Raw genomic sequence first — 72,089 nt, 5'->3', positions numbered from 1 at the left:
ACCCTGGAAGGGTTTTATTCGCTTCATGAAGCGAGGCATGTTGGGGCCCAGGTTTATTGGCCCTTTCCGAGCTTTTGCCCGTGAGGGCAAGGTGGCTTACTGGTTGGAGCTGTCGGAGGAGTTGAGGCAGATTCATGATACCTTCCATGTTTCCTAGTCGATGAAGTGTATAGCCGACGATACAACTGTGGTCCTTTTTGAGGACATTGAGGTCGATGATGGCCAGAATTATGTTCAGAACCCGTGGTAATTTTGGATCAGAGAGTAAATCCTTGAGGAACAAGGTATTGACCCTAGTCAAAGTTCAGTGGCAACATCGGAAAGGCTGGTATTGGACGTGGGAACCTGAGTCTGAGATGTGCGAGCACTATCCTGACCTGTTTCCCAAGGATGACTTCGAGGGCGAAGTCTCATTCTAGTGGGGGAGAATTGTTACATCCGATTATCAGGTACTATAATTTTATCCTTTAACTTGATCAAAGTGTGCACATTTGGCCCCTTGTAGTTTAAATTCCACATTTTAACCTATACGTTGGGTGTAAATGACGGTATGCGCAGCGTACTCATGAGATGCAATATTGTGGATGTCGTGCTAGTACGTTGGGCGTACGTGTGGTACGTTGGGTGTACTAGCCCAACATCTAAACCCTAATTTTAAGGGATTGCTCCCTATTTATACCACCTTATGCCTCCCTTGGACATTCCTTATCAGCCACCATTCCCTCAAAACCCTAATCTCGAGTCTAAGCTTTCTTATGAGAGTTATGGAGCTTATTAAGTGGTTTTAGTGCATATTTGTTGAAGAAGGAGGCTAGAGAAGAATGGGATGTTTCTTGCAAGTTTGTAGATCTATAAGCTTCTACTCATTGTGCATCTTTTTCAGGTATAAATTTTATACCTTGATGAGTTTCCTTTTTGATTTCCATGGATGGGTTTTATGATCTTTTATCCCAAAGTTTGGACCTTTACGAGTTTGGAGCACTCCAGAGAATATTAATTGTCCTTTCATGCATTTTAGGACTTGTAGATTCAGAAGAATGGTTGCTTGATCACTTCCTATGGCCCATGCATGAGTAAAGTGACTTAGAGTGTGATAGAAGTTATAGTTTGTTGCATTGGGTCCCTTCTAGCCATGCAAAGGCTTAAAGTCGATGACTTTATGGGTTAAGTCATTGTACGATGGTCATCTGTGAAGTGGGGATAGGTGTCTTAACGGATTAAGACATAAAAGTTGGTAAAGTTAGATCAGGAGGAGTACGTCAGGCGTACTCCTGGCTACGCCCCGCGTAGCCAGTCCCATCTATGATTGGTCGCTAATTGACTTGTACGCCCCGCGTAAGAGAGCGTACAGCGAGCGTACGCACTAGACAGTTGACTTTCACTGACTTTTGACCTTTGGTCACGGTTTAGGGTTTTGGACCATGGGAGGTAAAAATGGTCTTTTTGCCTCTAAAGGGGTTTAGTGATGGGATTCAACTTGTGAGTTGAATTGTGGACCATACTTATTAATTAAGGTTAGTTATTATGTTATTATGCGGAGTTTAGTTCCGGCAGTTCGAGTGCAAGATTTACTTGTCATCAGTATCAGGAGAGTCCCCTCAGTTATTCTTAGCTATGTGTTAGAATAGTTGTTGTTGAGATGAGTAGCTGGGTCTAGTTGTTATTATTTTGCTATGTTGTTTTTGTGTGACCATGACTCCTGATAGTCTCTATGGTTGTTGACAAGCTACAGGGGGTGCTGTTGCCCGTCGGGATTGCTGATAATCTCTAGGGTTACTTATAACCCATAGCTATTTATTTATGATATGTTGTGTGTGGTATCTTGGGCAAATTGCTAAGCTTTGTTCTTAGAGTTGTTGAATAATGTGTTTAAGGTACTTTTGAGCACCGCGGGAAGGTGAAGGCCTGATTGTACACACTCATTGGGAGATTTTGTTACTGGGACAGTCTGTGATAAGTTCAAAGGAGTAGTGAACAAATCATGAATTGTGAATTGTTTAAAGGAGAAGTGAATAGAATCTTCATTATGTTCATAGAACTCGACGAGTTCATCTTGGAACTCGACGAGTGCATTGCCTAGACTCGGCGAGTTGGCCTGTCAGATCCCTGATTTTTCGGTTTTGATAATTGTTATCTTGATTTGATTATGATAATTACCTTAATTCGGTTTTACTGCCTAAAATTGAATTTTTTAAAAAGGTAATTGTATATCCTTATCAAAATTTATGATTTAGTTAAATTTTTGGATAAAGATAAAATTATTTTGTTAATTTTATTATTAAAAATTTAGCCTAGCATTTTTGAAAAGTTTTAAAAATACACCCAAGGTTTCGACATTTTAAATTTAAATTGAATAGTTCAATTTTGAAATTTTACAATTTAAGAACCTTAGTATTTTAAATGTTAAAATACACCCTTATATATTATAAGATTAAAAAGTTAATATATATATATATATATATATATATATATATATATATATATATATATATATATATAGAAAATACAGTGTTACCGTTAGTAGGCCTCATTCACGAAGTTGGTCTATAAGGGGCGTTTAAGGAAGCGGACTATAAAATGACCGTCATGGGGTATCCACTCTTACCCACCGCTCCCTTGACTAGTGGAGGGTCGTTAAACGAACGGGTTTGATTGGAGATTAAACTCTCATTAGTAAGTATAATGATATAAATAAAGTAACTAAATGTTTTTTATAAATTCCTAATCTTAGTTACTTTAGGAAAATGTGAATTTGATGGTAGTCCATGAAATTGCACATTGCACTTTATAAAAGTTGTTAGTGAAGCGTGTGTGGTTAACAGACACACTAACATGGACTAATAAAGGGTGGTAATGGGTAGCTCGTAAATTATCATTGATTAATGGAGCGTGTGTGGTTAACCGGCACATTAATTAGGTGATAAATGACATCGAGAGTACCACGCAAATTTGCATGGTTATTCACACCTTGTTTGTGATCCTCGGTATCCCAGTCACAAATGGAAAGGGCATAATCGAGATTAAACATTCTGAATAGTTCAATGAATCTCAAAAGATCTAGGAATTTCATTTAAAAACCTAATTCGTTTAAATTTCGTTTTTCGTGGTGGAATTGGTAAATTGTCATTTATCTACCTTCAAATAATTTGGAATTGGATTATGGCATCCCTTTTCTGAATTGTGAATTATTGTGTTGGGTCCTATCCTTAATATTTCATTTGGGTGTTATATTAAGGAATTCATTATCTAATCAAAACTTGACATTCTTCTTTTTCAGATGTCAACATCAAACGCTTCTGGTTCCTCCAACAACAACAACAACTCCCCCAACATTATCTAATCAAAACTTGTCATTCTTCTTTTTCAGATGTCAATCTCAAACGCTTCTGGTTCCTCCAATAACAACAACAACTCCTCCAACACCTTATCGCTCTTGAGCATTTGTGCCAAGGTCACATTTGATGCTCCAACTTTAATGATTGGATGTGTAACATTAGGATGGCATTGCGATTCGAGGACAAGGAATATGTTCTTGAAAAAGAGCTGAACGAGATAGATGAATCTAAAGCTACTCATGAAGAAATAGTTGAGTATAGGGCCCACTGCAAATACGTGAGCAAAGTGTCATGTATCATGGTTGCAATTATGACTCCTGAGCTACAACGGTTTTATGAGGACTATTGTCCTTATGAGATGTGCAAGCACTTGATGGAGAAGTACCATTAGAGAGCATGTCAAGAAAGGTACGAGATAGTCAAGTCATTCAGAACCACCAAGATGAAAGACGGAGAGTCCGTCACGACCCACCTGCAACGCATGCAGCGCTATGTGGATTGTTTGCTGAAACTTAACGTGAATTTCGATGAGGAGTTGGCTATCAATATAGTTTTGCACTCATTTCCTAGTTGTTATGATCAGTTCAAAATGACTTATCATTTGAACAAAGAGGAAGTCACGTTAAGTCAACTTCAAGGCTTGCTGAGAACCGCTGAGAGTAGATTAAAGGTAAATGGTATTGAATCCACTCCTACTGCTACTTTTGCCGTCTTGCCATTGGGCAAGGAAAGGGGAAGAAAAGGAAAGGTCCTCCTAAGCAGAACTGGAAGGGAAAGTCCCAAGCGGTGTCATCTAGCAATGGCTCCAAAGGCAAATCTGGTTCTGACGCTCCCCTGCCTCTGATCCTAAAGAGGCTGCTTGCTTTTACCGCCATGACAAGGGGCATTGGAAGAGAAGTCGCCCCAAATACTTGCAAGACATAAGGGATGGCAAGGTTAAGCCTACCTTGGCATGTATTTACACTATTCTATCTAAGAACTCATCACATTTGAATTCTTGGGTCCTTGATACAGGATGTGGTTTTCACATTTGTTCTGACTTGCATGGACTAAGAAAAAGTGAGGATGTGGAGCATGGGAAGATGAACCTGATTATGAGCAATAGGAGATTGTCACCTGTTACCAAGATTGGGATTTACTCTTTAGTGCTTAGTAGTGGGTTAAGTTTAGATTTAAATAATTGTTGCTACTCGACAGAAATGACAAGGAATATTATTTCATTTCATGGTTTGTACAGACAAGGTTTTAGATATTCTTTTAATAATGAGAATGGTTCTATTAATGCTTATTATAATGGTGTATTTTATTTTGAAGCATTACCTTGTGATGATGTATATGAAACTGTGATGGTTGTAGACAATTTAGGAAATATTGTGTTACAAGTTGATGCGTCTAATGGTTTAGACAAAGCGTGCTTGTGGCATGTCGTCTTGGACATGTCAACAAGAAGCGCATTGCCCAACTCCAAAAGGATGGAGTCTTGGAATCATTTGACCTAAGGTCGGATGATACATGAGAGTCTTGTTTGCTTGGAAATATGACTAAATCAACTTTCATTGGTTCTTGTGAAAGAGGTGAAGGATTGTTGGATCTCATACACACCGATGTGTGTAGGCCCTTCAGATCCACCACAAAGGATGCAAATCGATTTTATTTGACCTTTACCGATGATTATAACAGATATGGATGTATCTACTTAATCAAGCACAAGTCAGAAACCTTTGAAAATTTCAAATAATTTAAACATGAAGTCGAAAATCAATTGGGCAGGAAGATAAAGATGCTCATATATCATAGTGGTGGTGAGTACCATAGTATCGAGTTCCATGACTACCTCAAGGAATGTGGAATTGTTTCACAATTGACACCTCCTAGGACACCACAACTTAATGGCGTGGCTGAGAGGCGTACTCGAACCTTGTTGGACATGGTTCGTTCCATGATGAGTCGAGCTTCGCTACCAATCTCATTTTGGGGGTATGCCTTAGAGACTATCGCTCATATTCTTAATCTAGTCCCGACAAAGAAGGTTGCCAAAACACCTCACGAGATGTGGACATGGATGGTTCCCTCGTTGGCACATATCAAGGTTTGGGGTTGTGAAGCTTTCGTTAGACGAGAGACTCACGACAAGATTGAACCTCGAACTAAGCGATGTATTTTCATCGGCTACCCACAAAAGTCTTTTGGATACTTGTTCTATAGACCTAGTGAAAACATGGTCTTTGTAGCATGAAGGGGAGTTTTCCGCGAGAGGGAGCTCATATGCAAACAGGACAGTGGGAGTACAATTGATCTTGAAGATATTCAAGAGTCAAGCGATGAAGGAACCTCTAACACTAGAGCTCAACCCGAGGAAGAAATTCCTATTGAACCAATTGACGATTCGTTGCTTCTTAGGCGTTCCACTCGAGTTAGAATGACACCAGAGTTTTATGGTTTCCATATAATTACAGATGGTGATACGTTTATCAGTGATAGTACACTGGTAAATTTGGATGAGCCTTCTAACTACAAGGAAGCCATGGAGGGCTCTGAGTCTACTAAATGGAAAGAGGCAATAAACAGCGTGATCCAGTCCATGTATGACAATCAACTTTGAAACTTGGTTACAAATGTACCAGGTCGTAAAACAGTTGGGTGCATATGGATCTTCAAGAAGAAGACTGATATGGATGGAAAGGTACACACGTTCAAGGCACGACTGGTTGCGAAGGGCTTTAATCAAACCCCAGGGGTTGAATATGATGAGACCTTCTCACCAGTGGCTAAGATTAAATTTATTAGGGTTATGTTAGCCATAGTTGGTTTTCATGATTATGAAATATAGAAGATGGATGTCAAAACTGCTTTTCTTAATGGAAAGTTGGTTGAAGATGTTTACATGAGTCAGCCAGAGGGTTTTGTGGATGCTAAGTACCCCAATAGAGTGTGTAAGCTTGAGAAATCAATATATGGATTGAAGCAAGCTTCTCGCGGATGGAATCTTTTCTTTGATGAGAAAGTCAAAGAGTTTGGTTTCTCTAGGAGTGAGGATGAATCTTGTGTGTATGTCAAAGCTAGGGGGAGTATAGTCACCTTACTGGTATTGTATGTTGATGACATACTACTTATAGGAAACGACATTCCAACTTTTCAGGAAGTTAAGACCTGGCTTGGAAAGTGTTTCGCTATGAAGGATCTAGGAGAGGCTGCTTACATTCTGGGAATAAGGATTTTGAGAAATAGGAGTAGAAGACTAATTGGAATTAGTCAAAGCTCGTATTTGGATAAGGTGTTAAAACGTTTTAGCATGGAAAATTCAAAAAAGGGAGAGTTACCTATCCAGAGTAATACTAAGTTGAGTAAGACACAGAGTCTGAGTACCAATGCAGAGATAACATAAATGAGTCGAGTTCCATATGCTTCCGTTGTTACATCGATCATGTATGCTATGACATGTACTCGCCCTGACGTGGCTGCTTTGAGCATGGTTAGTCGATATCAGGGAAATCCAGGTAAAGCTCACTGGATAGCGGTTAAGAACATTCTTAAGTATCTGCGAAGGACGAAGAACTGGGTCCTTGTGCTTGGTGGCTGTGATGACTTAAGAGTTACTGGGTATAGTGATGCTAGTTTTCAGAGTGACAGAGACAACTTACGTTCTCAGTCTAGTTGGGTGTTTACACTCAATGGAGGAGCAGTAACTTGGAAGAGTTCCAAGCAGGAAACTATGGCTGTTTCGACTTGTGAATCAGAGTATATAGCTGCGAGCGAAGCGTCAAAGGAGGCTATATGGTTTAACAACTTCATTGGAGATCTTGGAGATGTACCAACCATTAAGGAGCCAATGGAGATTTTTTTGCGATAATGAAGGAGTTGTTGCCTTAACCAAGGAACCAAGAGATCATGGAAGATCTAGGCATATCGACATAAAATATCATTTTATCATACATCGAGTAGAAGAAGGACACCTCGTTGTTAAGAGCGCTAAACTAGGCAGCGGAAAAATTGAAACTACGATATACCTAAGTGTACATGCAACCTATGGATCTATGGTTTCATACTAATTACATCTACCCTATGAAAGTATAAAAACAAAAAGGAAACATACCTCTTATGTAGCCCTTGATCTCCATGCTTGAGATCTTGATCCTCCATGAAGTTGCTTGGATGAGAGTACCCAAACCAGAATCCATCTAATGGTATCACACCCAATGACACCAAAGAGTGGAATAAAAATAACTAGGATAAGGGTCAATTTCATAAACCCAGTGAGGGTTAGAAATCGTCCCTATGGGAGGAGGAAGAAGGGTTGGCGAAACTTCAAGCCAAGGTGCAAGGAAGAATGAAATCCCTAAGGCCCCATTTATAGTCTTGGATCCCTTCTTAGGGTTTTGTACTCCTTCCCACGTGGGATGGAGGCCCAACCACGAAATTTCACTCCTTTCCCATGTGGGATGGAGTGATTTTCATACAACCCGAATCCCATAAGGGTTCTGGAACATTCCTGATTAACCAACTATCGATTAATGAATATTCAAACCTTTAATCAATTAAACTGTTAATTAATTCCCAAAATATATTTCCAATTAGTTAAAAATTAATTATTAACCATAATAATTAATAAACCAATTTCTCATTTATTTATTCTACTCAATTTGGGTCTTGAGGGCAACCCAAAAGGACACTGTTATTATTAGAAATATTACCAATAGTTAATGAACTTGGACACTATTTCAACAGTCTCCCACTTGGACAAGTCATCACCTATACAAGTACCAATATTTCTCAATAATCAACAGAGAGTTAGTCATCCAATGCAACTACTGAACTCTTGATCTAATCAAGATTCAGCCATTAGATAAGTGATCAACTATCCCTTCGTTCGTTCTAGATATTTGTATGAATTCGAGACATGGACAATGGTCAATCTCAGAATTTAAGATTATGTTTCTCGATATAGATTTGTGACGACTGCATCTGACTACTAAATTGAACACATCAATTCTAGTCAGGGCGTGGCCAAGCACTTTAGATGTCAAGACCAAATCATCGATGGGCCCATAGATATCTCTTCTCCTATTAAGGAAAAAGGAACGAATAAACTTCGAATACATAGTTTTTGTCTATTTCATCATGTCATACATGGACATACCCTTTATAACTACCAGTTACGGATAACATTGGAGTAGACCAATTTATAACAGAATCATAGAGTAAAACCCCACATGGTTTAAAGAATTGAAGATATTATCATCTTAGAATTACTCGTGACTGAATCCATGAAGTAATCTCTAAGAGCGGGTTGGTCCAATGCTTAAATCTCTGTTAAGCACTCTTGAGTGTTAACACAATCTCTATGCTATGTCCAATCATTATGGACAATCCACTAATACCCATGACAGTCTTGAATCACTACTTACTTCCAAGAGTATGACCGATTGTGGACGTTTGAGTAAATTAATACTCGGGAAGTGGGTTCCAAACATGCAAAAGCAGAACACAGTGATAAGCTAATTGAAATGACTGAACTCCATCATATATTAAGATCTCCGCTTAATAATCGCAAAATCGAATTAAAAATTATACTGCTTTAAGTTCTCAAGTTTAAAACAAACTAAACTAAGAGTGTTTAAGCCAATTCATTTGCAAATCTAATGCCCATCGACTTTGTCTGACTGTCAAACTTGGTCAATGACATTGGCTTATGGAATAGATCGACAGTATTATCTTTCGATATGACATATTGACTATGATGTCTTTACATTTGATTCACTATCAAATGTATCGGTACTTACTAAGCATGTTTCATGTGAGCTTGAGTGACTTGGGATCCATACTCGAGGTAAGTTCACCATTATAGTCACAAGAAACTTCATAAGGACCATCAATGATTGAATTTCAAAAAATATGTGACTAATGAATATCTTTTAGTCACATTGTCTACTTTGCATTTCAATCAACTGCAATATACTCTAAGTTTGTTAAATCCACTTTGGTGTATTTCCTGGTACTCTTCAAAGCTAATACATCACCATTCAGAAAAACACTGTAACACCAGTCAAATTTAGATCAAAAATAAGTTGTTCAATAATCTTAATTGGGATGAACAAAGTGGTAGAGATTGTAACAAGGTTTCCAAAAATATAAAGAACACTGAAATCCGAGTTATAACGAAGAAGTTATGACTAATCGAAGATCCGCGACAAAACCGGCAAAACACTGTTCAGTGTAAAAAGTGAATTTTCAATAAAAGGCTTTTTAGCCATAAGAATCTAAATGAAAGTTGTAGAATATGTTAAACCGACAACTTTCATAAAAAGAATATCAAAATCTGACTTCGTATGAGAAAGTTATGATTTTTCTAAGTTTTTGGCTCAAAATCGAGAAATCATAGAAAACCGGGAAATTTCGCAAGGCTGAGAACCGACCACGTCCCCTCGCATGCGAGGCTGCCGCGTGTTGACTCGCGTCAGCTTTTGATTGGACCGAAGCCGCGGTCCAGTGCGCATCCAACACCCCTCGCATGGTGGTGTCTCCGAGCTCGGACATGTGTCCGCTTGCGAGCCGAGCCACGCGTCCCCCTTCCCTCGCTGCCACCTCGCCTGCTGACTCCTCCCCCTCGGTCCGAACTTCGGCCTATAAAAGGCTTGCGAGACTCTCCGATTTTAACTTCATTTTTACACCAAATTTCACACACTTTCATCTCTTTCACTCCCACAACCTCACCTACAACCTCCAAAGCCCTGGTATCAAATCTAAAACCCGAAGCAAGCCCCGAAGCCCCGAAATTCTCGAGAAGCTAACCTCTTTCCAGTCGAAGTGCTGCCCGCGTAAAGCTCGGTTTTAATCAAAAACTCGCGGTTTCTTCAAGAAAGATCATTTATAGAAACGAAACGCTGCCCAAATCACCACTTATCAAGTGAGTTCATACCCCTATAATCTACCATTTTAATGGTGATTTTTAGGGGGGAATACAAGTTGAACACAAGCTAATTGTGTTAATAATTACATGTGATATCAATCACATAAACGATTTGCTTATGCTTTTAATTACCAAATGCTTCCAAAATGACTTAAAGTCATGTAAAATCTTTAAAGTCATGTATACTCTTTTCAAAATCACATAGACCCTTTTTAAAATACCGATAAACTCTTTTAAATATGTTTATAACTCTTTAAATTTATAATTGTCAAAAGCATGTTCTTATATCTATAAGTATATAAATAAGACTTAAAAGGCTTAGGACTAATGAGTTGCCTTAATTCCTTTTCCTTGTTTGGATGTGGACTTAAGGTGGTGTTATTTGTCTGAATGTCATTTCCTTCTTAATTATATATATTATACATATGGAAATATAAAAGGTTACTTCAGTCGGTATCATTACCTTTGTATCATGCTGAGCAAAGGGGTACTTTCAGGGTAGATCATGCTAATCAGATAGAACGTATAATTTATAATAGGTATAATTTGTGAAAACAACGAGAAATCTATTTTCTAGATAAGTATACGAGATCTAAATTACTTTGTCAAGAAAAGGTTATAATTCAATCTTTACTCAAACTAAAATGTGATGGTACGTCTTCAGGACATAGCAATACTTGTTATGTTATATCATTGTAACCAGAATCTCCTGGAGGGAGAGCGGGCATTGTGTGTATAGATCTATACGGGATCGACAATCCCACATCTCGACTGCTACAGTCCGACAGACCAGCAATGGGGTGAAAAATGTCACATATTCAGTTTCGACACCAGTAGGTCGTCGTGTACATTCTAGTCCAGCATGGTTACAACTTTATCACATTTTAAACCCTAATTAACCAGGTTAATATTAGGGTAGTTATTCATCGGTAGTTTATTTTTAAGAAATACTACCGTATTAATCTCCTTCCATAAATAAAACTGAACGGTTTTATGGGGATTTAAAACTACTATTCAGAAACGGTTTTATGGGTTTTAAAACTACTTATCAGAACTGTTTTATGGGGATTTAAAACTACTTATCAGAACGGTTTTATGGGGATTTTAAACTACTTATCAGATGGAACTTAGTCATTCACTCTCTTTAAACTAGTATAACATAAAGGACCTTTAGTGGCTAATTCTATAATTCCTTAGTTTATACATCAAAGTTATATATAAGTAATATCCGATTGACACTGAAATGTGTGACTTCCGCCTTACTTCCTGTTCCTTGTTTGGTTGTGGGCTTAGGGCAGATTCACCCATTTAACTGTCCATTCGATATAAACTAAGTAATTGCAGAGGGAACTATTGAGGTTATCATTTTATCACATCAGGAAATATAGGATTTTCTGGAGGAACCAGCGAAATTTTCCAAGAACTTAGAGTATACTATAACTAAAATACTTATGAACTCACCCGCTTAAATGCTTATCTACTCTTTCAAAATAACTTGTATTCTCAGGAATCCAGTAGACAGGTACACTCCCGAAGCTTTTGACAAGACTACCTAGTACCGTACTGCAACTCTTGTCTTCTACTGTATCTACTTTGATGTTTGAATATGTAATGTTTAAACACTTATGTAAAACTTATACTTATTAATGCAATGGTTGTGTGTACTTTGATTACTATATTTCATGTGTTGTGATACTTACATGACGTCCTCCGCCCCCGAACATTTCCGCCGTTCTGGTTTGGGGGTGTGACAGATTGGTATCAGAGCATTGTTTATAGTGAACTCAGTATATCAGTCATAAAAGATATACAACTATAAACATATTGGGATAAAAACACTCTGACCAACAATTATACTTTAAAAATATAACAATATTTTATAAAAGTATAAGTACATGCAAAATATATATATACTAGAACGAGAATCACAAGAAGAACAAAACAAAAGTATTTGGATGTTGGACATTACAGTTAAACCTGGACAGTTATGTAATCATATCTGGGATCAATATAGCCTGATCAACTATATTTATTTGAGACATGACCGACATGTGTTTGGGAGTGATTGTAGTGTTGCAACAAATCTAAAACTTACCTAGGTACCAGAAGAATTCTAGAACCAAACATAAAGGTTAAAATACTATTGGAGTATTTTAGGATGCTATAACAAGAAAACTGAAAACTTATCAACTTCTTATATCTAGAAGTCCAAGAATCAAACTTATAATTAAAATACCATGGAAGTATTTTAGGTACCATAAATAACTTTGGGGAAATGTTAAAAAGATCTTTTCTGGTAAGTCTATAATTACTAAGTGAATACGATAAGGTTATATATAGTTGAGATTTTATAGACTTAAAATATGTGATTTTCACCCTACTTCCTTTTCCTTGTTTGGATGTGGTTTTAGAGTAGGATTACTTATTCGAAGGTCTATTTGATCTGGACTATATATAACCGGTACACACTATGTGATTATAGAAAGACCAGAATGGGTCATCTTCGTAAAAATTGTATTTGTAACAAAAATGTTTTATTAATCTCATAGATTCTTTAGACATTTCCATTCTTGTGTAAACAACTTAGATAGATATAACGACCTCACCACAACAACCAACAGAGGAATCAACGAGAATCCAGCAGAGTTTTATTAGGAGGATTCTGAGAAAGAAACGGATGAGGAGTAAAGAAACAATAGAAACCACCAAATGCCTTTACCTTATTAAGGACACCGATGAGAGGTTCGCGTGAACTTCCGGGATTCGAACTCTCCATTATGAATTAATGGGGATTAGTGTCAGAATCGGAAGTAAGACGGTACAGGAATTCAATATACCTATAGAAGAGAAGGACATCATATAGATATCAGGAGAGACCAAATCTTTACCGCCAAGAGTAGAACATAGAACAGAGGAAAACCACGTGTAATACATGCGAAGTATTTGAGTACTTTTTTATCACTCTAATAACTAATAATTTGATACAACCTAGTGAGTTAGTATTTATACTACTCACGTTAGGTATTAAGGTTATCACCTTTTCCCGTTACGACTGATAATAGTAAATCGGATCACGAAATCCCAATTGAGAGTGATTATTTCTACAAATTCATAAGTCTATTTCATGTAGACACTGTTATGAATTGTTTTCAAATCTTTTGGAAAGTTGGAACATGATATCCAACAATCCAAGATAACTTAGTTCGGACAATACTCGGTTTATAACCATTCTAGAAACTTACTTCTGCTCCTTACCAGGACTGCATCATAGGGATGTAGGTCGAATCATTGAGAACAGTATAACAAAACGAAAAATTTATATGAGATACAAATGATTAGAATACATCTAGAGCCAACAATAGTCGCTCACGAGCTCATTTTCTTATCGTGTAACAGGATCATGCCTCCGAAGAAACAAAACCAACCCACCGGCAAAACACCAATTCTTCAGATAGATTCAGCTACGTTTCAAGCTGCAGTCACAATAGTTGTAGCAGCTGTCATGGCACACCTTAATGCTAACAACGCAAATGTTAGTGGTAATGCTATCGGCAATCCCGATCGTGGTGATAACCAAGTACAGCAACGAGTACCTATTTGTAAGGACACTTCGAACCTCAAACCTAATATCCTGAAACGAAAGTTCGAGAACGAGAAAGGGAGTTGTTCAATTCAAGAACCTAACAGAGGGAAAGGAACTGGGGCAGTTAATACCCCCATCAGCCCTGTTATTCCAGCACCGACCACGCCGTACTTAGGAAACTTTCCACACTGCAGCAAGTGTAACTACCATCATCATGGAGTTTGTCGAGAGCTGCATTGAAATAGATGCAACATGAAGGGGAACACCGCCCGCATCGGTAGAACTCCGGTTGAGTTCATCACTTCAACTACCAATGTTGTAACCATTACAATATGTCACCTTTATGGTGAAATAGGACATTACAAGAGGGAATGTCCAATAGAGAAGAACGACGGGGCAGCAGGAGGAGTTTGACCCCAATGCATGGGAAGGCATCAAAGAACCCTGCTATATTTTTGGTACGCTTCCAAACCCCAATAATTATCTATAATTATGATTACTCTCCCGTTCAAATTAAATCACAGCATTCATATAAAATTTGAAACCCTAACAGGTAAGCTATGATGTCTTAGTGTATACATAAGGGTCATTTATAATTAATATTTGTAGACTTAGAGTGAGTAATCCCGCCTCATTTCATGTTCCTTGTTTGGTTGTGGATTTAGGGCAGGGTTGCTCAGTCAAAGGTCTTACCAATCTTAATTATACATGACTTGCATACACCAAGCGATTATAGAGAGACCTAGTAAGGATCATTTCATGAAATTTCATAATTTCAATTTATCAGAACTCTCGTATTGGTAGTACCCGCCAAATTCGAATCAAAAAGGGGATTCGTAACAGTAATAACAAAATAAAACCGGAAGCGCTGAAAACTTAGGTACATAAGATAGTTCATCATCCTAGTAATCATTTCCCCTAGAACGACTTAATATCTATTTCGTCGAGAAAATTCTGACATCCTCATTCGACATGGTTTGACCTGGTCCTTACCATGTAAAAATTCTTATACTGTTTAAAAGAACTTTTTCCTTAATCAACCGTAAGATCAAATTCTTCCAATCCATAACGCAAACCCTTATGTCATCTCTCACCTCAAGACCTCAGAAGTACCCATGCGAGGGATACCACACCTTCTAGCCTACTCAGTAGATAGAAAACTTGAAGCGAAAAGCACCAAAGAAGTTTCAGAAGTCAGTAACCACCCGTAGTATACCGAATAGACCTCCAAAGAATACTAAAGTTCGAGAATAAAGTATAAGGAACTCATTAGACTAATTTATCGCTGCTAAATATATACGCAAGAGTGACATATAATTTAGACTCAACAAGATTTAGGATGTGTGATTCCGCCCTATTTCATGTTCCTTGTCTGGTTGTGGACTTGGGGCAGAGCCACCCAACCGAACGTTTTGTCAATATAAATTATATATGACTCGTATACACGAGGTGATGATATATGAGCCAAGTATGAGTCTTATCAAAGCAAAAGCCCGCAGGCTTACTACAACAACCGGAGATACCTGAGTGGAAGTGGTAGCGGATTACAATGGGATTTATAATCAAGTTACCAAGGCAATAGGTGGACTTGATGCCATTTTGGGTGATCGTCGACAGATTAGCCAAGCCCGCTCACTTCCTACAATTTTGAAGAAACAGGCATATAAAGAAGATAACTAGAACGTGTGTTAGAGAGATTAGTTAGAGTGCACGGTGTTCCAATATCTGTTATCTCCGTTGACATAATAGAATCATCTCCCAGTTCAGGCAGTCACTTCAGAAATATCTGGGAACTAGAGTAGTCATGAGCATATGTGATCGACTTTGGTAAAGTTTGGGATACCCATTTACCAATTAGTCAAGTCCTTTATCATGCTAGCATTTAAGTTGCTCCATTCGAAACCTTCTGTGGTCGCAAGTGCAGATCCTATCTGCACTGGACTAAAGTTGGTGACACGCAACTAACTAGAGGTCCAATTTCCAGATAGCACCTTCGCTGGACCGGAATTCTTCCAAGAGACTACCAAAAAGAGAATACGAATCAGGAAGCGACATGAAGCTTCCAGAGTTAATCAGAAGTGCTACGCCTTCGATAAGAGAAAACCCTTGGAATTCCAGGTTGATGACCTTGTCATATGAAGGTCTCACCCCGGAAGGGCAAGATACGCTTCAGAAATCGTGGAATACAAAATCCAAGGTACATAGGACCATTCGAGATTCCTACCAGAATCTGTCTTGTAGTTTATAAACTTAAACTACCACAAAAACTTAATAACATTCATCCCACCTTTCACATATCTAATCTAAATAGGTGTCTATCCAATGAAACACTTGTTATTTCACTCGATGAAATCAAGTTAAATAAAAGTCTACACTTTGTAGAAGAACCAATTGAAATCATGGATAGGGAAATCAAAAGAACCAAGCAAAGTCTTATCCCGATAGTGAAGGTTCGCTGGATTGCAAACCGGGGACCTGAATTCACTTGGGAAAGGGAAGATTAGATGAAAGGAAAATATCCACATCTTTTCCCTAGTCCATGAGTATCACTTTAGATTTAATTTCGGTACAAAGTTCCCTCTAACGGGGGGATAATGTAACACCAGTCAAATTTAGATCAAAAATAAATTGTTCAATAATCTTAATTGGGATAAACAAAGTGGTATAGATTCTAACAAGGTTTCCAAAAATATAAAGAACACTGAAATCCGAGTTATAACGAAGAAGTTATGACCAATCAAATATCCGCGACAAAACCGGCAAAACACTGTTCAGTGTAAAAAGTGAATTTTCAATAAAAGGCTTTTTAGCCATAACAATCTAAATGAAAGTTGTAGAGTATGTTAAACCAAGAACTTTAATAAGAAGAACGTCAAAGTCTGAATTCGTATGAGGAAGTTATGATTTTTCTAAGTTTTTGGCTCAAAAATCGAGAAATCATAGAAAACGGGGAAATTTCACAAGGCTGAGAACCGGCCACGTCCCCTCGCATGCAAGGCTGGCGCGTGTCACCTCGCGTCAGCTTCTGATTGGACTGAAGCCGCGGTCCAGTGCGCATCTGACACCCCTCGCACGGTGGTGCCTCCGAGCTCGGACCCGTGTCCGCTTGCGAGCCGAGCCACGCGTCCCCCTTCCCTTGCTACCACCTCGCCTGCTGACTCCTCCCCCTCGGTCCGAACTTCGGCCTATAAAAGGCCTGCGAGACTCTCCGGTTTTAACTTCATTTTTACACCAAATTTTACACACTTTCATCTCTTTCACTCCCACAACCTCACCTACAACCCCCAAAGCCCCGGTATCAAATCTAAAACCCGAAGCAAGCCCCGAAGCCCCGAAATTCTCGAGAAGCTAACCTCTTTCCAGTCGAAGTGTTTCCCACGTAAATCTCGGTGTTAATCAAAAGCTCGCGGTTTCTTCAAGAAAGATCATTTATAGAAACGAAATGATGCCCAAATCACCACTTATCAAGTGAGTTCATACCCCTATAATCTACTTTTTTAATGGTGCTTTTAGGGGGGAATACAAGTTGAACACAAGCTAATTGTGTTAATAATTACATGTGATATCAATCACATAAACGATTTCCTTATGCTTTTAATTACCAAATGCTTCCAGAATGACTTAAAGTCATGTAAAATCTTTAAAGTCATGTATACTCTTTTCAAAATCACATAGACCCTTTTTAAAATACCGATAAACTCTTTTAAATATGTTTATAACTCTTTAAATTTATAATTGTCAAAAGCATGTTCTTATATCTATAAGTATATAAATAAGACTTAAAAGGCTTAGGACTAATGAGTTGCCTTAATTCCTTTTCCTTGTTTGGATGTGGACTTAAGGTGGTGTTATTTGTCCGAAGGCTGTTTCCTTCTTAATTATATATATTATACATATGGAAATATAAAAGGTTACTTCAGTCGGTATCATTACCTTTGTATCATGTTGAGCAAAGGGGTACTTTCAGGGTAGATCATGCTAATCAGATAGAACGTATAAATTATAATAGGTATAATTTATGAAAACAATGAGAAATCTATTTTCTAGATAAGTATACGAGATCCAAATTACTTTGTCAAGAAAAGGTTATAATTCAATCTTTACTCAAACTAAAATGTGATGGTACGTCTTCAGGACATAGCAATACTTGTTATGTTATATCCTTGTAACCAGAATCTCCTGGAGGGAGAGCGGGCATTGTGACTATAGATCTATACGGGATCGACAATCCCACATCCCGACTGCTAGCTACAATCCGGTAGACCAGCCATGGGGTGACAAATGTCACATATTCAGTTTCGACACCAGTAGGTCGTCGTGTACATTCTAGTCCAGCATGGTTACAACTTTATCACATTTTAAACCCTAATTAACCAGGTTAATATTAGGGTAGTTATTCATCGGTAGTTTATTTTTAAGAAATACTACCGTATTAATCTCCTTCCATAAATAAAACTGAACGGTTTATGGGGATTTAAAACTACTATTCAGAAACGGTTTTATGGGTTTTAAAACTACTTATCAGAACTGTTTTATGGGGATTTAAAACTACTTATCAGAACGGTTTTATGGGGATTTAAAACTACTTATCAGATGGAACTTAGTCATTCACTCTCTTTAAACTAGTATAACATAAAGGACCTTTAGTGGCTAATTCTATAATTACTTAGTTTATACATCAAAGTTATATATAAGTAATATCCGATTGACACTGAAATGTGTGACTTCCGCCTTACTTCCTGTTCCTTGTTTGGTTGTGGGCTTAGGGCAGATTCACCCATTTAACTGTCCATTCGATATAAACTAAGTAATTGCAGAGGGAACTATTGAGGTTATCATTTTATCACATCAGGAAATATAGGATTTTCTGGAGGAACCAGCGAAATTTTCCAAGAACTTAAAGTATACTATAACTAAAATACTTATGAACTCACCCGCTTAAATGCTTATCTACTCTTTCAAAATAACTTGTATTCTCAGGAATCCAGTAGACAGGTACACTCCCGAAGCTTTTGACAAGACTACCTAGTACCGTACTGCAACTCTTGTCTTCTACTGTATCTACTTTGATGTTTGAATATGTAATGTTTAAACACTTATGTAAAACTTATACTTATTAATGCAATGGTTGTGTGTACTTTGATTACTATATTTCATGTGTTGTGATACTTACATGACGTCCTCCGCCCCCGAACATTTCCGCCGTTCTGGTTTGGGGGTGTGACAGATTGGTATCAGAGCATTGTTTATAGTGAACTCAGTATATCAGTCATAAAAGATATACAACTATAAACATATTGGGATAAAAACACTCTGACCAACAATTATACTTTAAAAATATAACAATATTTTATAAAAGTATAAGTACATGCAAAATATATATATACTAGAACGAGAATCACAAGAAGAACAAAACAAAAGTATTTGGATGTTGGACATTACAGTTAAACCTGGACAGTTATGTAATCATATCTGGGATCAATATAGCCTGATCAACTATATTTATTTGAGACATGACCGACATGTGTTTGGGAGTGATTGTAGTGTTGCAACAAATCTAAAACTTACCTAGGTACCAGAAGAATTCTAGAACCAAACATAAAGGTTAAAATACTATTGGAGTATTTTAGGATGCTATAACAAGAAAACTGAAAACTTATCAACTTCTTATATCTAGAAGTCCAAGAATCAAACTTATAATTAAAATACCATGGAAGTATTTTAGGTACCATAAATAACTTTGGGGAAATGTTAAAAAGATCTTTTCTGGTAAGTCTATAATTACTAAGTGAATACGATAAGGTTATATATAGTTGAGATTTTATAGTTCAATCTTTTCTAGATAAGTATACGAGATCCAAATTACTTTGTCAAGAAAAGGTTATAATTCAATCTTTACTCAAACTAAAATGTGATGGTACGTCTTCAGGACATAGCAATACTTGTTATGTTATATCCTTGTAACCAGAATCTCCTGGAGGGAGAGCGGGCATTGTGACTATAGATCTATACGGGATCGACAATCCCACATCCCGACTGCTAGCTACAATCCGGTAGACCAGCCATGGGGTGACAAATGTCACATATTCAGTTTCGACACCAGTAGGTCGTCGTGTACATTCTAGTCCAGCATGGTTACAACTTTATCACATTTTAAACCCTAATTAACCAGGTTAATATTAGGGTAGTTATTCATCGGTAGTTTATTTTTAAGAAATACTACCGTATTAATCTCCTTCCATAAATAAAACTGAACGGTTTATGGGGATTTAAAACTACTATTCAGAAACGGTTTTATGGGTTTTAAAACTACTTATCAGAACTGTTTTATGGGGATTTAAAACTACTTATCAGAACGGTTTTATGGGGATTTAAAACTACTTATCAGATGGAACTTAGTCATTCACTCTCTTTAAACTAGTATAACATAAAGGACCTTTAGTGGCTAATTCTATAATTCCTTAGTTTATACATCAGAGTTATATATAAGTAATATCTGATTGACAGTGAAATGTGTGACTTCCGCCTTACTTCCTGTTCCTTGTTTGGTTGTGGGCTTAGGGCAGATTCACCCATTTACCTGTCCATTCGATATTAGGTTATATATAACTAGTATAAACTAAGTAATTGCAGAGGGAACTATTGAGGTTATCATTTTATCACATCAGGAAATATAGGATTTCCTGGAGGAACCAACGAACTTTTCCAATAACTTAGAGTATACTTTATATAACTAAAATAGTTATGAACTCACCAGCTTAAATGTTGATCTACTCTTTCAAAATAACTTGTATTCTCAGGAATCCAGTAGACAGGTACACTCCCGAAGCTTTTGAGAAGACTACCTAGTACCGTACTGCGATTCTTGTCTTCTACTGTATCTACTTTGATGTTTGAATATGTAGTGTTTAAACACTTATGTAAAACTTATACTTATTAATGCAATGGTTGTTTGTACTTTGATTACTATAATGCATGTGTTGTGATACTTACATGACGTCCTCCGCCCCCGAACGTTTCCGTTGTTCTGGTTTGGGGGTGTGACAAACACGAATTCCGACTGCGAACGGAATCGTCTTTATTAGTGTGGAACTCAGCATCAATGTAACTTTTACAATGAACTCTTCCATATTGTCAAGATCATTTCGTCTGTCCTCCTAGGACACTTAAGAATGTTCTTGATATTGATTCGCTGATTCTTTCCAAATTGATCTAATCCAACTTGTCATGCTCAAGGCATACGAGTCATCAAATCTGGTACATGTCATGGCATATATGATCGACCCCATAGTAGAAGCATGTGGGACACGAATCATAACCTCTAGCTCAACAGTAGAACTAGGACATTAGCACCACTCAATGTCATGCCATATTTTAATAAGCCTAAACTCCTTTTTGAGTTCTACATGTCGATTTTCCTCAACAGTCCATGTATTTTGGCTCAATTCAACGAATCACTTTGATCTATGTACATGTTCTTTATCTCCCATGTATATTATAGAGAAATAACTCTCATACCAAGCCAAGTTTTTACACTTTCTAAGTTAGAATATAGTTTCCTCTGAAACGTACATTATCTATGTACAATACAAGGGTGACTACAATGCTCCGACTAGCATTGACATATTTATGGCTTATCTATGTTTCTCGAAATTCAAACTCCTTGAACTTTCTCATTGAAAAATAGATTCCAATTACTCCCACTAGCTCTGACATATGTGTGTCTCATATTTATTTTTAGAAATTCAAAGTCTTTGAACTTTCTCATTGAAATAATGATCCCACTCGTGAGATGCTTATTTCACTCCGTAAATGAACTTAGCAAGCTTACACATCCTTCACAACCTTTCTTGGTTTGATTATGTGTTTGTTCCTATCCATGCTTGTTTATTCTTGAAGATCCACTTATACCTAATGGTTAAGGCCAGGTGCTTGATCTACCAAGTTTTCACACACATAGACTAAATATCGCTCTCCGTTACCTCCTTCCACGTTGTAGCCTTTAGGGCCTACCATAGCTTCTCATAGCTGGTACACTCTGATTGCTATCTACCAGTGACTCACATACCTTAGTAATATGAACTATTACATAACTAGTATATGATGTCATCTATCAGATCTATAAAGAAGAGATGGAGGTATGTCAGTTTCCATAATAGCTCTTTCAATCATGAATTGAATGTTAGGTCCAACTTTAGGCTCTTTGTTGGTTGACTCTCAAATCTTATCAAGATCAATGTGGCTCCCACTAGCCCTTTTAGAAATCATCTCCCTCTCTTGCAAGAGTGACCCTCGAGCAACATACACTTTTTTGTCAAAAGGATTGTTAAACAATTATCCAAAATGCTTGATGGGTTCTCCAACGAGATAACACATCTCTATTCAAAGTTCTAGATCGTTGAGCGCTTCACAACAAGCATAAGCCTCATAATCGTAAACTTACATATGTGCTAGTAAGGAATGAATCCCACTTCACATATCATAGAGTTTTTCATGAACCTTACTAGTTGGTACAAGACCAAAGGACTTCTCATAACACTATTCATGGTACAATCCATGAATTATTAGTAAACATAGTGTGACTCATCTAGTACAAAATCAATGAATGATTTGTTTCTCTATCCAACTAACACTTCCTAGTGGCAGTGTCTTGTGTGGAGATAGATCGTGAGCCTTTTCCACAACTACTTAGATGATCGATAAAGTTTGGACTGAGATTCTCACTATGAGTGTCTCATCCTATTGCCCAGTTGATTCTTAACTTCGCTTTATGAGAGCTCTGAACACCTGAAAGGTTCCATACTCACATTCATACGAATTTGGTCTCACAATGTATTGTGGTTAATCTGAATGATCCATTAGTGAAAACTAATTCCAACAAATATTCACATCACCCAATGATATATTCATCATCTATCTTGATAAATAAGATTTTTGCATTTATCTTAAGACTCAAGGTCAAATGATATCCAAAATCCGATCCAACTGGATACTTGGTAATACATTTCCCATTTATATATTCAAGACTATGATTCCACAAATACATTTCACCTCAAACCTTCGGATGTATTTGAATAAGTACATATTATGGTCAATCTAAACGATCCATTAGTTGAACTAATTTCAATAGATATTCTCACAATAATACACCTTATTCAAATATTTGAATCAACTTTGAACTACTGTTACTATACTAGGTTCATAGATTTCATGACTTTCTTTTAACATGTTAGAATGCTCTACATTTAAATAAGTCAGAACTATCTCATGAATCATAGTATAAAGAATTTCAATTATAATACCATAGAGTAAATATTTGGGAAAAGAGTTGTCTTTTGATCCCTTGAATATGAGCAAAGGCTTGACATTCATGATCAAATTATCTTCTCCATGTTTGGGTCTTCTTACTTCATTTCAGTCACTATACATTCTTGCAAATGTCAGTACTCAATCCTTAGTAAAATACTCAAGGTTTAAAGGTAATGTTCTGATGGCATTATAAATCCATATATTTGATTGAACACCAAACATGTGAGAACTAGTTATGTTTTGATCCTATAGAAAGTAGCAAGGGCTCGTGATCCATGATCAAATTTAACTTCTTCATGTTTCAGTCGTTTCACCTCAAATATACATTTGGGCATGTATGTTTTCTAAGTACTTTTCTTGAATAGCTATCAAAACATGTCTCAGAATAGGACTTCCTTTGTCCTTAGTATTTGGGCCAACACTAATCGCCACTTGAATAGGACTTCTGTTCATGATAGTAAAACACGGGAGTGTTTTGAAGTTTGAGTTTCTATGATTGGACATGTTAGTTCCAAAAGGAAACCTCAACATGCTACACAACTCCCTTCATGGATATTCCAAGTTGTTCATATCAAAATCAGAATGAACTGATTATATGTACATGTCAACTAGTTGACTAAGCCTAGTCAACTTCTAACTCAAGGAAATTCCATTTTACTTCAATATATCTATTTACAGCGTACATTTAATAATTGTGCTTTCTAATATATTATAATGCAATGTCTTGAGTAACCTTAGGAAGAGCTTTATCAAAGGCATGATCTTTCTTTTTGTTTCTGAGAACTATTCCCAAACTACGAATTTAACAATATTGATCATCCTCATAGCTAATCCTTTCAAAGGTTTTAAAGCAGTAGATTTTAGTGGACAAGGTTATAGACATCATTCAATATCAAATTCCATTACAGTTTGTTTTACTTATCCTTAGAAAATAATCACCCTAAATAAAATTATTTTAGAAGGCTAGGATGCATATTTGACTTCACGGTGTGTAAAGGGATGTCGTAAACATACCATAAATTTATTTAGGTAGGCAAAGCCCTTTGCCAATTTCGATCACTACGAAATTCCTAGATCTTTTCATTGACTATCAATGGCATGTTAACCTTGGGTTATGTTCATCTCAAATTCAATAACGGGGTCACTGCGGATCACTGAACAGATGGTGAATCGACCATACAAAATCGCATGGTCCCCGGCTTAAGTTACGCTTGAGATTCGCGAGTTCCACGCCATTCTCTACCTATACTCTCAAATTGACGTGTCGGTTAACCACGCGAGCTCCATCAATAAGTTATAAAGAGAATGTGCAACTTTTAAGGATAACATAAGATTCACATTAAATAGATTGAAAATTAACCATGCAAAATCTCATGGCCCTCGGCTCAAGTTACGCTTGAGATTCGCGAGTTACATATCATTCTCAACTATACTCAAGATTGACGTGCCGGTTAACCACACGATCTCCACCAACTTAATATAAAGAGAATGTGAAATCTTCATGGATAATATAAACTCACATTCTATTAATAAAACGAGATTTTGTTTTATACTTGTATTTAGAATACTTTTAGATTGACCATTATCACTATTAAACCCTTTCGGTAACTTCATTCTCAAAATGCAATAGGGCGGTGAGGGTGGTAAGCGCGAAGCATATTAAAAACCGGCCTCATTAGGAATCATAGTGACCTCTTTAAACCCCTACATTAGAATGGGTGAGTCTATTCATGGTAAGACTGACAATGTCAATATTTAAAACATACGAGGGCGTATGTTGTAACTTACATATAATAGACACAATTCTAATATATATAAATACAATGGGTAAATTTAAAACTCTTTAAATTCAGTTGTCTATTATTAATTCTAATTTATTGCAAGGACGCAATGTAACAATTAATAAATCATAAGGGTTTAATATTCAAATTTATAAATCTCCATTATAAATAATATTACATATTTAAATTCATTATTTAAATAATAAACAAATAATCAAATTTAAACAATCACATTCAAATAATATTTATCAATTTTCCAGATTTAAAACAATTTAAATTTGGTAATTATCCATATTTAATAAACCTTAATATTTGAAAAATGGAAGAAAATCTGAAACCCTGATGCTGGCGAGCTCACGTCGTGAGCTGCAACTAAGGTTTTAACAATTACGAATTTTTCAATTATTATTCTATCATTCAATTTCAAACAAGTATTTTCAGAAAACATGGATCTAGGATAAATGTAATTATGAACCAATGGCTCTAATACCACTGTTGGGTTTTCTACGCATCAAATACACATGAAACTACGTAGCGGAAAAATCGAAACTACGATATACCTAAGTGTACATGCAACCTATGGATCTATGGTTTCATACTAATTACATCTACCCTATGAAAATATAAAAACAATAAGAAAACATGCATCTTATGTAGCCCTTGATCTCCATGCTTGAGATCTTGATCATCCATGAAGTGGCTTGGATTAGATGACCCAAACCAGAATCCTTCTAATGGTATCACACCTAATGACACCAAATAGTGTAATAAAAATAACAAGGAGAAGGGTCAATTTCACAAACCTAAAGAGGGTTAAAAATCGTCCCTTTGGGAAGAGGAATAAGGGTTGGCAAAACTTCAAGCCAAGGTGCAAGGAAGAATGAAATCCCTAAGACCCAATTTATAGCCTTGGATCCCTTCCTAGGGTTTTGTACTCCTTCCCATGTGGGGTGGAGGCCTAAGAATGAAATTTCACTCCTTTCCCATGTGGGATGGAGTGATTTTCATCCAACCCTAATCCCATAAAGGTTCTGGAACATTCATAATTAACCAACTATCGATTAATGAATATTAAACCCTTTAGTTAATTAAATTGTTAATTAATTCCCAAAATATATTTCCAATTAGTTTCTAATTAATTATTAACCATAATAATTAATAAACCAATTTCTCATTTATTTATTCTACTCAATTTGGGTCTTGAGGGCAACCTAAAAAGACTCTGTTATTATTAGAAATATTACCAATAGTTAATGACCTTAGACATTATTCCAACAAGTATAAGGATGTAAATTGATACAATTCGTTTCTTCTCCACATTACTTCCATATGCGAACGTCTCAAAAACATCACAGATTGCGAATGATGACTTCCAAATAGGTACTAGATACGAACGAACCATTTTAACCCATATACGAACTTGGTTTCAACCACAATCCAATCGATGATTCTTAGATGCTAAGCCTTCGCAATTCTAACCCCAAAACGTGATCGTAGATGTGAATCTTCAAATCAATTTTACAATGCGAAGACCCAAATTGCAGCCTTATATACGAACGTTCATTTCTTTGTATGCGAACTTACGTTTGATCATCAACACAATCTACACATTGCGAGAACCTCATATGTGACCTATAAACCCAATCATCCCATTCCGAAACTGAGTTCGATCATCCGCCCAAAACAAAATCAATTTTGACTTCTAAACCTTCTCATAGCGAAATCACCTACACCATATCGAAAAACTCCAACCAAAACTTCCTGTTGACCACGAACACAAACATTCGTTCTCAAGCCAACGTCAACAAAGTACGATTCGACACCAAAATTGATACTACATGTCGAAATAAAATCTTCTGAACTCAAAGTCTTCATCATTCGACATCAACATTGATCACAAAGATGTTTGATTTCTAAATCACATTAAACAATGCGAACAAGAACACATTCACTGTGTTCGACACCAAGAACTCCAACCCAAGCAATTTTCGAAATTAAACCTAAATCAAACACAATTTCGTCATCAAACAACCCAAGGTCAACTTGTATCAACCAATTTTAACCTAAAATTCATAGAATCATACTTGAAAATCTGAGTTTGACTTTTTGAAATCAATGGTCAACAAACACAAAATTGATGATTAAACCATCAAATTTCGGATCAAAAAGTGTTTATTCAACAGTTCTTCATCTCCTTCAACTGTTCTTGAACATATTCATTAAAACCAAAGAAGCAATTTCACAATTTCTCAAGCGCAACTTGATCATCATTGATTTATAATAGAACAACTCATATAAAATCGATCCACAAGTTCTGATTAACAAATACTTCTAATCGGTTATTAGGAACGATGAGACGAAACCGAATCGCATGAACATCGTGACAAATAATTGGAATAAAAACATCCAAGAGTACAACTTGAGAAAGCAGATGGCGTACAACAAATGATGAATATCATTGAATTAGAGTCAAACAGATTTAGATGACCTTTTGCGCTCATATCATGAAGTTATCAGATAAAAAAAATGTATGCGCTCAAAACTGTTCATGAACAGTAACATATTAAAGAGTTCAATCACACGAATTGGGATAAACAAAAGAAATATGATTTTTAGATTCTATCCACAATGGAAATTCGGATGAACAGTAATGGATTAATTGTTTGTGCCAAATTTTAATTCAAATGAACAACAGGAATCGAGAATCGAATCAAACAAAAGAATATTGGATTAGATTGGGCTTGATCAATGAAAAAATTATTGGATCATAACAAATGGGTTTTTTTAAAAAATTTGATCCAATGAGTCAAAATGATCAAAAATAAAAAAATGCAAGCACGAATCAAAGAGATTTTGAGAGATCATTGAGAGACTCACCATAAACGTTCCAATTGTGTTGAATGTAGCCAAACCGAGAACCGTTTCTTCAAAAATCGCTTTGATCTTCAAAGATCTACTCTGATACCAATTGTAGTGAATTATGAGCATTTGATTTGGCATGCGGAATTAAAAGAACACAAAGAACATAGTGATTTGGGTGCTAAAAGATGCATTCGATCATAGGAATGAGTACAAAAAAGGAACTAGATCTAGAACTCCATAAATATCTCACTCACTAGTCACTATGAACTACAACTCTCAAGCACACCTCTACAAGTGGTATGATACCCACTATATATAGAGGTTCTAACATCTCTCTCTCTCTCTCTCTCTCTCTCTCTCTCTCTCTCTCTCTCTCTCTCTCTCTCTCTTTTCTCTATCTATCTATCTCTCATGTCACAAGGCATCAATACCACATGCAAGTGGGTGTACAAGAGTCAAACCATTACAAAGTCATTCCATGAATAACTTTTCACCCCAACAAATTCTCATATCAACATATATATATATATATATATATATATATATATATATATATATATATATATATATATATACTAGATGTTTGCCCGCACAAAGCGGCGGCGATAAATAGCTCTTTTGTCGAATAGTTTTCTTATATATATATATATATATATATATATATATATATATATATATATATATATATATATATATATATATATATAACCTGTATGGATATTTTGGGAGATCACTTCCTTTGAGCTCTGGCTAAATGTACACAATGCATCTTCCTTTCTTTCTTTCTTTAAGTTCATTCTTTACAAAAAGTTTTATAAAAATTCTCAGATCCTTAGTTTGAGTTTGGAATCCCATGAGTGTTCATCCAAATCCCTAAAACAAGGGCTCTGATACCAACTTGTAACGTCCCAATTTCCTGAATAAAATTTTCATTTTTAAAATAGAATAAACAACCATTTTTGTAAAATAAATCCAAGTTAAAATCTTTGGTACAAAGACCATAATTCAAAATCATAGTTATAAAGGAAAACAACGTGGAATCTCAAATCATAGAACTGATGATGTGCGCGTACAATCTTACTTTCGCAGTCTGATGAGTACCTACAAAACATTTAATCCACAACTGTAAGCCAAAGCTTAGTGAGTTCCCCAACATATCCCACACAACAATACACATGCAATGCATGCATACATGAGCCTTTAGTCTGACTGGACCGCCTCGCAAGGCCTACAATACACCTGGATCGCTCTCCTGAGCCTAAAACATATAGTTGGACCACTTTCTTGAGCCTACAAAACTTAGTTGGACCACTCTCCTTGGGCCTACAGTAACAACTGGACCGTCTGGGTCTCTTGGCCTACAACACAAAGCAGAACCGCCTCAACCCAACCACAACATGTCGACATATGCAAACAAACAAACAATAATTAGCACACACAAGTAATCATAATAGATCTACTAGACTAACATATCACTACAACATAACAACATCCTACACACAAGGATACATAGTGCAGTATAAAGTATAGTGAGAAAACTCACCTAAGCAAAAAAAAAAATTAGAAGCTCCACAAAATTCTCAACAACAGAAACAACTATACTAGCTACCTAAAGCCAAACCAAGACTATTCCTTATCTAAATACTCAATTCTACCCATGTTTGACCAAAAGTCAAACTTGGTCAAAAAGTCAATGGTCAAAGTCAACTCAAAACATCACCACGTCGTAGCAATACCATGTCCACGTCGTGGTCTGACCCAAAGTAGATCACGAAGAAACTGACCACCACGTCGTGGTCATGCCTTGACCACGTCATGGTTTGCCCGGTTCCAACAACTCCAAAAAGACTTAATCCATTAAGTATAAGCTTCCAACACTTACATTTGATTCCTTGTGATGTCTAAATTCATAAAGTTTCAAACTTTATTCACTAAGAAGCTCCAAACAAGCAATATTTAAAGCCCTAGATCACAAGATGTCCAAAGCACACTTTTCTTCATGCATGGAGTAAAGAGAGCTCTTACATGTACTATCTACTCCACCAAATGACCAGATCTAAAGCTAAACATCAATCAAAAGATCAAGAGTTCTCCAAACTCTATGGAACAAACCTAAAATGGGACCAAAACTCATTAAAATGGCAAAAACACCAAATGCATATAGATCCAAAGATGAAAGTGCAATAAAGCTTGGAACTTTATCACTTATAAAGATCCAAAAGATAGATGAAAGTTGATATCTTAAATTGTCAAGCTTCAAGGATCAATCTTGCATGAAAACATCACTCCAAAACCACCAAAACACTCCAAAAAACGGATGAGAGGGGAAATGGGAGGCTCAAAGTGGTGAAAGGGAGGCTAATGTTTCTCTCCATAGGCTCTAGATATGACGGAGAATAGAAAAATACCCTAGAAACACGAAACCACCCATTAAATACACTAAAAACCCTAAAACATCACGGGTTTGGGCTGCACAACAGCCACCTCGTGGCAACCTGCTTGGCATCTTGTGGTGAATCTCCACATCTTGGTGACATTCTCCCCATCTCGTCGCGACGATTTTTCACCCAATTCTACTCCAGCTTCAAACAATCATAACTTCTTCGTTTCAACTCTGTTTTTTATAGTGTCATATATATATATATATATATATATATATATATATATATATATATATATATATATATATATATATATATATATATATATATATATATTATTTTAATACATTTGAGTTATATTTTGGTAAAATGCAAATATACTTGGTACTTATAATGTTTTAATTCTATTTTGTTGCCAAAAAGGATTTCCACAAAACAAAAAGGACTGAAACTAAAGAAAGATGGAAACTTGGAGTTTAGAGAAATCAAGAGAAAAGGAAAATCGAGCAAACTGAAGTTCATACGATGTGGAAAACTACATCTCATTACATGGAATTTGGAAACTTCTCGATTCATGCATGAAAATGTCTCTCACGATGTAACCATCTCTTGGTCACGACGTGATGACGTGTCAACTATTGAACCTTCCTCAACATGAATGGAAGCCTTTGTGCATACGGGATCATTATGTATCTCACGATGTGACACTCTTATTATTACGACGTGAAGGTTAATATTAGGGAAGTATAAACATTAACTTCTAGGTCGAAATCACAAAATTCTGGTAGAGAGTTGCAATTGAAAGGCAACTAAAAACCTTGGAAGGCAAAAGAAGATTAGAGATAAAGAGTTTAAGACATTAAAGCAAGAATTCGACATAATTCGTTCGATTTGCCTAGACTTAATTATGTTTAACCTAGCTTTCTATTTGATTGTGTGTTTTTCTTCAGTAAGTATGGGCTAATACCCTTTAACTTTATTTTAGATTAGATGATCTCATATACTATGTGTTAATTTCTCTTTTCGTGGATTATTGAAGTTAGTTTAGCTTATGTTTGATAAATGTGACATCCCCAAATTCATGGTCATTTTAAAAAATTTATTTATGCTTATTTTAAAATCATAGTACCCATTTTAAAGAATAATATTACGGAATTTGTTCCCTGAAAAACATGATAATAATATTATCAAAGCATTTCCAAAGAAATGTATTTTATTTATATTACAACATTGGGATGTCATCGTCAATACAGAAACATAAGCATAAACAGATCTTACATTCATTTACACTAATGATTTACATCTTCGTTAATCTCTCAGTGTAATGTAGCTTCGTATCGACATCTGTGATACAAATAAACTGAGTAGGTCAGGTTGGGAAACCTGGTGAGTACATAGTGTTTTCAACCCATAATAATAGAATTATTATGTTTAATCATCCAACAATTAACCCAACTTCCCATCCCCGTTATCTTCTCTATTCTTAAATATCTACCTTAAGAATCATATATTCATCATGCATTCATTCCTATGGATTGTCCTAAGGAATAGGCACGAAGTCCATCGCTGCCATGGTTTATTCAACAGGCACTAAGTCTATAGTTGATGATGTTATCTGTTATGCACTAAGTCTACGGCTGCCAATATCCATCTATAGGGCACTAAATCCATAGTTGCCAACGTCCATTTATAAGGCACTAAGTCCATAACTGCCAGGGTTTTTAGGGTACATCTGGTGAACACGTAGTTCAAAGGTTATCTATTAGGCACAGTTGCCAATATTATTCATTAGGTGCAGCTGTCAGGATTATGATGTATCTATTAGGCACAACTGCCAATATTATCCTTTAGGCGCAGCTGCCAGGATTTTAGAGTGCATCTGGTGAACACGTAGTTCAAAAACACCTACAGGTTGCGAGCCTGCTAGCGTTCCACTGGACTGTCTAGAATAGTCTCTGGTCGTCATATATACTCTGCTATATGACTGGATCATCATTAAGGTCAAGGCTTCTCATTATCTTTAACAGGTAATTTATATTAAATACTTCATATCTATGTGTAAGATGAAAGTAAGTATGCACTCACTTGTTAAAGTGAAGACTCCAAACTCGGACAATGATTCATTTCTAACAATTTTATTTCCTTCGACAAAATGTAGTATCATTATCACTACATTTTACTCTAATATTTATTGCGACTAATTATTAGTCTAGATTTATCATTAACTCAAGGTCTACGAGCAATATTGTCTTTCTTGTATTATATAGGTGTTAAACAATACTCTTCAACTACTATGTACAGACAGAGACCAGACATGAAATACCGGAGGGCAGGACCATTTTGGCAATTAAGCCATTTTGAAATCCAACAACCCAAGCAGTTTCAAACCAGATTCCCCATACTGTGAGCAATTAAAAGGTATTATAATAACACTTTGTATAATTTATAATACTTAGCTCATGTATTGTTTATAGGTTCATAATAACGATAATGAACTTAAACATAAGTTATACTTGAAGTAGGGTAAGCATAACTCACTTACAAGGGGGTTTTAGCTAGGAGTCCGACTTTGCGGGGGCAGAACTTCTGAGCTGAAAGCTCTTCTTCTCGGTGCCTTCTGGTGCTCCAGGACTCGCCTCTAACAATTAGGAAGTGCTAGGGAAAAATTTAGAAGTTTTGGGGTGTTTGAGAGAGAAGAGTTAGAAAAGGTGTGAAGAGAAATGAAGAAAACGCCTCTATTTATAGGCTGGAGGTCCGAGTTACGTGGGGCATAAATTTGATGTATGCTAGGCGTACCAAGCCCTACGCAAGCCGTACGCTTCCAAGTGTTGCAATCTAGTGGCAAGGCATGGGGAGGAAGCAACGGTCCAAATCTTACCATGTGTCAGCTTCGGAGCTTAACTCAAAAATTAATTATCTTCTAAATTTCGTAACTTTCGCATACAAGCTCTGTTTTTGACGTTCTTTATATCCACACGTAGGTAGAGACGTGATCTACAACTTTCGTTTAGACTCTATCGGCTAATGTTCACTTTATTTTTAAAGTTATATTTTAACAGGCTTAGACAAATAAAGTCCGTTAAAATATCATAACTTTGTCATCCGATGTCTGTTTTTTTCTGTCTGTATATAGTTGAGCTCCTATTGACGACATCTTCAATTCTCATTTAGGTTTTGTCGGATAATAATCGATCGATCTAAAATTCGATTTCCGGGCTGTATACTGTTATGCCAAATCTAAGAAAAATTATAACTTCCTCAAACGAAGTCAGATTTGGACCTTCTTTTTGTTTACATTCTTGGTTTTACGTATACTACGAATTTCATTTAGATCTCTAAGTCTAAAAAGTAGTTTATCAAAAATTCACTTTTTACGATACACGACGTCGTGCCAATTTAGTCGTAAAACTTCAACGGCTCATAACTTCTTCGTTATAAGTCGAATTTCAGCGTTCTTTATTTGTATGGAATCCTTGTGACATATACTATAACTTGGTTAAGATTATTTACTCTAAATAATCTTCTATCAAAAAGTCATTTTTAATGCTTACTTTCTCTAAATTGACTAGTCTGAATCTGCGGGTGTTACAATTATCTCCCCCTTAGAATGATTACGTCCCGAAATCATCAACAAAACACGACTTGTATAATGACTCCATATGTTATCTTTTCATCTAGGTAATAATTGTAACTCTTATGTCCTTTCAAATGAGTATCTAACTCTTGGACTTCTTGACTATTGATGGTGCTCAATCTTGCACCCGCTCTTCATACTATGTTGGACTTTCAATCGTAACCTTTGAGTTACTAACTTGATCCTTATTAGAGACTCATGATCCTTCGTAAACAGACTTTACTTCGATTATCGTAACAGACCGATGGCTCATGTTCTAATGACCTCTTATCGTATGATGCAACGCTTAGACTCATGTCTTTTTTAGTCAGATTCCATAATAGAAGATACATTCCTACATGTTCTAATGTGATATAATCACATTCTAGCATGTATCACTTCTAGCTACAAGCTTCTTACATTAAAAACACTTGTGATACTTCTATTGATTGTCTCAATTATCTTTCACTTCAATCTTCTGGCTTAAGTCAAATGCTACATCAAATTTGGTTCTCTAAACCACGTAACATACTTATCTTAGCCGGACTCGATCTGATATTACCACTAGATTCGGAATAAAAATCATCTTCTTAGTCATTATCGAAATGATGGTAATGACATACATGAACAAAACGAACTCAATTACTAGTGCCTTGTTAACCTTGTGACTTTCCCTGATCCAAGTGCGATTCCTGTACTTCCGCTATTATAGGCCTCTACTACCTTTCACACCTACTCATACTCATCCCAAGTATTGCCTCTCAGTTCTCCAAGTAACCATACAAGAATTTCACATAGTCATTTAACACATCGGATAACATAAATAATGTTTATATTATTTCTTGAAACGATTACATAGGTATTCAAGTTCACTCTATAATATGCCTCTTAGATTAGGCTACTTCATATGATGCTATCAATATCCTTACTCTTAATTCCTTGCATCGCCACCTACTTCATCGAGGATCATTTGTAATGCTCTTGCCTTTGGTTTTGGCGGCACATTCGGTCTTGCCGCTTCATTTTTCTTCAGGCAGTCCCTAGAAATATGCCCTTCTTCATTACATCCGTAACACACCTTTTTGTTGAATCTACAATCACTGGCGTAATGCCTAGTCTTTCCACACTTGAAACAAGTCACTTCTTCGTCACATTTTCCATAGTGTTTTTTTTTGCACTTCTCACACCGTTTTGCTTCACCTCCTCCTCCAGACTTTGAGAACATGTTGTTCTTGTTGGAGCTTGAAGATCCCTCAAATTTAGTTTTCTCACCAACTTCAACCTTTTTGGCGGTTCTTCCTTTGATCATTTCTTCAATAGAAGTAGCAACCCAGATGGCCGCCTTAAGAGTAGGTGCCTGACATACTGGCACAGTGTACTCCTATGGTAGTCCATTTTCATACTTATCGATTTTTGTTAGCTCGTCAGGGAAGATGTGCAAAGAAAACTCCATCTTGTCTGTGAAGGCATTGGTATACTCATCAATGGACATGTTGTCCTTTTTCAACGTCAGAAACTGGTTTTCTAGCTCTAGCAGGTTTTGGGCTGAGCAGAACTTGCGTTTAAAGTGTACCAAGAATTCTGCCCATGTCAGTTGTAATGGATCATTGGGGCTCATGATCTTTCCCAAAGTGTTCAACCAACGAAGAGCCCCACCCCTAAACTAACACACAACATAAGTGGTTTGTAGCTTTCCCTAGCAACCACATGTTATGAAAGCTAGCTCCATTTCATAGATCCAGTCTATAACTCTGATTGGATCTTCTTTCCCAGTAAAGGTTGATGGTTTGCAAGTCATAAAGTCTTTATACTTGCATCCATTCCTTTAAATTCCTTCATCCCGATTATTTCTTCTAACCACTCGAGGTTCAACCTAACTCACATCACGACTATAGTTTCCTTCCTCCCACTGTTCTATGTTCAGTTCAGGCTCCTCAACAGGTATAATAGGTCCATCCCTATTTTGTTAAAGTAGACGCCTTGACTCTTCCATATGACAATCCAACATCATCTGCATCATTGCTTGTACTCCTACCATCGTGATTGGCTCGGGTGCAGCTGTTACTTACGGTGCACGCTCAATCACTTGTGGCTCAGGCTGCAGGTTCCTGTTTCCCAATCCGCTTCGAGTTCTCACAATGTCGATCTATACACCAAACCAGACGTTCGGTGTGTAGGGACGAGAACTAAGATAGGGAAAGCTTTATTTACGATAGACGTATAAATCTCCTTATAATTTCGAAAAGTTACATGCCAGTTCTAATACCGTAATTAAACATTTAGAAACCTGAACACATAAAATTTCCAGATCCAGTCGGCAATAAACCATGGATCCGATCAAATAATAGCATCATAAAGCATATAAGGCTATAACATAAATCATTTAGCACATAAAAGCGATTTAGGCATCTCCTATAAATAAGCTAGTGCTCATGTCTATTCAGGCATACATCCTAAATATAACAGACACTCATCTCACAATCATCCCTTAACATTCTAAGTTTAAGTCTAGAAATAAATCCTTACTCCTAGTTCGCTTAAACTAATGCTCTGATACTAATTATGACATCCCCAAATTCACAGTCATTTTAAAAATTTTATTTATGCTTATTTTAAAATCAGAGTATCCATTTTAAAGAATAATATTGCGGAATTTATTCCCAGAAACACATGATAATAATATTATCAAAGCATTTCCAAAGAAATGTATTTTATTTATATTAAAACATTGGATGTCATCGTTAATACAGAAACATAAGCATAAACAGACCTTACATTCATTTACACTAATGATTTACATCTCCATTAATTTCTCAATGTAATGTAGCTTCGTATCGACACCTGTGATACAAATAAACTGAGTGGGTCAGGTTGGGAAACCTGGTCAGTACATAGGGTTTTCAACCCACAATAATATAATTATTATGTTTAATCATCCAACAATTAACCCAACTTCCCATCCCCATTATCTTCTTTATTCTTAAGGGTCTACCCTAAGAATCATCTATTCATCATTCATCCATTCCTAAGGATTGTCCTAGGGAATAGGCACGAAGTCCATCGTTGCCAGGGTTAATTCAACAGGCACTATGTCCATAGTTGCCGATGTTATCTGTTAGGCACTAAGTCCATAGCTGCCAATATTTATCTATAGGGCACTAAATCCATAACTACCAATGCCCATTTATAAGGCATTAAGTCCATAGCTGCTAGGGTTTTTAGGGTACATTTGGTGAACACGTAGTTTAAAGGTTATCTATTAGGCACAGCTACCAATATTATCCATTAGGCGCAGCTGCCAGGATTACGATGTATCTATTAGGCATACAAGGTCGATGGTAAGGGGGGGGGGGCAACAAGGGCCTGTGCACAGGGCCTTGTTTTTTAAGGGGCCCATTTTTTTAGTATATTAAATTGTATGAAGCCCAAACTAAAAATCTTGATAATTACTTTGCTTAGTCTACATGCAAAGGCTTCAGCGAACAAAAAGAAAACATTACTATTTACTCAATAAAGGAATCGTAGATTACCAATGCGCAGCAGTCCAGAAGCATTGATCGTTCATCAATCAATAGCCATTCAAGGTGATCGGTTATTTATAACTAATAAGGTAGAAAACTAGAAATCGCAATTGCATTTAGCAGTTAGCACCTTTGATTAATTGATTGTAATCGTGAACTCCTAATTTGATTAAAAGAACTTCTTTGATTGTAAATTTGTGATCGTGAACTCAGAATCTCAAGTGGACATGTAACCCCAACTTAGAATAAGCCTTCCCCAAATTACATAAAGTAAGTAATCTCATTGGTTATAGAGAGTTAGAGACAATCAAACCCCAACTTTAACCAATCCATTTTTCTTTTAATAATCATTAATTATGCTTGTGTCAAAGTCAGGTCTTCAATCAATAAAACACCAAATATGTTTTTTTGACTTTTAAGTAATGAAATTTCCTCATTACATTAATACTACCTTATTAACTTTAGTGATAGATTATAAAACATTTATACTGTATCATATTTAATTCCTATCTCGAAAGTAATGAACTTGTAGTGATGAAGTCTAAACAACCATCCGGTAGTCAAAAATGTAAAAAACGAAAACTATATGAAGAAAAGAGAAAGGCTAACGTCGGTGCTCTAGATAAGTTTATCCATAGACAACATGATAAAGAGCCTCTTGAAGAGCATGTTGAAGATAATATTGAACACCAAGAACATGTAGAAGTAGAAGTAGAAGATACACAAGAGAAAGAGCCCGTTAAAGAGCTTGTTGATATATGTGATCCAAGAAGGTGGGAAAAACTTAATTATGAGGAGATTAAAGTTTTGGTCGAGAAAGGTCCTAAAAGAGATACTAGTATTATGTATGGTCCCTACTATAAATCTGGTAGATGATTTTCTACAGGTTTATAAACAAGAACCTTATCAAATTTGGAGAAGTGTGATAGAGAATGGCTAGTATATTCGAAAGAGCTCGACATGGTATTTTGTTTTTGTTGTAAAGTGTTTAGAAAAGGGATTTCGAAAGGTAAATTGGGTGATGAAGGTTATTCAGATTGGCACCATGTTACCAGTAGAGTTAAAGAAAATAAAATTTCCTTGGATCATCTCACAAAAAGGAATAAGTGGTTTGATATGCGTAAAAGATTGAACTTGAACGAAACAATTGATAATGTTCAATACGAGCAGTTCAAGAAAGAAAAAGACTACTGGAAACAAGTCCTTTTAAGAATCATTGCAGTAGTGAAGTTTCTTGCTAAACATAATTTAGCATTCCGTGGATCAAATGAAAAGTTGTATAAAAAAGGTAACTATAGATTGTATATTTTTTTTCCAATTCCAACAAATATTTTTTTGTTAATTATTATGATTGATTTCACTTTTTATTTGTAAAATGTAGAACAGGTAATGGAAATTTTTTGGGTGTCATTGAAATGTTGGAAGAGTTTGACCCGATTATCAAAGAGCATGTGTGATGGATCACAAATGATGAGCTTCATGTGCATTATCTTGGGTACACGATCCAAAACGAACTAATACTTTTGATAGCTCAAGAAATTAAAATGGAACTTATCAAGAAGATAAAGGAAGCAAAGTACTACTCAATCATACTTGATTGTACTCCTGATTCAAGTCACCAAGAACAGATGACTATAATAGTGAGGTATTTAAAGTTATTCTATAATTCTATTACTGTCGAAGAGTCCTTTTTTACATTTTTCGAATGTTGATGATACCTCCAGAAAAGGACTATTTGATATTACACTTGAGGAGTTAAAGTCTCTTGGTCTTGAAATTGATGATATGTGTGGTCAAGGCTATGATAATGGAGAAAACATGAAAGGAAAACACCAAGGAGTGCAAAAGAGAATTTTAGATATAAATCCTAGAGCATTTTACACTCCTTGTGGTTGCCATTCTCTTAATCTAACGTTATGTGATATGGCTAACAAGTGTGTTAAAGGAATGAATTTTTTGGATTCATCCAACGCATTTATACTATCTTTGCAAATTCTACTAAGAGGTGGGAAATTCTGAAAGATAATGTTAAAACATGGAGTCTTAAGCCATTATGTTAAACTCGTTGGGAAAGTCCGGTTGAGAGTGTAAATGCTATTAAACTGCAACTTGTTGATGTACAAGAAGCTTTACTTCAAGTTGGAGAAAAAGATAATGATGTTGCAATTGCAAGTGAAGCAACTTCATTAGCAGAAAAAGAACTTGGTGACTTTGAATTTTTGGTATCAACTGTTATCTGGCATCAAGTACTAAACCATGTGAATATTGTGAATAAAAAGTTACAATCAAAGGATATGCATCTTGATAATGCTATTACAGAAATAAAAAAATTGATTGGGTACTTCAAGGATTATAGAGAAACTGGTTTTTTAAAAGCGATTGGTGAAGCTAAGGAGATTGCAATTGAAATGGGTATTGATCCCATATTTCCACAAAAGCATTTGATTGAAAGGAAAAAAAGGTTTGAAGAGAGTTCAAGTAGTGAAGAAGTTTCATATACACCTGAAGTGAATTCCAGAGTCAACTATTTCTTATACATTGTTGATCAAGCTATTTCTTCTCTTGAGACAAGATTTGAATAATTCAAAGAGTATGACAAAGTATTTGGTTTTTTATTTCCACATAAGTTGAGGGGAATTGAAGATAAAGATCTTAAGTCGTCTTGTCATCGTCTTGAAAAAGCACTCAAGTTTGAAGAAAGATCGGATATTGATGCCAATGAACTTTATACGGAGTTGAAATTATTTGAGACATTGGAAAACAATGAATTTAGCAACCCTGTAGATGTTTTGAAGTTTTTGAAAGAACTTGATTATTTCCCAAATGCAAGCCTTGCATATAGAATATTGTTGACTATTCCAGTAATGGTGACATCTGCACAAAGGAGTTTTTCGAAATTGAAGTTATTGAAATCTTACTTACTCTCCACAATGTCCCAAGAAAGAATTAGCGGTTTGGCGATGATATCTACCGAGAACGAAATCTTAGAGAGTATAGACTACGAAGAGTTGCTCAACCAATTTGCTATCAAGAATGCTAGGAGAGCTTCATGGATCGTCGGTTAACTGTTACGATATGTAATTATTCATTAAATATTATGGTTTTGATATGTTTATTGCTATAAAGTTTATCGCCGTTTTAAAAAAATATTATTTTATATAATTTAATTTGTTACACGTTAAGGACTAAGGGCCTTTTTTATTCAGCTCGTCCTGGGTATTTGAATCCTCAGGGTCGGCCCAGTAGGCACAGCTGCCAATATTATCCTTTAGGCACAATTTCCAGGATTTTAGAGTACATCTGGTGAACCCATAGTTCAAAAACACCTACAGGTTGCGAGCCTACTAGCGTTCCACTGGACTATCTAGAATAGTCCGTGGTCGTCATCTATACTCTACTAGATGACTGGATCATCATTAAGGTCAAGGCTTCTCATCATCTTTCACCCCTCATCATCTATGTCATATTTCATCTCTCATAATTCATCTCATCTTTCATCTACCCATCTTTACCCAATATATTTATAGGTATAAAAATACATATACAGTTTAAATCAACTAAAATATGTATAAATTGTTCATCCAGCATAGATATCAGGAACACGGATAATATGGACACATAGCATGTAATTTATATTAAATACTTCATATCTATGTGTAAGATGAAAGTAACTATGCACTCACTTGTTAAAGTGATGACTCCAAACTCGGGCAGCGCTTCGCTTCTAACAATTTTATCTTCCTTCGATGAAACCTAGTATCATTATCACTAGATTTTAGTCTAATATTTATTGTGACTAATTATTAGTCTATATTTATCATTAACTCAAGGTCTACGAGTAATATTGTCTTTATTGTATTATATAAGTGTTAAACAATACTTTTCAACTACTATGTACAGACAAGGGCTAGACATGAAACACCGGAGGGCAGGACTATTTTAGCAATTAAGCCGTTCTGAAATCTAACAACCCAAGCGGCCCTTCAAACCAGATTTCGCATACTGTGAGCAGTTAAAAGGTATTATAATAAAACTTTGTATAATTTATAATACTTAGCTCATGTATTGTTTATAGGTTCATAATAACGATAATGAACTTAAACATAAGTTATACTTGAAGTAGGGTAAGCATAACTCACTTACAAGGGGGGGTTTTAGCTAGGTGTCCGACTTTGTGGGGGCATAACTTCTGAGTGAAAGTTGTAACATACACGTTTTGAAATCGTGTTTTAAGTAAATAATATTATGAAATATTATGTGATATTGAGTATTGAGTTCTAACAGATAGTTTTTACTAGAATGAAGTAAAACTATGTTTAGAATCACTCATAAATTATTGGAAGTCTTATGAGATTCCAATTATTAGCCAAATAGTGAAATTTAGCGAAAATATAAAATTTGAAATAAGTAAAGTTTTATTATTTAAAGTTGTAGATAATCTCGTTAGAAACATGTAGGCGAAAACCTCGTCGAAATCCGAGTTGTAACGAAGAAGTTATAACCAATCGAAGATCCGCGACAAAACCGGCACGGTGCCGAATGACGTAAAAAGTGAGTTTTTGATTAACTACTTTTCAGCCTTAGTGATCTAAATGAAAGTCGTAGTATTCGTTAAACCGAGAAGTTCGATAAAAAGAACGCCAAAATCTGACTTCGTATGAGGAAGTTATGATTTTTCTAAGTTTCAGCTTAGCAGTAGACAGCTAAAAACTCGAATTTTAGATCGAGTGATTTTTAGCCGACACAACCTAAACGAGAATCGAAGGTCTCGTCATTAGCAGTACAACGGTAAAAATTCTGACGAAAACGGACGTCGGATGAAGAAGTTATGAATTTTTAACGAATTTACCAGTCCCGGTCTGTTAAAAATAATAATATAAAAATAAAGTCAAAATTTTCCAACGAAGTCTAAACGAAAGTTGTAGAGCATAATTTTCCCTACGCGTGCATATAAAGAACGTCAAAAGCGGAGCCCGTATGAGAAAGTTATGGATTTTACAAAATTGGGCACAATTTTCGAGAAAAATCCCATGAATAGTGCCAGCCACGTGACCCTCGCTCTGAGCTGGCCACGTGTCCGAAGCTGCTGCGTGGCGCATCCGAGAAGCAATGCGTGTCACACAGGTGTCCGAAGCCGGTCACGTGAACCTCGCATGCTTCCCTCGTGACCCGACCCGCGTGTTGCTTCTTGATTCGACCTGCGTCATCCGACCAATCCGAAGCTCGCAGCTGTTCCGACCCTCGCTTCCGAGCCTCGCCCTGCTGCCAGCTGGTCCGAGCCTCGTAGCCACCTGCCTTCTTCCCCTTGCTTCGGATCCGGACCTCGCACCTATATAAGGGGTGCGAGACCTCCCGGGTAAATGTTAGAAATTTGCCACTTTTTACCCCTAAACTTATATTCCTTCTACTTCCACTTCCCCCGAAGCCCTGGTATTGATTCCAACACCCGAAACACGTCCCGAGATTCCCGAGAAGCCCGAAAAATTTATCTTTTCAGTTTCGAAGCTCTACCTTCGCAGAGCCCGATTTTCAAGAAAACTCTCGGTTTTCAACGTAGAAAGTCATATTTAGAGCCGAAGTGCTGCCCAAATTACTATTTTAACCCCCGGTTATTTCACGGTGAGTTTAATATATAGGAATAATTGTATGTTATGTGTTATATGTGCTATGTGCTTTTCCATGTTATCATCTCGTGTTATTATTTCTGCTATTTTTATAGCAAGGCTGAACCTCTAACCACGAAGTGTATGACATAGGCATCACTTGGGTATTGGTATGAACTGTTGACCATGAAGTGTATGACATAGGCATCACTTTGGCTTCGGTAGTATGCTAAGATAAGGCTGAAAGCCTAAATATTCTAGCAAAATGATATTCCTGAGTATTTTCTGTGCCATTTGTGTTGAAACTTTATTGATTGTATATCAAGTATGGAAATTGTTATGTCTCATTGATTGATATGGAAAGATTTTCGCATTATGCCTTTGTTGTTCCTTGATCCTCCTTGCCTCTGTCATATTGAAGTATATATATGGCATAACGTTATATTGTATCTATTATTGAACTCACTAAGCGTCACCGCTTACCCCTCTCAATGTTTAACTAATTTGCAGGAGATAAGCTTCCAGTATAGTTATATACTGATAGAAGATTTTTGAATAGTTTGAAACTATTGTTTTGATAGGAGATTTTCGAATAGTTTGAAACTATTGTATTTTGCACTCCCATATGTATAAATCTATAGAATCCTGGGAAGTTATGTAATATATAACACTATGAAATACTGGGTTTGTATCCAGTAGTTTGTAATCACTTTATCAATATAAAATATTGTTTTTATGAATATGCACGCAACATGTTTCGGAGTAACAATTGTCAACTATGAAAGTGTGGGTCTTCCAATCATGGTATCAGAGCAGTGGTTTAAGTGAACTAAATTCCACGGATTGGTATTTAGACTTAAACTATTGGAAGTTCAATATATGAACTTAATTATTGTAAGTATAGGGATACAAACCATAGGAAATATTTAAGTAAAAGTATTAGGTAAGGATAAACCCTAATATATTCTAAAATACAACGTTACTGCATATTGCAGAGCAATGGCTGAACAGGTTGGTAGCCATACCCCTGAGGTTGGTGGAGGTCCTCAACCTGAGGAAGTGAATACTCGAGTATCTCCTCGTGAGGAGCGACTCTTGGGTAGATTTACCAGTGTTATTCGACAGACTCTCGAAGAACACAAAAAGAATGGTGATAAATGAAAAGAGAAAGCCACTGGAGAATGTTCAAAAGGGGAGGTGAAGCGTCCCTCGTTCAAAGATTTCAAGAGTAGTGGTGCTACAGAGTTTTCTGGTGTTCTTAATCCCATTGTTGTTCTTACCTGGATCCAGAACACAGAGAAAGTGTTTCGTATCTCTCATATGGATAATGAAGACAAGGCTAACTATGCTTCTGCAATGCTCATCGGAGAAGCATTGGTCTGGTGGGAAGCAACATATGAAGCTCTAAACGGGTTTGACCAGGAGAATTTAGCCTGGGAAATGTTCAAAACTCGTTTGTTAGGGAAGTATTGTCCTCTAGATATGAGGAGGAGATTGGAGAAGGAATTCCTCGAGCTTAAAGAAGGAGGAATGACCGTGAATGAGTATGAAACTCAGTTCAATCAAAAAGCACAGTTTGCTGTAAAGTATATTCCAACTGAAGATGAGAAAATTCAGTTATTCTTAGAGGGACTACGGCACGAAATTCACGATTTCGTTGCCAATCGGGAAGTACTGTCATTCGATAAAGCCGTTGAATATGCTCGAAGACGTGAGCATCACTTAGAACTACGTGGTGCCACACTTACTGTTCCGAAACATCCACGTACTGAAAGGACTGCTCCTGCTTCCCCTATTCCACCAACTCAATCCGTTCGATCTGAACCTAGCAAGCAAGTCCAATCTCAGAGTACTTTTCGTGGCCGCGGCAGGTCACAATCTTTTTCTCTTCAATCGCCAGCTTGTCGAAATTGTGGAAAGAATCATCTGGGCGAATGCAGACTAGAGGAAGGATCTGTGGTCTGTTTTGGATGTGGAGAAATAGGCCACAAGAAGCCCGTATGTCCAATGAAAGGTGTTACATGCTTTGCATGTGGTGTTACTGGCCACAAGAAGCGTTTCTGCCCTACTCTTACTAGTCAAAGGGCGGGGAGTCAAGCTTCTGTTCAACAACCGGCGAGAAGTCAAGCCCCTGTTCAACAATCAAAGGGTACTCCAACTAAAAAGGAGGAGGTGCCAAAAGCTAAGCGCCGTGCATTCCAGATTACCTCAGAGGAGGCACGCGAGGACCCGAATCTTGTGACGGGTACATTTCTTGTTAACTCTATACCTGCTCACATCTTATTTGATTCTGGCGCCTCAGATTCTTTTGTGTCTTATGAATTTGCGCATTCCTTTCAAATTGCTTGTTATGCACTCGCGCAACCATTTCACGTAGATACTGCTGGAAATATATCATTACTTGCCGATAAAGTCTATAGGAATTGTGTTATAGAAATTGAAGACTATAACTTTCTTGCTAACCTAATCCCTATCTCCTTGCCCAACTTTGACATTATTCTCAGCATGGATTGGTTATCAAAGAACCACATAGAACTCTTGTGCTATGAAAATATAGTACGTATTCCCATTGAAGGGGAGAATCCTATTTATGTCTATGGTGAACTAGGAACCTTAAAAATAATATCTTTCCTCAAAGCTCGTAAATTCATATCGAAAGGGTGTTCTATCTATCTGGCCTACACAGTCGATGTCTCAAAAGTGGAGAAGAAAACGGTGAATGATGTTCCCATTGCTAAAGAATATCCAGATGTTTTTCCCGAAGAATTTCCTGGACTTCCTCCGGACAGGCAAGTAAAATTCCGAATTGACCTTGTGCCTGGTGCTGCTCCGATTGCAAAGACTCCTTATCGTCTTGCGCCAGCTGAGATGAAAGAAATGATGATCCAACTACAGGAACTACTTGACAAAGGTTTCATTCGACCGAGTACCTCTCCCTGGGGTGCTCCGGTACTATTTGTCAAGAAGAAAGATGGATCGATGCGGATGTGCATTGATTATCGTGAGCTGAATAAGGTGACTATCAAGAACAAGTACCCACTACCTCGCATCGACGATTTGTTCGATCAACTTCAGGGTGTTAGCTATTTCTCAAAGATTAATCTAAGATCTGGCTATCATCAGTTGAAAGTTCACGAGCAGGATGTACCGAAGACTGCTTTTCGTACTCGATATGGGCATTATGAATTCCTTGTTATGCCGTTCGGTTTAACAAATGCTCCTGCTATATTCATGGATATGATGAATCGGGGTATGCCGCCCAATGCTCGATAAATCTGTCATCGTATTCATTGACGATATTCTAATCTATTCCAAGTCTGAAGCTGATCATGTCATTCATATTCGTGCGGTATTGGAACTTCTTCGAAAGGAGAAATTATATGCTAAATTCTCGAAATGTGAATTTTGGCTTCGCCAAGTTCAATTTCTCGGCCATGTTATTTCTGGTGACGGTGTATCTGTAGATCCTACTAAAATTGAAGGTATTCAAAATTGGGAAGTGCCCCGTAATGCTTCCGAAATTCGTAGTTTCTTGGGTCTCGCAGGATATTACCGGAGATTTATTAAAGACTTTTCTCGTATAGCCGTACCTCTCCCAAGTCTTACACGAAAGGAAGGGAAGTTCGAATGGGGTGAAGCCCAAGAAAAAGCTTTCTCGACTTTAAAAGATCTTTTGACTTATGCTCCAATCTTATCACTCCCAAAAGGTGATGATGATTTATCCGTATATAGCGATGCTTCAAGATTGGGACTCGGTTGTGTGTTGATGCAACGTGGCAAAATGATAGCCTATCCCTCAAGACAACTGAAAGATTATGAGAAGAATTATCCCACCCATGATCTCGAACTCACTGTCGTGGTATTTGCCCTAAAACTGTGGAGACATTACCTTTTTGGTACAAAATGTCAATTTTATACCGACCATAAGAGTCTCAAGTACATATTCAGTCAGCAAACTTTGAATATGAGACAACAACGAGCCATGGAGCTGATCAAAGACTATGACTGTGAAATCATGTATCATCCTGGAAAGGCTAATGTAGTTGCTGATGCACTTAGCAGAAAGGTTTATCGTAATAGTATGTGTTATGCTATTACTCACACTACAGTAAAGTTCACCATTCTAGATGAACTAGAGAAATGGCAAGTAGAGGCCCTAAAGCCAGAAAATATGAAGAAAGAAGGGATCATACATTATACTGATGTTTTTCTTGATGATCCAAGAGGATTGAAGGTATCCGAGGAGAAACTGGATAATAAGTTAACTTACGTAGAAGAGCCTGAAGAAATCATAAACGAAAGGACGACTAAGCTACGTAATAAAGAAGTAGAGTTGGTGTTTGTCAAGTGGAAAAACCATCGAGGCCCGAACTATACTTGGGAGAATAAGAATGAGATAAGAGCGAAATATCCCCATTTATTTTAATCGATGTAATTTCGGGGACGAAATTCTCAAAAGAAGGAGGTATTTGTAACATACACGTTTTGAAATCGTGTTTTAAGTAAATAATATTATGAAATATTATGTGATATTGATTATTGAGTTCTAACAGATAGTTTTTACTAGAAATGAAGTAAAGCTATGTTTAGAATCACTCATAAATTATTGGAAGTCTTATGAGATTCCAATTATTAGCCAAATAGTGAAATTTAGCGAAAATATAAAATTTGAAATAAGTGAAATTTTATTATTTAAAGTTGTAGATAATCTCGTTAGAAACATGTAGGCGAAAACCTCGTCGAAATCCGAGTTGTAACGAATAAGTTATGACCAATCGAAGATCCGCGACAAAACCAGCACGGTGCCGAATGACGTAAAAAGTGAGTTTTTGATAAACTACTTTTTAGCCTTAGTGATCTAAATGAAAGTCGTAGTATTCGTTAAACCGAGAAGTTCGATAAAAAGAACGCCAAAATCTGACATCGTATGAGGAAGTTATGATTTTTCTAAGTTTCAGCTTAGCAGTAGACAGCTAAAAACGCGAATTTTAGATCGAGTGATTTTTAGCCGACACAACCTAAACGAGAATCGAAGGTCTCGTCATTAGCAGTACAACGGTAAAAAGTCTGACGAAAAGGACATCGGATGAAGAAGTTATGAATTTTTAACGGATTTACCAGTCCCGGTCTGTTAAAAATAATAATATAAAAATAAAGTCAAAATTTTCCAATGAAGTCTAAACGAAAGTTGTAGAGCATAATTTTCCCTACGCGTGCATATAAAGAACGTCAAAAGCGGAGCCCGTATGAGAAAGTTATGGATTTTACAAAATTGGGCACAATTTTCGAGAAAAATCCCATGAATAGTGCCAGCCACGTGACCCTCGCTCTGAGCTGGCCACGTGTCCGAAGCTGCTGCGTGGCGCATCCGAGAAGCAACGCGTGTCACACAGGTGTCCGAAGCCGGTCACGTGAACCTCGCATGCTTCCCTCGTGACCCGACCCGCGTGTTGCTTCTTGATTCGACCTGCGTCATCCGACCAATCCGAAGCTCGCAGCTGTTCCGACCCTCGCTTCCGAGCCTCGCCCTGCTGCCAGCTGGTCCGAGCCTCGTAGCCACCTGCCTTCTTCCCCTCGCTTCGGATCCGGACCTCGCACCTATATAAGGGGTGCGAGACCTCCCGGGTAAATGTTAGAAATTTGCCACTTTTTACCCCTAAACTTATATTCCTTCTACTTCCACTTCCCCCGAAGCCCTGGTATTGATTCCAACACCCGAAACACGTCCCGAGATTCCCGAGAAGCCCGAAAAATTTATCTTTTCGGTTTCGAAGCTCTACCTTCGCAGAGTCCGGTTTTCAAGAAAACTCCCGGTTTTCAACGAAGAAAGTCATATTTAGAGCCGAAGTGCTGCCCAAATTACTATTTTAACCCCCGGTTATTTCACGGTGAGTTTAATATATAGGAACAATTGTATGTTATGTGTTATATGTGCTATGTGCTTTTCCATGTTATCATCTCGTGTTATTATTTCTGCTATTTTTATAGCAAGGTTGTACCTCTAACCACGAAGTGTATGACATAGGCATCACTTGGGTATTGGTATGAACCGTTGACCATGAAGTGTATGACATAGGCATCACTTTGGCTTCGGTAGTATGCTAAGATAACGCTGAAAGCCTAAATATTCTAGCAAAATGATATTCCTGAGTATTTTTTGTGCCATTTGTGCTGAAACTTTATTGATTGTATATCAAGTATGGAAATTGTTATGTCTCATTGATTGATATGGAAAGCTTTTCGCATTATGCCTTTGTTGTTCCTTGATCCTCCTTGCCTCTGTCATATTGAAGTATATATATGGCATAACGTTATATTGTATCTATTATTGAACTCACTAAGCGTCACCGCTTACCCCTCTCAATGTTTAACTAATTTGCAGGAGATAAGCTTCCAGTATAGTTATATACTGATAGAAGATTTTTGAATAGTTTGAAACTATTGTTTTGATAGAAGATTTTCGAATAATTTGAAACTATTGTATTTTGCACTCCCATATGTATAAATCTATAGATACCTCGGAAGTTATGTAATATATAACACTATGAAATAGTGAGTTTGTATCCAGTAGTTTGTAATCACTTTATCAATATAAAATATTGTTTTTATGAATATGCATGTAGCATGTTTCAGAGTAACAATTGTCAACTATGAAAGTGTGGGTCTTCCAAAAGCTCTTCTTCTCGGAGCCTTCTGGCGCTCCGGGACTCGCCTCTAACACTTAGGAAGTACTGGGGAATTTATAAGGTTTGAGGTGTTTGAGAGAGAAGAGTTAGAAAAGGTGTGAAGAGAAATGAAGAAAAACGCCTCTATATATAGGCTGGAGGTCTGAGTTACGCGGGGCGTAATTTTGATGTACATTGGGCGTCGTCGGTATGATGGGCGTACCAAGCTCTATGCGGGGCGTAGGCTGCCAGGTGTCGCAATCCGGTGGCTAGGCGTGGGGAGGAAGCAATGGTCCAGATCTTGCCATGTGTCAGCTTTGGAGCTTAACTCAAAAATTAATTATCTTCTAAATTTCGTAACTTTCGTATACGGGATCCATTTTTGACGTTCTTTATATCCACGCATAGGTAGCGGCGTGATCTACAACTTTCATTTAGACTCCATCGACTAATTTTGACTTTATTTTTAAATTTATATTTTAACAGGCTTAGACAGTTAAAGTCCGTTAAAAATTCATAACTTCGTCATCTGATGTTTGTTTTCGTTTGTCTTTATATCGTTGAGCTCTTACTGACGAGATCTTCAATTCTCGTTTAGGTTGTGTCGGCTAATAATCGATCGATGTAAAATTCGATTTCCGGGTTGTATACTGCTATGTCAAATCTTTGAAAAATCATAACTTGCTCAAACGAAGTCAGATTTGGACGTTCTTTTTGTGTACGTTCTCGATTTAACGTATACTACGACATTCGTTTAGATCTCTAAGGTTAAAAAGTAGTTTATCAAAAATTCACTTTTTACGATACGCGACGTTGTGTCGATTTAGTCGTAAAACTTCGACGGGTCATAACTTCTTCGTTTATGTCAGATTTCATTGTTCTTTATATGTACAGAGTCCTTGTGACATATACTATAACTTGGTTAAGATTATTCACTCTAAATAATCTTCTATCAAAAAGTCATTTTTAACGCTTACTTTCTCTAAATTGACTAGCCCGAATATGCGGATGTTACAATAAATCACTACCTAGTATGTTAAAGTTTCTATCTTTACTGTTTACCATTCAAGTTTTGTGTAGTTAGATGACCAATTTGATTGCATAAATTTGTTACCTAGTATGTATGACCTTTAAATCACTATAGTTAAAGATTGACCAAGTCCTAGATTAGATAATAAAGTTAGTTGCTTAAATTATGCTAGAGAGCATTATTTGATCATAATATGTTCTTTGGTTATTTGTCCTGTTCATAGATAATTAATCATTAGATTTATCATTCATAGCCCAAAATTTTCATAATCAATTGAGTGTCCCACTTATGCAAGACCATTGCACAACATTTTCATGAATTGGTGAAAACATTAGGAGATCAGACCAAGACTTCTAGTAACCTTTACTTTGGTAACCAATTTAAATTAATCCATGTAATGAAATTAACAATAGGAAAAAGTGTGATTTGAAACTAAACGGAAGTATTTTTATTATCTTGATTTAAAAATCGTCTTTACTTGTTGCTTTAGTTTAAAAGGTCTTAGTTATAAATTTAAGTTAATCAGAACTTGCAAAATCAGATAAAAACATGAAACTTTAATTGCTTTTCATTAGTTTAGCTTTTATCATTTAATTTATTAATTAAAATTCCGTTCCCTATGTTCGAAACCCGACTTACTTTACTATACTATATTTCGACTAGGTACACTGCCTATTTGTGTTTTAGCTAGTAGAATTAGTTAGGTTATAAATTTAAAGCTTTTTGGTATATAGTGCAAAAATACATCAGTTTTTGGCGATCTTTATATGCATGTGAAGGTATTGACAAGCGCCAAAAACCTATCTAATTACTTTTGACTTAGTACATGTCGAACTAAAACCATTAATCCATGCAAAGATGCTTGAAATATTTTTTTTTGTTGGTGAAGGTGTCTAAGCTCATAACTAAATTGGTATAAACTTGCAAATAGAAGCAAAATCCTTTTTGGGTTGCACTCATAACCAAAAATTGCTAGAAATGATATTAGGAGAGAGATAGAGAAAAATAATTTGTTAATATATTATGTGATTAATATAATAATTGGAAATAGATAGTTGATTTGTTAAATTATTATGTGATTAATAAATTAACATGAAGTCAATAGTTAAATAATTGATTTGTTAATTGATAAATTAATATGAAATCAATGGGAATTAATTAATTGTTAATAAGAATTAATCTGGATTTAATTTGGGATTAATTTGAATTAATTAAAGGTGCACGGGGAAAATTGTAATTGTTTAATAATTGAACAAAATAAGATAATTCTAGAACCATGCAAGGGTGGACGGTTTTGGAGGCTCTTCTATGTGTCTGGAAGCCTCCTGGATACAGATAAGGAAAAGATTTGAATTAAAATTAAATCTATTATTTAATTAATTCAAATCTTGTTTTGCCTGCAAGTAACCTAAACTATAAATAGGACCCCTTGGATTGCAAATTTTGTTCATGGCCTTCCAAAGAAGCACAGGAACGAAATTTCCATCCCTCTAATCTCTCTCCTCTTCACTCTAGGGTTTCTAGGGTTTTGAGTGTGAGCCATTAGAGGCATCATACTTTTGACGCTTGCTTTCTAAAGACACAAAGGAAAGGATTCACAGAATTGTTTATAATAACAATTCTAAGGTATGTAAACACTAACACTTGTATGCTTTTCGAAATTATTAGAGTTTCATTAGGGTTCTTGATATTCATAGTATGTTGCTATCAATTAGAGAAAACATAGATCCTTTATAGGCTGCATGTTAACTTAAGTGCTAAGATTTTCCGCTTTACATGTTTTTGATAACCTATAAAACCCATCATCTTTTCCTATTTTAGCATTTTGCTTCAAAGCACAATTAGATGGCTTTAATCACTTAATCAACATTATCAAAATCCGATAGGGTCTTATCTCTATTCCCTTGAAGCCCAAGACCTTTACTCGATCCATTACGATCCGTTATACTGAAATTATAAACATCTCAAAACTAGGTGTTACAAACCATAATGTTTGACCCCCAATCAAACTTGGTCAAAAAGTCATCTTTTTGGTCAACGGGCGTGCCATACCCGCTTCAGGGCACCATGCGCCCACAAATGGACACAATCGAGATTCATGGCCAGAACAAGAGCGAATTAGAAACCCTAAAAAGCGTGTTGCGCTCTGGCTTATTTCAAAGGGAAAAACAACTTAATCCATTAATTCAATTCCTCTAATTTATAGATTTGATCATTAACGATGTCTTAATGGATAAAATTTCCAACTTTACCCATTAAGACACTCCAAACCAACAAGATCTAAACTTTCAACCTCTAAATGACTTCAAACACCAACATAACTTGTATGGTTAAGAGATCAACCACAAAATACAAACTTTTCATGTCCAAATGATCGTAAGAACAACCCTTAATGCTCAAAAGGAGCTGGAGGTATCTCTACTCCAAGATCACCGCTAAAATGGGACCAAAAGCATAAAAAGAACAATATTCGTGATTATCAAACTAGCAGTAAAGGTTGAAGCTTTTTACACACAATGGTCCAGAAAAGGTGTGAACTTGATGAATCTACTTTTCTTCTTCACTTCAAAGCTCCAATGAAAAACTTGATCTTCAAGCTTTATGCATAAAACAAAGGGAAATGAGATCTCAAGGATGAAACAAGCTAAAAAATGATAGAGAGTAGACTAGGGTTCTTTAAAACTTGTTCGGGTTGATGGGGGATCTAAATGAATAAACCCTAGGTCTTAAATGCCTTTAAATAGCAAGAAAACCCTAAAAATCTTGCAAGCCCAAGGGTCGAAGGCGCTACGCGCCCTATATGGGGCGCACCACGACTATTGGGCCAAAGGAGGCCCAATTCAAAAATCAATACTCAATTCGACAAAGGCCCATCAAATTAAATCCAAATAAAAATACATATTGGGAATATGATGTTACCTAAATGCTCCATGGACAATCATACTTGTCACAATAATGCCTACGCATGAGAATGACGGTTGGACCTTATTTGCTTCGGGGATAGACATGCCTCCTTGGTGGCTAGTTGAGTGAGTTAGTATACTTTTATTGCAAAATTAGTTTATTTGTTATTTTATTTATTACTTTGATTAGAAGTACTATTTTTTGTTTTGTTTTGTTTTGTTTTGTTTTTTATTTTATTTTATTTTTGTTTTTCAAATTTGTTTTTCCATCAATGACCCGTATCACTACTGTTTTTGGGTGAGCTAAATATTAATACGTGGATTATCACTTTATATGATAGTTTTATGACATGCAAATACTTCGAGTCATTCAATAACTAAAGGCAGATTCAAGATTCATCGTTTTCAGTACAAAATATATTTAAAATTTTAGATGATTTTTTCAATTAGTTAGTGTGAGTATGGTGAGGCGGGATGATGAGTTGGAATTTGTTCCCGCTAAAATTGTGACGTAACAAAGAGGGTCTTTACAAGATTGTGGTGTATTTGTTTGCATGTTTTTAGAAAAGTTGGTCTCCAACATTCCTTTACAATTACAACAGTCACCTAAAGATACTGCTTTCATTATCGGCACAAAGTGTGTAGCATTTTTTTGGGGTTCAAGATAAATATATTATTGGTAACTAGAATTTGCGATAAATATATTATTGGTAACTAATTTATCTGACACAATCTCTTTTAACTTAACTTATCTTACAAAATAGACTTTGCGATACATTTTATTTAATATTATATAAAACTATTAGTTTCTGACACACACTTTAGAATACAAAGCAAACTAACATAATCCCTACACATATAAACACAACCGAACTCAAGATTACAACTTATTGTAGCCAAGAACAAAACTCAACTACTAACTAAGCATATCTTCAGCTTCCTATTTTGTCTTTCAAGATCTTTCGTTGACCTAACCAAATGATAATTGTTATGACCCTTTTCATCATTAACCCACCAAATATACCCACATTGTGGTCCCAGTGAAATTAAAAATAATTGTTTAAGGTTAACGAGAAGAAGCGGGAAAAAAAGCAACATACCCTTTTTGGACAAGCATAAAGTTTTCTTCCCAGGTTATTGTTGGTCCTCGAGGTCCTTATAATCGCTAAACTTCCACAATCACATATTGACAGGTGTTGAATTTAATCGAAGAGCTTCCACAACCAATGTCATTTGCTTGATTTTAGATAGTTTATATAGAGAATTGAACATAATGTTAGGTTCACAATACGTATGTCAAGTTCGCAGTACGTATGTTAGGTTCGCAATACATATGTTAGTTTCCGTTTTTTAACCAAAGACACTATTAATTTTTCAAAATAAAAATCCGATTTATTGAAATTTATACTGCTTAGTCCGCAATACTGTATTCCAATCCCCAAAAAGGGTACCGGTGACTCATGTATCGTACTACAGATTATTGTAAAATTACGAAAAAATTCTATAATTTACATGTATGACGAGTCCGCTGATGGCTTGGCGAGGCCAGAAAAGCCCTTTTACAGACTATAAGGTTAGATTTGGAAACTCTTGTTGTTGTTGTTGTTTTTTTTAAACAATGTTATTTTTTTGTCAATTTTTAAAAGAGTAAGTTACATGATCCGTCCCTGGTCTGAGTGTTAAATTGCGCGTTTAGTACCTATTTTCAAAAATTTACTTGAACCGTCCCTTATAATTTTAAATGTTGCAAGCTTAGTCCTAGACCTGAAATGACTATATTGCCCTTTCTTATTTTTTTATTTGTTTATTATTTATAATAATATAAAAAATTTAAGAGGGTCCACTATCACCAATCTCTTTTCCTAACATCACCACAAACCGTCCATCTTCTTCTCTTCGACCCCTCTTTCTCTTTTCCCGCTCTATCTGCAAATCAGCTCAAGAATGGAAGCCTAGAACCTCACCGGAAATTTGGACCATTAAGACCGCAACCCTTTCCAATGGCGAAGCACCATCTTATAACTCCGCCCACATGTCGTTCACTTTCTTGAGTGAACCACCATCAATGGAGCTACTGATAGAGAAAATACCATTGCCACCTGCACACTACCGTCTTTGCACCATCTCTGTAAGCTCCATATGCACAACGTCGTCTTCGCAAGCTCCCTCTACAACATGTGAATGGTCGTTTCCATTGATCGGACATTGTTTCTTATCCACATCTTCGTCAGAGCTGTAACCGTTTCATCTTCTCTGGTATTTGATCCACCATAAATACATACCATTTTGTTCTTGTTTTGTGAATTTGTAGACGTATTGAATTAATTAGGTTGTTATGGTAACCTTTTTTCATGGATGAAAAATTTTGGGTTACGTTTAAATTTCTAGAACTATTCCTCAAATTTCTACTCTAGTTTTGTTCATAGTTTGACTTTCATTTCAACTAGAAATACCCCTTTTGTATCAATTTGTGCAAATTGAATAAGGTTTTGTCAAAATTTACAGGTTTTATTTGTAGGATTAGGGTTTGATTTGAGGTGAGGGTTTTATTGCATACTTCTCTTTTATTTTAGAGCCAAATGGTGGTGTTTTCGAAGGTGACCGGTGGTCGGAGGTGGCTTATAGTCGGAGGTGGTTGGTGACAAGAACCAATTTCATGTTTCTTTTATATTTTGGTTTGGTTAGTGGTTAGAGTTGTAACCAAATCTCAGGTTTTTTTGGTTTTTGCTTTGGTTTGGTCTGAAGGTGGTCACCGGAAGTAGAGGATGGTGGCTGTCGAAGATGATTCCTACAGGTTGGAGTGATGGGTGGTGGTGCTGGAAAATGTGTACGGTAAAGAAAGGGGTGGCCGGAAAATAAGAGGGGAATATAAGAGGTGGTAAGACACACCAAAATAAAAATCATATAATTCATTTTTTTTAATTTTTAAATTATAAACCAATATTAAAAAAAATAAAAAAGAAAAGATAAAGGGCAAAATAGTCATTTCACTCTGTCAGTGAGCATGCACCATTTAAACTTATAAGGGACGGTCTGAATTAATTTTTAAAATAATGACCAAACGCATAATTTGACACTCGTATAAGAGACGAATCCAGTAATTTAATTTTTTTTTTTTTTAATTGTAAGAAAATAAGAAGTCATAAACTCATAGGCATTCAAGTAACTTCGGATTATATGGGTTCGACCCACGTACCTATTTGGATACATCCAGAGTATCCCCGGGTCTACCCTCCCATAACCCCTAAAACCCCATCGCCCTGAAAACAGATTCGGACACAGAGCATCGCCACCGAGCCATTTGTAACCGCGAAACCAAAATGGTCGGACCTCTGGTTCGTGCTCTCTGGTCCACCACCAGAAAATCCATCTCCTCCTCCGCCTACCACTCCCCGTCTTCATATCTCAAACCATTCATACATGCACGCGCCGCAGGCATCTCACGCTCCTTCTCCGTCGCCACAGCAACAGCTGCTGCCACCGCGACTGCTCCTGGCGGCGCGCTGGATCCTAATCGGCTCCGCAACGTAGCGGTGATTGCTCATGTCGATCATGGCAAGACCACTCTTATGGATCGTCTACTTCGCCAGTGCGGCTCCGACATCCCACATGAACGCGCACTTGACTCCAATCAGCTTGAGAAGGAGCGTGGAATCACCATCGCTTCCAAGGTACATACACTCTTCATTAATTGATATTCTAAAGGTAGCTAAAGTTATGCTTTTCAGAATTCGTTTATTGCCAAGAATAATAAGCGAACACTGTATATTGTTATGACTGAGCAAGATAGATAGAATATCTTTGGTGAATGATTAATTTTCTTTTAGAAATGAGGATTCTCTTTATCCAAATTCCATCTCTTCATTTGCTCAATTATGAATCAACTAATCCATAAGCTGAATTTTGTTAGTTTAGATTGAAGTAGCAATCCAATGGTATGGTTCAGTGAACATAAGAACATGAAATATAAACAGAAGCTTCTGGTTCATATTGCTACCAGTTACACTCTGTTAACTATATGTAATAACCTGTTCCACATGGATAGAGAGTGAGAATTGTGAGTCACTTAGAATGAGTTTGTACCTTTTTTGTATAGTTGATACATCTTACATTTCTAAGATGATTTTGTTCTTAAGTACTAATGCATTTGTAGATGTGAGTTTCAACTTTTTATGACTTTAGTTGTGTTGATTTTTTCCTAAGCACCAATCTTTTTTATTCTTTTAATCTTTTGTAGATTACATGCATTCCATGGAAGGAAAATGAGCTAAACATGGTTGATACACCTGGACACGCAGATTTTGGTGGTGAGGTATGTATTAGCCAAGAAAAATAAGATGCTGCTGCTGCTCCTTTTTCACTTAATGGACTAAATAGGGACATGACTTAATCCCTTAAGCCACTTTTTTTTTTTTTTTTTTTTTCTTTTCTATCTTTCTGAAAGGTGGAGCGAGTTGTTGGCATGGTTGAAGGAGCCATATTAGTTGTGGATGCTGGTGAAGGGCCACTTGCACAAACAAAATTTGTTCTAGCTAAAGCATTAAGATATGGGCTAAGACCAATTCTACTTTTAAACAAAGTAGATAGACCTTCAGGTATAACCTGTCTACATATTCATATATATAAAAGATTCACTTTTTACTAATTTTTTATCAATCTTCCATGCAGTTAGTGAGGAGAGGTGTGATGAAGTTGAGAGCTTGGTATTCGATCTCTTTGCAAACCTTGGTGCAACAGGTGATTATCATGCTCATTGCTCATCATCATGTTCTTGATTTCCTTTTTATTTTTTCTTTTTTCTGAAAAGAATGTATGAAATTTATGTTTCAGAGGAGCAACTTGACTTCCCAGTTTTATATGCTTCTGCTAAAGAAGGTTGGGCTTCATTAACATACACCAAGAATCCTCCAGATGATGCCAAGAATATGTCTTCATTGCTTGATGCAATAGTCAAATATGTCCCTCCACCAACTGCAAGCCTTGATGAACCTTTCCAGATGCTGGTTTGTTAATTCTCATTGCATTATATATATTCAATTTTTCTGTATTATTCATTTAACTCTTTTCTACATTTGAAAAATATAAACAATATCACAATATTGTAATAGGATGAAATGAAAGTAGGATGTTCTAATAAACAAACCAATGAGCAGATTTTAGATAGGAGGGTAAATTGGTCTTTTTTCAGGTTTCTATGATGGAAAAAGATGATTATGTGGGACGTATCTTGACTGGGCGTATTACATCTGGTGTTATCCGTATCAATGACAGAGTTCATGGGCTACGTGACACAGACTCTGGTGTCATAAAAATTGAAGAAGGGAAAGTATGTGAACATATATAATATTCTAATTGTACTTAGTATAAGAAAAAAGATTATTATTTTTAATCGTTAAATACATATACATTCATTTAGGTTGTGAAGCTAAGAAAAAACAAAGGAATGATTTCATTTGATGTTGAATGTGCTGGAGCTGGTGATATTATATCAATGGCAGGATTAAAGAGTCCATCAATTGGGCATACAATAGCAAATGTTGAGGTATTACACTATTACTATTAATTAATTATGTTAAAAATCTTGTATTATTGATTTTTATAATGAAATTGATTGTGTAAAATTAGGTAATGACTGCATTACCCACTGTTGAATTGGATCCTCCCACCATTTCCATGACTTTTGGTGTGAATGATTCTCCTTTAGCTGGACTTGATGGTTCTCAAGTAAGACAAAAATAACTCTTCTTCTTCTTCTTCTTCTTCTTCTTCTTCTTATAGTTTGCTTTTAACTTTTCAAGTAATCAAATGTTTGTGTACACGTCATCATGTTTAATGTGTGTAGTTAACTGGAGGAAAGATTGGTGATAGACTATTGGCTGAAGCAGAAACAAACTTAGCCATAAATGTAATCCCTGGTTTAGCAGAATCATATGAAGTTCAAGGAAGAGGAGAACTTCAATTAGGTCATATCATATTATCATATACTCTTTAATTCATCAGATTCTTTAAAAATTCACCAAAGAAAATTATGTATGCTAACATTCTTCACTGTATGTATATAACAGGTATCTTGCTTGAGAATATGAGGCGTGAAAATTTTGAGCTTTCTGTATCCCCTCCAAGAGTTATGTAAGCTTTCTCTATCTTCTACTTCTAATGTAAACTTTTAGGGTTCATAATGATTATTATTTGTATAATATGTTAGGTACAAGATTGAGAAAGGTGTGAAGCTAGAGCCAATTGAGGAAGTAACGATTGAGGTAAAAAAATAAAAAAATAAAAACTGATTTACTATTTGTATTTTAATGATATGGATTTTTTATATGATTGTTATAAAATTAGGTGAATGAAGAGCATGTGGGAATGGTGATGGAAGCGCTTTCTCACAGGCGAGCTGAGGTTACTGACATGGGCCCTGTTGCTGGAAACTTTGGCAGGACTAGAATGACATTAACTTGTCCTTCAAGGTCAGTTTCGTCATTTTATCAACATGTTTTGCTTTTTTTTCAAAAAGTGATAAAAAGAAGTTGCTTACGTTTTTGTTAATTTGAGACTTCAGGGGACTGGTTGGTTACAGAAGCGTGTTCAGCAGTGACACACGTGGCACAGGATTTATGCATCGTGCATTCATGGGTATGTAATATATACTCATTTTTATTTTTTCGAATATTAAAAAAAAAAAACGAAAGCACATTTTTGTAATAAGAAGAAATGAAAGTTGAAATGTGAATTTCCATTTGACTTTGTGAATCTACACATTTTTATAGCTTATGAAAAATATCGGGGCCCACTTGGAAACGTCAGGAAAGGAGTGTTGGTAAACATCACTTGTTACTCTTATTAATTTTTTTTTTATTAAAACTCAACATTATATTATTTAAGGTTTTTGGTTTATTAATATATATCAGGTATCATGTGCTCGTGGAACAGTGACATCTTATGCCTTGATGAGTTTGGAACCACGTGGAACACTTTTTGTGAGTCCTGGAGTTGAGGTAATAAATAAACATATTCTTAAATTAATAATATATTAAAATAAATGCTGATATTGTTTTTGTGTTGTGATAAATGATAATCAATAAGTAATGAATGAATACTGAATATGATGCAGGCATATGATGGGATGATTGTTGGTGAACATTCACGGGATACAGATCTTGATGTAGGGATATGCTCAATATTTTTATGACATTTTTTTTTTTTATTTTTCACATTACTTTTGAGTAATTTAATTAATTATTATCTTTTCACAGGTTAATCCTGTAAGAAACAAGGAACTTACAAATATAAGATCAGCCGGAAAGGACGAGAATGTCAAATTGTCACCTCCTCGTAGAGTACGTCTTTTAATCACTTTTAAAAAAAAAAAAAAAAAAAAATTAGTTTAGGATTTGTGGATATAAAAAATGTATGTGGTTTTAATTTAATTTCTATGCAGATGACACTTGAAGAGGCTATAGGGTATGTGGCATCTGATGAGCTAATTGAGGTCAGTATACTTGATACGTGTATGAAATCTCAATTTATATTTAGGAATTTTGAATTTGATGAAATGACATGTGTACCCTTTGAGCAGGTAACACCACATCATATCCGGTTAAGAAAGAGATACTTGGATTCTAACAAGCGTAAAACAATGAGTAAAAGGCCCAAGGAGTGAAAAGAATCCATTCGTATACTCATGAGATGCATTTTAATGGATAATTTTGTTATTTCAAATTTAATTATAGATCACGAGGAGGATTAGTGTATAATCATTTTTGAAAAATAATAAGACAGCAGAGATAAAAGGTGGTTTTTCATGCGCACCTCATAGAAGTATATCATATGCACTTGTAACTGTTAACATAAGTTTCTAATATTTTTATAATTTGTACTTCATTTGTTATTTGTACTATAATATATGATGTCTGATTATAGTTTTGATTAATAATAAATAAATTATCTTTTAATATATGGATATATTTTTAAAATAATATATAAACATAAAAACCTGATTTAATAGTTGAATATAGTTAATACAATAACGTACTAAACTAATAATACAATAAGGTAATATAAACAAAGGTTTCTTACTTCTTGTTCAATGGTTCATATTACAACACTTTCATATATAATAATTCAAGATACTTTCACACATGCATGTATAGAAACATGTATACATATTTCCTACAATCAACTCCGACTTTTACCTTCTTATTTTATTGTATTTTACACTGATCTGACCAATTTCCTCTTGTAAAATTGTTATTAAAACCTTGAAACCATTGTTGAAAGTCAAGTAGATATCATGAGATCGCCCAAGGGCGCAACTATTTTTTGTATAGTGTCAAAATTTTGATTTTTTTTTAATGTTAAAATATGTTTGACATGGAGATTTTTGTTAATGACGTATAATTTATCAGTTCTTAGTGAATTGTAGAATATATTTTCATGTATATCAATCAATTTCACTTTATGATTTATGGTCTATGGACAATTTGAGGAGATATGCATCCAAATGATCATGCTAATTATAAACAAATCGTTTTGTTATACTTGGATTTTGGCCAACGACTAAATCTATCACTTAACATCATGTGGATATACTTGGAACTTTTGTCATCTAAGCAATTTAAAATGACATCTCTTTTATATCATCGTCTTCAACTACATATTACTTTTTTTTGTTTGCATTATTATAAGTCCAAAATACCAAAATATTTCATTTTTGTTTTTATTATTTGTTGAGTAGTAAAAGTCACATTTGAAGTCCTCATTATTACATATGCATAACTATCTTCGGTTTTGATGGTTATTTAGGACTCCATCTTCAGTACTAGAGTTTTATTCCCACATTGTAAATTACCCATTTTTTTTGGATTAATATTATGCGTTTGAAATTAAAAATCTGGAGATTTCACCATTTCCACCCAATGGCTCCATATCCATTATCGCTTCCGCATCTCTTCCATTACGTAGTGGCCCATCACTGATCACTCTAGGCTCTAGCTATGTGTGTGAATTCTGATCATGCAGACTTGCAAGACCATATGTTATAATCAGATGGGCTCACTTTAATGGTGTTCCAGAAACCCTAGCTAGACAACCCACATGCATCCATGAATTCATGATTGATTGTATGACATAATAGGAATGTGTAAACGTGGTGTTGATTGATTTTAATTATTTACTTCCTGGATACTCAATCCATGCACTCTTGTATTTGGTTGATAACTACGTTTTTATAGCTTATGAAAATTATCGGGGTCCTCTTGGAAACGTCAGAAATATCACTTTTTACTCTAATACAATTAAGTTAATACATTTTTCTTTCCAAAATGTCACTCCGATATCTGGCGGGTACCACATTCCAAAATGTATATATAAGGGGTCCACTTGAATCACGTCGAGTCCAAAATGCCCATTCCGAAAAAATTGGTTATTGTTTGAAGAAAATAAAAGAATTTGGTTATTTTCTTAATATTAAATTCAAAAGTGGTTACTTTTATAAATATCCCTTTTTTTATATTTTATGTTTACAATTTATAATAAACATGTTTTCAGTTCATAGTCCAGTGTAATACAAAACTTATAAATCAGGCCCATGTTTGCATAAAATAGTCCAACTCTTAACAAAACATATTTTTTAGTAGTGTACTCTCCTTTTTTATGATACTAAGATTAGGAGAAGTGGGCGCGGTTTCGGTGCACAAAAACCACGATGGCCATATGAAACACCGCCCTTGACTGCAGTTTGCAGTGCGGTTTGACCGTACATGGTAGAGAACGACTGCATTCACTTTCACTCACCTTTCCTTTTTCCAAGCTTTGAACCGTCAAAGCTTTTCAAATTTTATTTTATTTTTAAAAAAAATTTTATTACCTCAAAATAAAACCTTACAACCATTATTTTAGCACACCTTCATCAAATTCTTCTATCTTTCAACTTTTTTTTTCAAAACTTTCAAAATGTCTTCTTCCAACAACCCAAACAATTAAAAAACACCCACTAGAAACACCACAACCCCAAGACCTTCGTATGATCAACCGATTTATTCGTCCCCGGTTTATCACTATGGTGGTATGCTACCGTATTATCTGCACCAATTCTCGCAAGAATTCCCACCACAATACACACAACAATACTCCCAACTACAACCACACCCACAAATACCAACACAACCACAAAACGACCCCGAGTTTAATCCGTTTGAATTTCTGTCCCAACCAAAATTTGTTCAACAAACTCAAACACCCATTTCTGATTCCGAACCCGAGTTCGTTTTAGAAACCCAACCCACTCAAGCACCAAGTAAAAGAAAAAGAGAAGACGACGGTAAAAGGATGGGAACCCGAAGAAGTGCTATGTTTGACACAATCATTGATCGATATTTCAAAAGACGTGAAGACAGAAAAAGACCAAAAACATGACCGTTTTTGGAAGCGAGTTACAAAAAGGTTCCACAAAGGAATGAAGCTTCCTGAGTATCGTTCAAAACACTAAATTTATTCAAAATGGGGGAAGACAAACAAGGAAGTCATGTTGTTTAATGATATGTATAACAACATGAAATTTCAATGGAAAAGAGGAGAAAACGATGAAGTGATTTTGCAGAAAGATCTAAAAGTGTATCAAAAAGAAAACTAGAAGATTTCAAGTTTCTTGACTTTTGGAATCTTGTGAAAGATAACAAAAAATGGGAAAAGAGCAAAACATCCCAAGAGCATATCGATAGTGGTTCAAAACACTCAAGAACATCTGAATCTGACTACACTACATCTGATGTTCGTGTCGGTTTCGAACTCAACGATGATGAACCCGTTCAAGTTTCACCACCTTCCCGACTAATGGGAATGGACAAAGCAAAATGCAAAGAAAAAAGGCAAACCGGCAGATTCAGATGATTTGAAAGAAATGAGGGACGATGTGAAGGGTATAAAAGATAGAATAGACAAGTTTATTGCCTCCGAAAGAGAGCGTAGGAAACAAAGAGACAGTGACATGAAAATACTAACGCTAGACACAACGAACCTGAGTGGGGGAGGAGCTTGAAATTGCTTTGGCGATGAATGTAACATCCCAATTTTTAGGTATGAATTTTAAAAGCTTATGTATGTATTTTCAGGGAAAATCGATGAGTTGGAAGGCTCCAACTCGTCGTATAGAGTGTGTCAGGCCTGCGTATATTTCCATGTCTACTCGATGAGTTGGAAGGCCCCAACTCGACGAGGTGACGTCTGATTATGAAACCCTAATTTTCAGGGTTTTGCACCCTATTTAAAGACCTTATGACTCATTTGCAGCCTCCCTTACCATCCCCTATGTCCAGAGAAACCCTAATAGTGCTTTCCTGCTCCATTTTGAGTTTGTGTGAGTTTTAAGAGTGTTCTTGGTGTTTTTCTTGAAGAAGTTGGAAGATTGGTGGTGCATAGTGAAGGGGGGAGATTTAGATCCATGATTCTCAGTGTTCTTGCAGCCATTTGGAGGTATAAAGTCTATACCTTGACCTCTTATTTCTTAGATCTCCTCCTATGGAAGTTTAGGGGCATTTTGGCCCATTTTGGGTCCATTCCTTGGATTGGTCATTGCATGAAGTTATAGCTTCAGATCTAGGAGCTTTGTGGCCTCCTTGGGCCTAAAGTTCCAAGCTTTAACTAGATCTAGACCTCCTTCATGCACTAAGTCCCCTAATAAAGCTTTAATGGAGTGTTCTAGCCCTTTGATGCCATGGATGAACGTAAAGTTAGCGACTTTACGTGATATCTCAACCCTAGGGGACCAGATCTATAGTTTGGGGCTTTAGATTCGATTGGAAGGGGCTGAATATGTTAAGACAGGAAAACTCGATGAGTTGCCCTTACAACTTGACGAGTTGGATCGAGTTTTCCCACTTTCTGGATACTGTAGGAACTCGACGAGTTGTCCTATCAACTCGGCGAGTTGGCTAGGGTTTTTCCTGGTTTTCTGAACATTGAAGAAGCCGACGAGTTGCTATGGTAACTCGGCAAGTTGTCTCGATCTTTTCACGATCTTCTGAGATACGAAGGAACTCGACGAGCCAGTAGATGCACTCGACGAGTTGGGTCAACATGGACTGTTGACCTTGACTGCTGACTTTGAATTTGACCATGGTTGACCAAGTTTGACTTTTGAGGGTATTTTGGTAATTTGGGATTTTAATGAAATTAGTCATATGGTGGATACAGGCAGTTGAATTCGGAGTTGTGAGTTGAGATTCGATTTTATCGGTTCAGCACTACTTGTGAGGTGAGTTCTTCTCACTATACTAACAGGGTCTAAGGCACCAAGGCCGACCCTTTTTGCATTGTTATCCTGGTTATCGCATGATGCTATGTTTAGTGATCTGTTAGATATGTATCCTGGTATTTAGGATGGTGATATGTGTTGTGATATGTTAGATCTGTATCCTGGTATATAGGATGATGCTATGATTAATGATTTGTTAGATCTGTATGACTGTTTGTACATGCTAGCTAGCATTTGATATTTATGTGTTGATTGTGTGATTGCGGGTGGGTTGAGGCGGTACCGCTTTGTACTCTAGGCCAACAGACCCAAGGCAGCCCAGATAGACTGAAGGCCCATCGAGGCGTACCAGTCAGGCCGAAAGCCCGAAGAACGGTCCAGACAGGCTGAAGGCCCGTTGAGGCGGTCCAGACATGCTGAAGGTTCTGAGAGTGGGCTAGATAGAATGAAGGTCGGTGAGGTGGTCCAGTCATACTGAAGACTGTATATGCATGCTGTTTGTTATGATATTGTTCTGGTTTGTATGCCGTTGGTATTTTAGGGGAACTCACTAAGCTTCGGGCTTACAGTTGTGGATTTTGTTTCAGGTACTTCAGATGATCGTGGGAAAGTGAAGGCTTGATCGTGCACCTCCTCACATTTTATGATTTTGATTTTTGGGATTCTCTGATATGAAACTATTTTGAAAACATTTTGTAATACCTAATGGTTTTTGGATGTTTGAAAAAGTTTTAAATTTTTATGAATTTTATGGATGTTACAAGTTGGTATCAGAGCCTTGGTTTGAGTGAATTGGAGTAACACTCGTGTGAATCCAGTCTCAAACTAAGGAAAAGATTTTCAAAATACTAAAGGAGGATGCGAAGTGTACGATCAGTCGGAGCCAGTAAGTAGACCCCAAAATACCATACTGTAATTTATATTGTGATATTATAGAACAGCATGCTAGTGATAGGCTAGGGATCTTCAGGAATTGCATGATAGATTTTCCTGGTTATATGATGCATGATAGCCTAGGGTTTTCCTTATATGAAATTGACATCATTACTGTTGTTGCTTAGTGTATGCATCAAGGTTGTACATAACTAAGATCTTATAGCCTGAGAATGTTCGGTTTGGCCTTATTTCCTATTCTTGTTTGATGAAGGGCTTAGAGTAGGATCAGATATCCGAATGTCTATAGGGTCCAACATTATGTATGGATAGAATACACGAGTGCTGCAGGGTTGGTGGAAGTTTCATGGATGAGTTATGCGGGGTCAGTCAGCCAGTTGTGAGATGTTTAGCCTTCTTCTAGGAGTGAGGATTGAGCGCTCGACTATGCTTATGTATATTTTTAGGGAGTTATGACGATCCTTGAGACACATATGGGTAGGTGTGGAAGGTAGTATGGGCCCGTACTACTGAAAACACATATAGCAAGGAAGTCACAACCCCTAGGGCTTTGTTGGGAGTTGGTTCCCCGTTATTATATGGAATGTCTGATATCTTCCTGGTATATTTTCAGCATGGTGGTTACGAGGCGATTTGTGACCGGATCCGGGTCGGGATCAGGAGATGGCAGTCAGGGTGGGCCAGCATTGCCCGAGACCATTGGTCAGATGAGACCAGATGAGTTGGATGCCAGGATTAGGGAGATCCTGCATGATGAGGTTGCTATACTTTTCCGGGCTCAGTTGCCGGAGATGTTTGGGTCTATTAAGACCGTTATGGTTGAGTACTTTGATGAGCACTATGCATCCATTGTTGAGACGACTTCCGTTGCAGCCTCCGCAGCCGTAGCAGCTGCATGTACGGGGACAGGTCGGGCTTTTTAGTATCGGGACTTCGATAATACGAAGCCCCCGACCTATGATGGAGTTCAGGACTCGATCATAGCCATGAGGTGGATATCTGACGTGGAGGGATGCCTTTTCACTTGTTCGTGCCCTGCTGACCAGAAGGTCAGATGCGCTATGAACCTCCTGAGGTCCGGAGCGAAGGACTGGTGGAGAGTTATTATAGGTTCATACTCCAATGAGCAGAGGGCTGCAGTGACATGGGATCAGTTCAGGGAGATGTTCCGCACTCGCTACATTCCTAGGGTTGAGCGAGAAAGGTTGGCTCATGAGTTCTTGGATTTGAGACAGGGTACAGAGTCGGTGATGGAAATCACCCAGATGTTTACTGAGAGGGCGATGTTTTGCCCAGAGTTTGCTTCCGAGCGGGCTCAGATGACTCATTATCTGAGCATGCTCAAGACTGATATCAGACAGTTCGTTGCTACCCAGCGTTGTGATACATTACTGGAGTTACACGAGGCCGCTAGGCGGCGTGAGCTTGATATTGAGTTGTAGCTGAGAGAGCAGAGGCAGGCCCCGACGCAGTCGCAGCCGGTGCCGAAGAGGTCCAAGACCGCCGATTCTAGGTCTGGAGGTCAGCACGACCGCACTTGTAGGAAGTGCGGGAAGGGTCATTCTGGAGTATGTCGATCCAGTGGTGTGTGTTGCAAGTGTGGCAAGGAGGGGCACTTTGGGAGGGATTGCTGCCAGTTAGCCCCGGCTCAGGATATGAGGATTTGTTACCACTGTGATCAGATTGGTCATGTGAAGACCAACTGTCTGTTGTTTGCCGCTAAGCCGGCGTAGGCTCCAGCACCAGCTACATTGAGGATCACTGATGGGAGCTAGGGCAGGGCAGAGCCCTAACGGGCTTGAGGACACGTCTTTCAGCTCACAGCCGAGGAGGCCAGGACAACACCAGATATGGTGGTCGGTATGTTTCTATCCCTTATATTATTGATTATATTTATTTTATGCTAATATGTTTGTACCTATGTTAGGTATGTTCTTAGTGAACTCTTTGCCTGCTCTTGTATTTTTTGACTCGGGGGCGAGTCGGTTATTTGTATCCCGATCGTTTAGTAGGGAGTTCAGTTTGCCTTTAGGAGAGCTAGAGTGTCCGTTGCGAGTCTCCATCGCCAACGAACACGGGGTTTCTGCTTCATCAGTTTATCGGGGTTGCGTTATAGAGATCTTCGGGGTTCCCTTTCCAATTAACTTGATTCCGATTCCCATGGGGGATGTTTGTGTGATAGTGGGTATGGAGTGGCTGAGTCGTTTCGGTGCCATGATCGACTATGAGGGTCAGCGTGTGGTAGCTCAAACCCCAAGTGGGGGAGAACTGGTTATCTATGGTGAGGGCACCTGGTTGGGTTCGAGATTCTGTTCAGCAGCCAGAGCACGACAGTATATTCAACACGGGTGTGCGGATTATTTGGCGTATGTAGTAGATACGCGGGCCAGGGACCATGTGACATCCCCTAATTTCTCGGCCAGAAAAGACCGATTTAATTTATGCTTTTTAAAATAAAATCAGAGAAATCTTTTCGAAAGATGTTGCGGAATTGGTCTCCAAACAACATATGATAAAAGTTTATCAAAACCCTTCATTAAGAAGGTATATATTTTCCATATATATCAAAACCTCGGGATGTCATGTTTCGATACAGATCAAAAGCATAAACAAGACATTATAAGCCTTACTACAGTTATTTACAACTACTGGCCTATAATGCAAAAATCTCACGTCATCCTCCGACTATGCTCGGGGTCCACTACCTGTAATCATAAAAAAACTGAGAGGGTCAGGCTTGGGAGCCTGGTGAGCATATAGGGTCTTCAACCCACAGTAATAATAAACTTATTAAGTTCACCAATCAACAATAACCCTGATTACCCGTCCCGTTATCCTCACTTTACGTCCCTAAACACTTTTCACAAGGGACCTAGCCTAAAGAATATGATCGGGATGGACACTACTGCTAAGGGGTTTCCTCAACCATACATGTCCTAAAGGCAACCATGAGGGGGATGGAGTACAGCGAATAAACACCCAAGTTCATTAACACCTACAGGTTGCAGGCCTGCTAATGTTTCCCACTGGACTGTCTAGAAAGTCCGTGGTCGTCATCCAAACTCCGCTAGATGACTGAATCTCAAATCACATCGAGACCTCTCATCACTTTAGTTTATCACACACCAACTATCTACCCATGTTCTACCCAACATATTTGTAGATAAAAATACTTATACAGTTTAAAACTTGTATAAAACATCAACTCAACAGTCACCTCAAATAAACAATTAATATATTTACACATAGCACGTATTATAAGGTAAATACTTCATATCTATGTGTAAAATGAAAGTGGCTATACACTCACTTGATTTAATGAAAATCGGGCAGCAATTCGTTTCTTAAAAACGATCGTTTCTAATAAAACCGGGAGTTTTATTCAGAAACCGGGATCTGCGACGGTCGGGCTTCAAAACCGAAAAGATAAATTTTCCGGGCTTCACGGGCACTTCGTGGCGTATTCCGGGGCTTATAATCGATACCGGGGCTTTGGGGGATGTTAAGATGAAGAAAATATGAAGAAAGTGGCTAAATATGGCAAAATCTCAAAAGTAACCGGGAGGGTTCGCATGACCCTTCTATTTATAGGGTCTGAAGTCGGTCTGGTGGTGGGGTCCGCAGGAAAGGGTGCGCAGGTGGCTGCACGTGCGAAGGCCTCGGTGGCAGCTGCTGATTGGACCGAGGTCTAGTGGTCCATCTGCGAGGCTCGGAGGCTAAGGCGGTGCGAGGCTCGGTCCAGCTGCGAGCTTCGGATTGGGCCTCCCTTCGGTCGAATCAGAATCCGACACGCAGCTACTGTTCATGCGAGGGAAGGTGACACGTGGCTTCGCATGACTCACCAATTTCAGACACGTGGCACTCTTTCAGTGAAGGTGACGTGGCAAAAACGTGACTATGCGAATTTTCTCGATTTTCGCGCCAAAACTTCTAAAATCCATAACTTTCGCATACGAGCTCCGTTTTTGACGTTCTTTATATGCACGCGTAGGTAAAATACGCTCTACAACTTTCGTTTAGACTTCGTCGGCTAATTTTGACTTTAATTTTATATTATTATTTTTAACAGACCGGGACAGGAAGTCCGTTAAAAATTCATAACTTCTTCATCCGACTTCCGTTTTTGTCAGACTTTTTACCGTTGTGCTACTATTTACGAGACCTCCGATTCTCATTTAGGTCGTGTCGGCTAAAAATCACTCGATCTAAAATTCGAGTTTTTAGCTGTCTACTGCTAAGCTGAAACTTCGAAAAATCATAACTTCCTCATACGAAGTCAGATTTGGGCGTTCTTTTTATACTTACTCTCGGTTTAACGAACACTACAAGTTTCATTTAGATCACTAAGGCCAAAAAGTAGTTTATCGAAAACTCACTTTTTACGACATTCGGCCCCGTGCCGGTTTGTCGCGAAACTTCGACAGGTCATAACTTCTTCGTTATAACTCGGATTTCGGCATTCTTTATATATCCGTAATCCTTATCACGCCCACTACAAGTTTCTTAATAGATATCGAATTTATCTAAAATTTAATATTTGACGCTCATTTTTATTCTTAATTAATTAAGCCCTAATAATTAAGCATAAAACACATAATTCACATAATATTCACATGATTCTTTTTCATTTCTTCAAAATGAGTTACAAAGGTTAACCTAGACTATAATGTCAATATAAATGCCTAGCCTAGAAACACGGGCATTACAATTCTCTCCCCCTTAGGATGATTTCGTCCCCGGAATCACACATCAGCAAACAAATGCGGGTAGCGACTCATCATGTCACTCTCCGTTTCCCAAGTGAGATTTGGCCCATTCGTATGTTTCCAACGCACAAGCACTAAATCGACCATATTGCGTCTCAACTTCTTAGTCTTACGGTCAACGATTGCCTCAGGTTCTTCGATCAACCTCTTGTTTTCATCCAACCTTAACTCAGAAATGGGAATTATGTCGGACACATCTCCCGTGAACTTTCTCAAATAGCACACATGAAAGGTATTATGAATACCCTCCAGTTCTTCCGGTAATTCTAGCTTGTAAGCTTGATTCCCGATCCTCTGAAGAACTGTAAATGGTCCAATAAACCTTGGACTCAACTTTCCCCTCTTACCAAATCTTATAAGTCCCTTCCACGGCGAGACTTTAAGTAAAACCAAATCTCCAACATCGAAGGATATCGGTTGTCTTTTCTTGTCAGCATAACTTTTTTGTCGATCTTGAGCAGCTAACATCCTTTCCCTTATCACTTTTAACTTTTCAGCAGTCTGATGGACTATTTCAGGTCCCATAAACTGCTTTTCCCCAGCTTCCAACCAGCATGATGGCGTTCGACACTTCTCCCCATACAAAGCGTGATAAGGTGCCATCTTGATGCTTGAGTGGAAACTATTATTATAGGAAAATTCTACTAGAGGTAAGTGTTCATCCCAGTTACCTTGGAATTCTAGGG

The 72,089-nt window shown here is 36.9% G+C and overlaps 3 protein-coding genes across 4 annotated transcripts; all 3 read left to right on the top strand.

Annotated features, from left to right (window-relative positions):
* The first annotated feature begins 37,826 nt into the window (after positions 1-37,826).
* On the top strand, positions 37,827-38,749 carry LOC145131595 (uncharacterized). The gene is made up of 3 exons (XM_079066267.1): positions 37,827-38,160; positions 38,278-38,580; positions 38,679-38,749. Exons 1-3 carry the CDS (start codon positions 37,827-37,829, stop codon positions 38,747-38,749), a joined length of 708 nt encoding a protein of 235 aa, XP_078922393.1.
* An 87-nt stretch (positions 38,750-38,836) lies between these two features.
* Positions 38,837-40,357, top strand: LOC145131594 (uncharacterized). Its single transcript, XM_079066266.1, has 4 exons — positions 38,837-38,937; positions 39,017-39,297; positions 39,417-39,799; positions 39,920-40,357. Exons 1-4 carry the CDS (start codon positions 38,837-38,839, stop codon positions 40,355-40,357), a joined length of 1,203 nt encoding a protein of 400 aa, XP_078922392.1.
* A 16,368-nt stretch (positions 40,358-56,725) lies between these two features.
* On the top strand, positions 56,726-61,374 carry EMB2785 (elongation factor family protein). 2 transcript variants are annotated; one of them, XM_079067112.1, is made up of 19 exons: positions 56,728-57,164; positions 57,731-57,805; positions 57,938-58,088; positions 58,162-58,230; positions 58,324-58,496; positions 58,682-58,819; positions 58,910-59,035; positions 59,119-59,217; positions 59,336-59,456; positions 59,559-59,622; positions 59,699-59,753; positions 59,836-59,960; positions 60,053-60,126; positions 60,261-60,310; positions 60,402-60,488; positions 60,605-60,655; positions 60,747-60,830; positions 60,932-60,982; positions 61,070-61,374. In XM_079067112.1, exons 1-19 carry the CDS (start codon positions 56,814-56,816, stop codon positions 61,151-61,153), a joined length of 2,028 nt encoding a protein of 675 aa, XP_078923238.1. In that variant the 5' UTR covers positions 56,728-56,813; the 3' UTR covers positions 61,154-61,374. The 2 variants fall into 2 exon arrangements, with proteins under 2 accessions (XP_078923237.1, XP_078923238.1); XM_079067111.1 differs by having other exon boundaries at positions 56,726-57,164; positions 60,932-61,374.
* Positions 61,375-72,089: the final 10,715 nt, after the last annotated feature.

Source organism: Lactuca virosa, chromosome 8, assembly GCF_052849685.1.
Source record: "Lactuca virosa cultivar CGN04683 chromosome 8, Lactuca_virosa_CGN04683_v6, whole genome shotgun sequence".
NCBI lineage: Eukaryota > Viridiplantae > Streptophyta > Magnoliopsida > Asterales > Asteraceae > Lactuca > Lactuca virosa.
The sequence above is the reverse complement of the archived record's forward strand: the minus strand, read 5'-3'. Positions and strand labels throughout refer to the sequence as shown.

Bases quoted from the DNA above. Each gene is read 5' to 3' on its own strand.
- LOC145131594 (XM_079066266.1), top strand. From the start codon at position 38,837: ATGGAACTTATCAAGAAGATAAAGGAAGCAAAGTACTACTCAATCATA. The intron at 38,938-39,016 runs GTATTTAAAGTT...TGATACCTCCAG, and splicing joins CAGATGACTATAATAGTGAG to AAAAGGACTATTTGATATTA. The intron at 39,800-39,919 runs GTGAATTCCAGA...TTTCCACATAAG, and splicing joins AAGTTTCATATACACCTGAA to TTGAGGGGAATTGAAGATAA.
- EMB2785 (XM_079067111.1), top strand. From the start codon at position 56,814: ATGGTCGGACCTCTGGTTCGTGCTCTCTGGTCCACCACCAGAAAATCC. The intron at 58,497-58,681 runs GTTTGTTAATTC...GTCTTTTTTCAG, and splicing joins ATGAACCTTTCCAGATGCTG to GTTTCTATGATGGAAAAAGA. The intron at 59,457-59,558 runs GTCATATCATAT...TGTATATAACAG, and splicing joins AAGAGGAGAACTTCAATTAG to GTATCTTGCTTGAGAATATG.
- LOC145131595 (XM_079066267.1), top strand. From the start codon at position 37,827: ATGAAGTCTAAACAACCATCCGGTAGTCAAAAATGTAAAAAACGAAAA. The intron at 38,161-38,277 runs GTAGATGATTTT...TTTGTTGTAAAG, and splicing joins TGGTCCCTACTATAAATCTG to TGTTTAGAAAAGGGATTTCG. The intron at 38,581-38,678 runs GTAACTATAGAT...AATGTAGAACAG, and splicing joins TGAAAAGTTGTATAAAAAAG to GTAATGGAAATTTTTTGGGT.